Genomic DNA, 66,633 nt, shown 5'->3' with positions numbered 1-66,633 from the left:
TAGGTCCGACGTCCTAAGGAGTTGGAAGAAAAAGCAATTCTTTCTGCTTGCGAGTCCCTTGAGTACAGCAATGTTTGCTTCCTAAAATACTTCTGAACAGATGTGACATTCGCAGTGGGTCAGATAGGTTGTTTTCCATGAGGAAACATGGCATGCAGTAAGGAAAGTGGATCAGAGGGAGGTTGTTCTGTGAAAGACAGCTCCTAGGAAATATGTGGTCCCTCGCTGAAGCCCTGGGCTTGGGCTACAAAGCCAACTGTGTTCAAGTGCTGTTGGGAAAAGCACGCAGCTCTCAGTCCACATACAAGCAGAGGGGAATATTTAAAGGTTCATGATAATCTACAAATGAAACTGCCCAGACATGCCCAAAGTGTGTCCTGACATGTCCTGTCCACAAATCCCAAGGCACTCGGCGCTGGTGGCGAGTCAGGTTACAGGCGACACAGACCAAACAAAGGACCGAGCTGACAAAAGACATTCAGGCACCAAAATAGGTGGCGAGGTGCTTAGCAAAGCCCAGCACCATGGAGTCACGCGGGACGATAAGCTTCTAGGAGCTCGGCCTGCCTAGAAGATGCGACGTGCTTGTCCTGGCTGTGGTCTAGGCTGCTGGGAATCGACACGTGCTGCAAAACATGGTCTGATCTGGCAGCTAACAGGTTAAAAAGGCTTTATTTTCTGTCCATGTCCTCCCTCTCCCCCCCCAGTTGCATTTCACACGGTTCAGTCACAGTTTTATTTCACAACCATGTGTTATGAAAGAACGTATTAGCTCTAAGTGTAGGCTGGGCTTAAGACTCTTGCTTTATTGTTTACCCTGCCTGCCAGGCCTGTTTCTGGGGTCAGACCCAGGTTACCAATTACAGCTCTGATTAAACACGCTAGCCCAGCTTACTCCTGTTTTTTTTTTTTTTTTTCCCTTAAATTCCCAGTGCTTGTGCTTAACTGGTGTTAGCAACCAGGTGGCTGCTGGCACTGCAGTCACAACTGTCTGTGCCTTCTCTGCCAGACCCAGATAATGAGATTTGAACTGGGCCAAACATCTATTATTTTTACAGTTCAGAATTGTTCCCAGAGATTTTTTTCCTTTATTCCCCCCCCCCTTAATGTAGAGAAAGCCAACCCTTGGTTTCCCAAATCTACACAGATAACTTTAAAATCCTTCTCAAATACTAGGGTAATTGGGAGGGACCCACCCAGAAGAAGTGTCAGCTAATTTAGCAATCTGTGGGCCATGTCTAATGAGGAGGATTTGAATGTTAATTCTGTGTAACTATTTCCCCGCTGATAACAGGGGGGGTGAATTCACACTGTGGCTGTTTCTAATGGTATTGGAGGACAGCTTGAAATTGTTTTCTGTGTCTCATGCCTTATGAACTTCAGCCAGACTGAAAAGGTGTCGTCAGCCCCCAAAAAACACAAGTTGTCAAAGAGCAGCGTGGGAACAGTTGCCTTTTAGGTGTACATAAAACACCATGAGTTGCTGACTCTTGAAAAGCCTGAGTCCCTGCGAGCAGCTTGGTCTGTCCACGCTGAGTTTTAACCCCTGATTGAAAGCCAAATGTTCCTCTTTTATTGTAAATTTTCCAGCTCAACTGGTTTTGAACCTTATTTGGATAAACAGGGCCAGAAGTGTTTGAAAGCCTATCTGAACTTCTAATTCCTGTCAAACCAGTTACAAATCTAGTCTGGCCAATTGCTATGGAGAGGCTTATTGTTTTTGGTTGTGTGTTTTTTTTTTTTTTTTTAATTGAAATCTAAATGCTCTCAGCCATTTCCAGCTAAACACAGTGCGGAAACTAATCTAGCCAGAACAGCATTAAAAACAGCTCCAACTTCTTTTTTTTAAAATGAATTTTATTTGCTAATTGTTTGTTTACTCTGTAACTCCTCAAAGCAATTTGAAAGCATGTATTAAGTCTTATGCCCTGTCTTTAAGACTGCAGTCTTCTTGTAACAGGGCAAGAAATTATGGGCACGTAACCCGCTTAGAGGTCCTTGAGCTCCACAGGAAATCTCTTATTGGAAGGGCTTAACGAAGACAATCTGATTTCAGAGACCGGAGCCTGTGTCAGGCTATATGAACACACACAAGACAAAGGCCCTAAGCTGTGCAAAGGGAGCCCGTGGAAAGACGATGATTAAGAATAAATGGAAGATCTGAATTTGGAGAATGGTGCCACCACTTACTTCATCCACTTACGGAGCAGGGGAGACCAGGGGAACCTGCTTGCCAAGGTTAGATCATCAGCAGCACTTAACGAACACTGTTAGCCCTCATGGCAAATAAACCTGCATTTGCTATTAGTGCTATTCTTGGCAGGCTGGAGGACAGAAGACCTCTTAGAACAATTACTGTCCCGTGACTCAGGACTGGATGATACCATTCAAGTACTTTTTCAGGTGATCCTTCTGTTGGATGGGGGAAACCAGTCCTTTTCCCTGCTCCCAGCTTGTCTGGTTAGATTGCGAGCTCTGCTCAGGCCTCCTGTGCTTTACTGCAGTAGAAAAGCTGAGGGTTTATTTTTGCTTTGGCTTTTACGGATTTGTTTGTATGAAGGTATCTTCTACCAGGATGGTTTTGCCTGCTTCCTAATTTTCTGCTGTTATGACTGTACCCACGCGCAGTGAGCGTGTCTGCTGGCTGACAGTACAGGTGTGTTTAAAGTAATGGAGCTGTGCGTGGACACGCTCGCACCGTGTGTTTATGCAGCCTCTTCCAGGGGCCTCTGGCTGCTGCTACAATATAAATAACCTCCCCTGCATTGTGCTGTGCTCTGGGTTTCACATGCACCCATGTGCTCTTTCATGTGTGTTGCTGACTTAAAATGAAAAAAAAAAAAGTCCTTAGACTTTAATCCTTGGGTTTATTTCAAAGCTTACAAAGCCAAATCTGGTTTATAGCAAGAGATTTGCTTGATTCCTTGTGCTCTGCGGATGAATGGAGTAGCAGATGGAGTGAGGAGGGGAGGACTCGAGGACCCCTTGGCTCTATCTTCTTGCTAGCTTGACCCTACTTCTGTTCCTGCTGCCCAAAGTGCTTTCTTTTAAGCTGCACAGAAGATGAAATGGGGTCAGTACGGGCCTCTGCTTGGGCAGTATTTGTTATATCCATTTCTTCTATGATTTCAAAAGGCATTTTCTTACTCTTTGCTCTGGCTTGTTGGTTACACATTGCTATATAGCCATCGTGTCGTGCTTCAGAAGGTGTGAAATCCCATGCAGTGCGTGCACGTAGGAATGACAGAGTTGCAATTAAAATGAGCTGCAGACTCTGGAAGCAAAAGGCCTCAAAAAATCCGATTGCACCCTTGAGTCATGGGAAATAATTAGAGTTTTGAGACCTGCTATATAAAGTGGTACTGGAAAGCCTCCCCCTGATGTCCCGCACAAAATCCCCTCTTTTGAGGGGGACAGGCAGGGTGGTGCTCCTGGCTAACCCTTGCCAAAATCAGCATGCCCAAGTGGGACAGGACCCCGAGGGGTTCGATAAGAGCCGTGATAAAGTAGAGCCGTGCTGGCAGGCTGCGTGCCGGCAGGCGCACGCTCCTTCTTATCAGGGAACGCCGCGGCGAAAGCGCTGTGCCAGCGACGGGAGCGGCACTGTGGGAACCGGCGATGGCTCAGCCTCCGCGGGGCTGCTCCTCGGGCAGAGGCAAACCCAGATGATCTAATTCCCTGCCTTGGTTTTCTCCAGCTGCACCCACTGCTTGTGGAGATGCCAAATGAGGCTCCAGCCATAGGAGGAGAACGCGTTTTCGCTGAGGATCGCATCAGAGCTGTGGCTTCAGATCCTCCCTCAGTGCACGCCAAGGGAGGCATCTGGGGCTGCGAGACAATGGCTCGAAACAATCCCGGTTCTCTGCCAGGGAATATTCATTCAGAAATCCCATCCTGTTTTGATACTAACTCTCTCATGGTTGATCAAAGCAAAGGCAAGAAAAGAGCTTGGCCTCCTACTGTTGCTTTAGCTTCGGGCCAGTTTCAGCAGAAGCTGGGCGAGTGCCTTTATCCTGGGCAGCGTGGCTGGCAGCTGGGCCAGCTGGTGCAGCTCCCTGTTTTGTAGTGGCTTTAAGGTGCTGCTTACATCTTACAAAGCATGAGGGCTGTGCACTGCTTGCACTGGTTCTCCTCTCCCCTGCTGCCAGGCTGGACGGAGGCAACTGAGGACGCTTGGTTCTGCTCCGTGCTTGCCTTGGCTTGCTCTCCCTGCTCCATGATCGAACATGTCCTCTGAGCTCCAGCCACCTCCTCCTGGATCCTGCTCTTCCTCCAGCCAAAAGCCAGGCTGGAGGGAGGCACCAAACCCTGGGGTGTCTGCCCTTGCTCCTCACCTCAACCACTCCTCAGGCAGTGAGATGAAAGTGGTTATTGTCGTGTTCCCCCTCATCTCCCTCACCTGTCTGGGACAGTGCAGGTGATGGCAAGTTCTCCCTGCGCACTTCAGGGATCTCTGGAAAGGATTTGGCCTTGTCCAGGGAGTAAGGATCTGTGATGTGTCTCGGGGAAGGAAATTTGGTGATGGAAACCTGCTGAGGAGAGGAGACCCCTTGTGTAGAGGGCCAGACCCCATCCTGTACTGAAGCCAGGAGGGTAGGAAGGGCCAGACATCAAGAACGGGTCACTGTCACCTACTACCCTTGGTGACTGATCTATCATTCCAGGGCAGCAGAAACGCTGGTCCACGGATGCCGAGAACGCCCCGACACCGATCCAGCACCCAGTGCCCGTGCCGGGCTGATGCCCTGGCAGAAGTGCACAGAACCCTAGGGCTGCTTTGGGGGCACCCTTTGCCTCGCACCAGCTCCCGTCAGCTGCACCCTTCCTTGTGGTTTCAGTAAGCGACTTGCTGATGGCTCGGTGGGGACGAGCCTTCGCTCTCCCCTCCCGAGGCGTGTTCGTTAGTGGAAGCGGCCCACGAACTCACCCGCTGGTGGGGAGGGTTGGAAACCCGACCCTGGCAGTACCGGTGCTCCGCCGTTCCCTGCAGCGGGACCGGGCCGGCTTCTCGCACACCGCCAGCACCCGGGAGACCCGCTCCAGGGACCGGGGAGCAGCCGGGGGGCCCCGACATCGCCTTCCCCGGGGCGGCAAAGGGCACCGGGATCTGGCGGGAGTCTCCACCGCTCAGGACGGTCCGGTCCTGCCCTCCCTCCTGCACAGCCACCACCTCCCGTGGGTCACCTCGAGCAGCTGCCGGGGACCCCCGATCCCCGCGACATCCGGAGCCGCGGGGTGCCGCAGCCCCGGGGCTGAGCGACGGCCCCCGCCCCGCAGTAGGGGGCTGCTCGGAGAGCCCTCGCCCTCCTCCTCCTCCTCCTCCTCCTCGCCCGCCTCCTCCGCCTCCTCCTCCCAGGTCAGCCCCAAAAATAGCCCTCCGGTAACTCCCCCCCACCCCCGCCCGCCGCTATTGTCATCGCGGCGACGTCACTCCTTCCACTGCGCTGAGGTCAGACGCTATTAGCATGTCATTAGCATACCGCGCCCGCTCGGCCAATGGGGGCCGCCGCGCCGATGACGCCTCCCCGGGCGGCCCTATTTAACGGCGGCGCGGAGCCGCCGGCGCAGACGGAGCCGAGCGGAGCCCATCGCCCTCTTCTGGGAGCCCACCATGAGCCAGCGCCAGAACCAGCGTCGCGGCGGCCCCCGGGCCGACATGGTGCCCGAGATCGCCGCCGCCGTGGGCTTCGTCTCCAGCCTGCTGCGGACGCGGGGCTGCGTGAGCGAGCAGCAGCTGCAGGTCTTCAGCGGGGCGCTGCGGGAGGCGCTGGCAGGTGAGGTGCGGCCCCGCGGGCCGGGGAAGAGATCGGCTTTGCGGGGAGGAAGGTCCGGGGCCAGAAGAGCCCTCTCGTATCCGGCTTCTCCCTCTCGGGACCGGGCGCCCACTGGTGTCCTTCCACGGTGCCTCTTGTGTTGCTGCCAGGACCTGGTGTTCCTCCCTGGGTGCGCACTCGTGTCCTCTTGGGCTGGGCACCCAGCTGTGTCCTTCCCTGACACCCAGCTGTATCCTCGTTGATGCTGGATGGCTATTTGTGCCCTTGCCAGGGCACCCTCCTGTGTGCCCCAGGGGACTGGCAGATACCTGTGTCCCTATGGGGTCCTGGGCAGTGGCTTCTTGGACCCTGAAGATGAGCATGTCCTCTGCCCAGTCTGCTGAGGGTTTTGTGCAGCTCCCCCCTTGCCCTCTCCGGGCAGCAGCCCATCTGTTTGAAGCCATCCTTGCTGGGGCTTGATAGGAATAATCTGAAGCAGCTCTGTGTGCCTTGTCCCCTGGCAAAAAGGGCTCAGCCCTGTGTTAGTGGGGTTTTGGCACTCCCCTCCCCACGACTGTGTGTCGAGGGCTCAGCACCAACTGGGTGGTTCAAGGGTCTCCTCCCAGCCTGACACAGCCTGGTGCTATCAGCCCTAAGAAGGGGTGGTTTGTTTGGCACTGTGCTGAGATAAGGGGTAGCAATGTGCCCCCGAGCTTAGAGAATGACCTGGATGTTACTCCCTGACTGTGGTGTTTTGTTGGTGGTGATACGGTCTCTATCCTGGCCACCCCAGTGGTCGGAGTGAGAAGGTGTTGGGGTCCTGTCACTGCAGCCCCTCTGGCACCATCCTGCCTGGGGCTCCTTGGACCCGAAGAGCGGCACTCCTGTACCTTAGAGCAAGCAGTGGCTGAATAGTTGAGTGCTCAGCTCTGGAGCTTCTGTCTGACAGAGAACTCTGTTTTTCCACCTGCAGTGAGGTGTGGGACACCCTTGGGACTGCAGCAGGATGCAGACCTCCTTAAAGCCGCTGCATGCCTGCTCACCGCTCTTCCCTTCTCGCTTCCCTTGCAGAGCACTACAAACATCACTGGTTTCCTGAGAAACCCTTCAAAGGCTCGGGGTATCGCTGCATCCGGATCAACCACAAAATGGACCCCATTATCAGCAAAGCAGCTAGCCAGATCGGACTCAGCCTACCGCAGCTCTACCAGCTCCTGCCCAGTGAGCTCACGCTCTGGGTGGACCCCTACGAGGTCTCGTACCGCATCGGTGAGGATGGCTCCATCTGTGTCTTATATGAAGCAACAGCAACGAAACCTGTAAGCTCCTACGGGATGCTTACCTGTAAGAACCAGATGATGTTAGGTCGCACCAGTCCTTCCAAAAACTACATCATGACTGTCTCCAGCTAAATACTCCTCTTGTCCTTACACTGCCAAGACACAGGCTACTGTATACCTCACCTGAGGATCTATTTTTAAGATGAAGAGCTATTTATATTTTTTAAAAAAATCCAAGAAAATCCAAAATTAAAACATTGGGCACCGCTTTGAACAGAAGCGGTGTTCTAGGTGCCTTTTTTAAAGCTGTTGCAAGCTTATGAGTTTTTATGATGAAGCCGATATCTACCTAATTAGCATTGGATGGCAATTTTGAGCTGACATGCTCACTTAGGCAGCTTGAATGGAGGATGAGGGGGAAGATCCAGGCTGGGAAGTGTGGCTTGGTGGTGGGAGATGTCTGTGTCACCTTCACACCATCCTGGTACCCAACAGTATTGCTGTATCACCACATATTGCAATGCTGTTGGAGAAGGGATGAAGGAGTTGCTGTCTCTCCTCCACTAACTTCTTTGCTCCCCAGCTGGTCCGATCTCTCAGGGCCTGGATAGAGTGCTTGGGAGAACCTTACCTCAGGGCTGGGTGATGCTGGGGACCCTGTGATCCCTCTCTTGCTCTCATGCATCTCCTCTGGACCTGCTTACTCCATGAGGGTTGCTGCTCTGCTCTGCCCCACTCCCAGCACAAAACGAGGGGGAGCATGGCCTGTCTCCAGTCCCTCCATCTCTCCTGTCTGCTGCTGGACTGAGAGGGGCCACATGAGTATGGGTGTCCTGTGAAGTGGAGCAAAGCAGAGTTGCGTTTGGAGTCAGGCTGTGCAGAGAAGATCCCTGAGATGAATATTGCAGCTACTGTGGTGGCACTGGAGTACAGTTCCTGGTGCTCCCTGGTACCTGGCTATCACCCACTGCTTGCTGCCCTCTGAGAAGGGTACTCCAGACCCTGAAACCAGCACTGAAGAGCTGTGAATTACAAAGCCTTTCTGCTATGTGTGGCTTAGACATCAGCCCCTGAGCTGCTCTTGTGTGGCCACTCTCTGTGCTCCAAGAGTGGGGTCTGGCCTCTTGCTTGCAAAAGTTGCCTAATCCAATGCTGACAACTTGCCGTGTCACTTCTCCAGAAGAGCAGAAGCAACTCGCCTTGTACCGTAGAGGTTGGTGTGTGAGAACCCCCTTTGCCCTATCTCTTAAAATTAGAAGTATTGGGGATCTCTTCCCTCTGTGTGTGGGATGCTCAGATGCTTTGGTGTCCTAACATTGCTTTGAAAGTCACAGCACTTCTTCCCTCTCTTCCTCCTCTGGATGATCAGCATGTGGCTGTCCCTGGGAACTGTCTCCACTGATACCTTGGTAAGGGGCATCGTTTGGGTCTGGTCTCTTGGTACATAACTGTTTTGCACAATTAATGCCTGGTCCTGTGCTCTGTCTAGTCAAGCAAAACTCCTCTTGGAGTCTCAGTGGTACTTGTATTCAGGGAGACTTTGCCTGAGTGGTGATCAGGATTTGGCCCTTAAACTGCTCTGACTAACTACAGATAGGGTGGCAGCTCAAAGCGCTGCCCAAGAACTTTACCTGCCTGTTGGGAATGAGCCTTTACCAGGATGTTGTATCTCCATTGCCTTTCCACTACCAGCTGATGCTCCTCCAGTCATCCTGGGAGAAGTGATAGAAAAAGCAGGGCATTGACATGGTTGTTTGTAATGAAACTTTCCCAGATTTGACTCTCAGCATGATTTTTTTTACCTTCCTCTTTTCTGACCTGGCAGCTGACTGGCATAAGCAGAGTAGTTCTTGCCCAGCCTTTGATGAATCAAGTTCTCTGACATTTGTGCAATATATTTCCAAATCTTGGGTGCTCTGGGAGAGGAAGGAAGCCTCCCAACTGCCACAGTTCTTAGCTTGTTTTTTTAATATGTTAAAAAAAAAAAATCAGCACAGCTCCCCAACTCTGACTACTAATGTGGAAAAGTTTAGATTTTTGTAAGCTTCAAATCATGAATTCCAGAACTGGAAAACAAGTCTCACTACTTAGATTCTTTTAAAATGTCAAGTGGTGAATTATTTGTCCTTGAACAGTAGTAGCATGTGGCTCTGAAGTTGCATCACTTCCCTCTGCATCACTTGAATTTCTTGTGTCAGCAAAGCAGAAGCTGAAATGAAGCACTGGGGCTTTTCCCTTGGTGAACTTGTGCAATAGGTGACCTCACCAAGAGGGGAGTACTTGGGAACTTCCAAAAAGCAAATTCCCTTTTCAAGGAAAAGGTATCTCTGTGCTTTTTGGAGTCTTCACTTAACCTGCTTACGTGGAAAGCCCATGATGAGAACTGCATCCAGGATGAGCAGTGTTTGCTTTGCTGGACTCTTTGGCTGGATGTGGAGTTTCCTGAAGGCTGGTACTTCCTCGGGTTGTAATTTGTCAGGATCAAAGCAGTCTTATGATTCACCCCTCCCCTTTTACTCTGTTCCCTCCCTCTTACCAGAAAAGTTTTTCAGGAACAACAGCCCACACCAAAGGAAAATACACTATAACTGCTCTTAACATGCCCCCACTTCCAGAACCAAAATAGCCAAGTCTCATTCTTTTTGTCCCTGGTGTGGAGGAGTCTGATGTTAAAGGTGTCTGTTTTTAGCTTCGAAACCAACCAAACTTGGGTATAATCCATTTCTCTCTTGTAGCTGGTTACATGTAAAAGCTGTGAATTGGTGTGCTCTGTTGCCTTCTGCCTACAAGCCTGATACTCAACTGCAGAGCTGAGTGGTGTGTATTTTAAGACAGTGTATTTGAGGGGTTTCTTGTCTTTTTTTTTAACAAGCTGGACTGTTGAACGGGACCTGCTTTTTGTATTTGGTGAAAATGGTAGAAAGTTTGTAAGCTACACTTGGAGGAGGGAGTGGATGGTTACTAATTGTATAGTAGTGTTTTTTATATACAGAATGTACAGATCCTTTGACAGATGTATGCTTTTGTTACTTTAATAAAAATGTAGCAGTATAAATGAGCCTTTTTTCTTGATGTGAACTGTTACATGCTGGCAAAGAAGGTGAGGGTTGGGATTGCAGCCTAAATCCCCCACTGAATGCTGTGGGTTTGGTTAAAGTGTGGATCACTGCTAATATCCAGCTGTGTCAAGGAGGAGGTTTAGAAAAAAGCTGCTTAGTCAACATGCTGACTCTAAACCTGATCCTCTAAACTAGAAGAATTAAGGCTGGGAATTGGTCTGACTAATGTGGGGCTGTGGGTGGGACGTCCTCTTTCCCCATGCTGACTACTGAGTTCTGGCTCAGGCAGAGGGGAATTTATCCAGTGCAGGATTGTAGAAATGCTGTGTCCTGCCAGGGTGTGAAGGTGTTAGGTAGTCAACTGCCAGATGTCTTACCCAAACTAGGAACGGCATAAACAAAGTCTTGGAAAGAAGTGATGATCTGAGCCAGGCACAGGTACAGCTCCTGGTTAAGCCTCCCTACCCCCACTGTCCTTTCAAGGGTGACTGAGCCAGCAGAGGAGGAAGGGTGATTGATCATGGGACTGAAATGTTCAGGTCTGCAGAGGATGTTCTGGGCCTGTCATGATAAAGGCAGCCGGGGCTGATTCACTGGAGATCCTGCTTTGGCTGCTCAGAGAGGCTGGTGACTGCAGCACAGAGCTGTAACCCTTCTCCTTGGCATGGGAACATCCAGCTTGTGCTTAACCCTCATCTACACTCAACTTCAGGCTGACCTCGTTTCAAACCTTGGCTAAATTGGCTGGTGCTAGTTTCAGTCTAAAACTCCATTTTTATGGAGTTCAGGAGGGCTTGAGTCACAGACCACAGGGTCCTTGTGACCCAGCCCAACCTGCTCCCTGGGCTGGTGCCTTCCTGGAGCTGTGATGCCAGGGCAGGGGGCACAGGCCTGATCCCACCACTCTCTCTGACAGGCAAAACTGCTTCTTCCTCTCCTGCATTTACCATAACACAATACCTGTGAGAGGAAGACAATGTGAACTGATTTTGGTGCTCTGTTAAAGCCACTCCTTTTTGAACTCATCCCTTCATTAGTTTCTATAAACACACCCAAATTGCTGCTGCTTGTGAAACAGGGCTGTTGGGGAGGAATGGGCGTCCCGTTCAGTTGCTGATTAGCTCTGGAGTCATCCAGGTTCAAAGGCTTGGTGAAGTCAGATGATGGTGGCCTTCCTCCCTCTGGCTTGTCTGGACCCGTGTGGTTTGCCTCGACCTGTGTGCTGTGGTCTGTGGTCCATTTTTAGGCTGGCATAGTCCATACCACAGCCAGCCTGGTGTGGTCCTGTGTGCTGTGGCCCATGGCTGGCATTTGAGCCAGCAGGCAGAGCCAATATCACCTAAAATTTGAATTGCTCACAGCCAAGATAAAAATACAGCTCTTACACCATGGAGTGTTTAGTGAGGAGTCAACCCTACCCGCACCATAACCAGATCCCCCACCAGCCTTTTAATAGGTGACTCAGTTGCTATTTTGATTTTGCTTGTCATTTTTCTTCCGGTAGGATCGTGATACCTGGGGTACAAACCGGGTTAGCTTGGGGGTGCATCTTTAGCTGCCCCTCCCGCAAAAAAAAAAGCCCTTTTGATGCTGAGCCGTGGCTCTCAGCGTGTTTTCTCGGTACAAGGTCCCCGAGCACATCGCAGGATCGGCTCAGGGGCACAGCCTGAGTATGCACGGGGGCCCAGCTGCCCCAGGCGTGCTTCAAGCAGCTCTGAAAAAGACTGATGGTAACTAAAACTGCACATGGCCACCACTGCCCACCTCCTGCCTGTTGAAATCTGGACTCGTTTTCTGCTGAGCCTTCCGCTGGGTTTCTGTTGGGATTTTTTATTCAGGCTGGGCAGGGAAGTGTCTAATTCAAGAAGCCTGGGTCAAATGTTGTCCTCTGTAACCAGAGATCAGTGTGTTGCATAAACGAGCATTTGCCTTTGATGTGTCCTCGGTGAGAGCTTAGCCCTTTGCCCGGCAGACCTGCCTGCACACCTGCCTGCTTCCGGGCACCGCGCGGGAGAGAGAAACTGCTGGCACAGCCAGGTCCAGGACTTCAACCCAGAGAGTGTCCCTAAGGTTGTGATACCCACCCAGAAACAAGTTATCCCCCACAAAAACCCTGCTGCAGGGAGGAAGGGCAGCATGGGTGATGCTGGCTCAGGGGAAAACACTCTCCTCCCATCCCAGCAGACTGGAAGGGTGTTTAATGCCTATATAGAGTAAAAAGGTGTAAAAGGCTTTAGTGTCCTGTTCCCTGCACTGCAGCATTGCCCCCCTGCTACCCACACAAGGCTGCCCAGCTGTGTGCATGCTGTAGCAGCGCTGTCAGTCCTTGCCCGTAGGAGCTGGGGCAGTTTTGGGGGACAGTCTGTTGGCGAAACGCAGATTGTGCAAAGCCTGAATCAGCCGTGAAGAACGTCCTGACCCAGTGGCAACAACCACCCCAGAACAAGGTTCCCCCGGCTCCGTGAGGATATTTTGGTAGACTCGTGGCAAAACGTTTGTTGTGATTTTTTTTGTGTGCTCCTCTTTCCTGGGGTCCCTTTAGCAGAAACTGAGTGTTTCTCAGTTCTAAGTTATCAGAAAGCAACATCAGCATTTAGGATGTGAAACTGCTTGTTGGGGTTATTTCTGCCCTTCCCACAGAAGCCAGACCTCGTCCCCCACCGGTCCCAGTATTAGTGTCCCCGCCTTGAAGTGCTTTTACTCCTGCCCACCCAGAAGCTGGGAAGAGAGCTGGGCCCCTTTGGAACGTGGCAAATGGGGTGGGTTGCTCAGAAGGGAAAAAGGTGAGCGGGGACGGGGACGGCAGCGATGGAGCAGCCGAGGCTCTGAGCTCTTCCTTGTTTGCTCCTGCAGCTGGAGGAGGGACAGAAGCGAAACCGGGTGCTGCTGAACCTCCTCCCCGCACCAGCACATTCATGCAGGGCTCAGCCTCCGCCAGGTGCTTCCTGCCCTCTTTATTTGCTGACGGGGCGATGGGAAACAACCGGCTATTTTGGCTCGGCTGAGGCCAATCAGGCTTGTGTGGGTCACACCGTGCTTGCCTGTATCTGGGGAGATGCAGCTGGCAGCGCCCAGCCCCAGCCCTGGGAAAAGGGGGAGGCGCAGACCTCGGGGTTCTCCGTCACTCGCGGTGCTCTGGAGCCCGGATGATCTTCCCAGGATCTGCTGGAGCCGTAGAAACTTGCAATCACGTGGCCCAGCAACAGGAAGATGGTTTGCAGGGGTTGGAGGGGTTGGTGCTGCGCCAAGCCCACGGTGCTTTGGGCTGCAGCCCTCTGGCAGGCTCTGGCATCGCCGCTGCTTGCACCGGCAATCTCTGGCATCACCAGTTTGTACCAGCAAACACTGAAAATGCCAGAGTGGAGCCGTGGTGGAGCCCCCACACAAGTTCTGCCTCCAGCTCCGCACCCCGCAGGGCTGAGCCAAGCCCTTCCCCGAGCCCCCTGGGATGCGGGCAGGCATCGGGTCCAGGGTCTGGGTTGGCACATGGACTCCTCTTGGTTTCTGTCTCTTGGCTGGGATGGCAGAGTGATTCCTGGCTGGGGATCTCACTCCCTGCCTGCCCTTCCTCCTGACACACCTTCCTCTCCCTCCTCTTCCCTCCTCCAGCCCTCTGGCCTCCCTTGGCATCAGCACAGTGGCCAGACCTTGAGCTCTCCCTGGCCCAACCTTGAGCCCTCCGCAGCCACAGCCCATCTTGTCTCAGCTTGTACATCCCCGAGCACCCCAACAGCCTCGTGCACGGCCGGGGCCCCCGAACCAGCACAAAGAGGAAGACACCGCTCTGCCTTTTCAATCCTTGCTAAAAACTGAACCACCCCCTGGAAAAAAAAAAACCTTCCTGCCTCCAAAAAGGTCACGGGCAGATGCGAGCGCGTGTGCCGCAGCCGCCGCACGCCCACTCGCCTCCCCCCCGCGCGGCGCGGTAACCGTCTCGGCGCTCGCGGCTTGCTGTGCTTGGAGGGACTCCAGCAGCAGATGGGGCAGGCTGCGGCGTTGCTTAATGCTGGCTTGAAACGAAAAAAATTCCCCCCAAACAAGCACAAAACCTGCTGGCAGGCTCAGCCCCAGCCCCGTCTCCGCTCCCTGCCTGCTCGCTTCCTCCCATGCCAGCTTCCCAGCAGGAGCGCACGCAGAGTGGGGTCCAGTGCAGACCTCTGGTTTATTAAAAATTACAGCGGGGATGGGGAGGGGAAGGGGTTCCCCAAAGAGGAGTGGGGGTCTGCTGCCAGTGCCCCGAGAGCGGGCACGTCCCTCGACCCAGGGAGGGGTCATCCCCCATCGAGGTGAGCAGCTCAAACAGGATGAAAGTGGAGTCTGGAGAGGAACAGGCTACCCTGGCCCTGCAGTGGGTCCCCACGTCTCCCCATTCCTGGGGTGTCACTGAGGGGCTTGGGGGTCCTGGGGGTCAACTCACCCCAGTTGCCCCCCTGCTGCAAGCGTCTGGGTGAGGGGCTACGAGACTGGGACAGATGGGGAGGGGGAAAGGAGCCGCTTTCAGCTGCTTTTTTGTTTTCCAGTGAGCATCCCGTGGGGAGAGCCATCCCCACCCCTGTTCCCATCCCTGTCCCCATCCCTGTCCCCATTCCTGTCCCCATCCCAGCCCCCTCCACAGCGGCTGCTCCCCCGCGCGGGGGCTGGTTCCGACGCTCTCGTTTATGACCTGTTGGGGAATAAAAGGGGCTTGTTGGCGGCAGCGAGCAACTGGTGTGCGGGGACAACTGCTGCCATCTGTCTGGTGAGGCGATGGGGGGGCCGTGGTGGGGCTGGCAATGAGCTGGGGCCGGGGTTTTGTTTCTCCTTTCATGCACCACTAAACTTTGCACCTTTTGTTTCCCAGAGAAGGGCTGAGAGCTGGGGAGAAAAGAGGCCTCTGTGCCGCACGGGTCAGGGCAGAGCTCGCTCAGCTCGCAGGGGGGTTGGCATATGATTCTTATTATATATTATAATAGTGATTATTGCTATTTGAGGAGTTTGTCAGTGTTGGGCAACCTGGTTCTGGACCCCCTCCATCCTCCCCCCACCGTGCCGCCCTCACGCCGCACCCCGTGAGCTCGCTGGGCAGAGCGAGGTGCCCTGACATGTCCTGTTTGGCAGCAGGCAGAAGCCACAGCAGCCAATGCTAGCGGGGTGCGTCCCTGTGTGGTGCCCTGTCACCCCTGAAGCATGCTGTGCCCCTGTCCCCAAGGGCTGCCATGCCCCAGTCCCCGAGGGACATGATGCTCCTTCTCCCCAAGTGATGCTGCGCCCCCATCCCTGAGAGATCCCATGCCCTGGCAGTGGCAGTAGGGAGAGGGCAGAGCACAGGCAGCCGGGACGGTGGGAGCAGCCAGAGGCTGCGTTCGCTGCCCTGGGATGGTTTGTGCTTCGGTGGAGCAGTGTCTGTGCCTGGGACAAGAGTGCAGAGCCTGGGGCAGGTTCCAGCCGAGGTGTGGGAGCCTCACCAGCTGCCTGGGTTTTGTTCAGGGCTTTGAGCCACTTGCTTTGCTTGTCATCTGCTTTCCACTGAGCCACGTCTCTCAGTCCAGCCTGGAGCTGGTAGTTGGGATGAACCTCAGAGGAGGGAAGAGGGCTCGTGGGACTCCCCCTCCGCCACGTCTCCACACCAGTGGCACTCACCTAGGAGTGTCTCGTGGGCCGCAGCGTGCAAGGTGCTGCGTGTCCCTTGTGGGTCTCCTCCAGTGCCTGTGGCTGTTACTGCTACGGAGCAGCCCCTGCCAGCCTCGTGTCCCAGCTGGCCATAACAAAGCAGAGGAGAAGGATTTAACGGTGATGCTGGGGTCTGCATCCCAGGACCTGCGAGCTCGTGTCGGGATGTGTTAGGGCATCCCTCGCAGGGCTGGTACCTGCCCCATCCCCTCTGCAAAGGCCACTTTGCACAGCAGGACCCAGGCCCGTGGGGAGGGGGCAGGTCTCCGTGTCGCTGCTGTGGGGATTCACACGGCACTCGTGTGAATGCAACACGCGCTCCTTTGGGGAACCTCCGGGAAACGCGTTACTGGGAACCGGCTGCGGGCAACAATATCCCTAAAGCCCTGCGCGTCCCTGGCGTTCCCAGCTGCCAGACGAAGGGCGAGGCCCATTTTCCCTCTGACAATGCCCTTTTACCAGGGAGTTTATTTCTATTATAGCACCGGATAAAACAGAAAAGGGGAAGGACGAGGCCGGAGGGGAGCAGCTGCCCTCGCTGACTCGTTCGCTGCTTTGTTGTGAGTTAAAAGGCTGGATCGGGGCTGAGACACCGCTGTGGTGCTCCCTTAAAGTGTGAGGGCTCCATCGCCCCCGTCCCGGCCCCTGCGGGGGGACTTTGCAGAGGGTCTGGCTGGGATCTGCCCCAGCAGCTTCCCCTCTGGGTGGTCATTGCAGACCGTGGTTTTGGGGTGCAGCCCTGCTTAACCCCAGGACACGGATCCTGCTGGGGGTCTCCACTGAGCTCTGCCAGTGCGCAGGGTGCTGAGCTTTCCTTTTCCTTCCTTTTCCCCTTTGGAGTGACTTTGGTGACGGGGTCCAGCTCCAGCCCCAAGGATCCTACAGATGGTTGCGATGCCAGAGCAATGCACCCCCTCTGAGCGCTGACCCAAAAACCTGCTGGGGCAGGAGGAGGGAGAAGAGCAATGCTGAGCTTGTCCCCCCCCAAACCCTGACCCCCCAACAGCGAGCCGGCTGTCTCAGAGAGCCCCCATGGCCATGCCAGCACCCAGCAGCTTTAAGACTGGCAGCAGCCACTGCTGGGGAGGGCTGGCGGCCGCGGTGGGGCTGGGATATGGGGGCCACGCTGCCTTTTGAAGCAGAGACAAAGCCCGTCTTGATATTTATGGCACGTGCAGCAGGAGTGCGGGGCATGCGGGGCTGTGGGACAGATGGTGAGTGAAACAAAAGGGGAGGCAAGAATGGGAGCTGAACAGATTGGGAATTTCCTGCCCGTCCCTCTCCCTCGTGCCCAAATGCTGCTGGGGAGCAGGACCGCCTTTCCCCAATGGTCCCCAGAACTGGTTGGTCCCTTGGGGGGGGCCGACCCCCACCAGCTGCTCTAGCCTCCAAGCTATGCCTCCTCCCAGAGCCCCGTGGGGAGACCCCAAAGCCTGAGACCCAAAATCCCAAGCACTGAAATCCTGTCTGGGTTTTACTCCTGACGTGGAGCTGCGAGAGCAGGACCCTCCCATTCCTCTGAGCCTCAGTCTGCTGCTCTGTGAAATGGGACCCTGGCTCGTCCCAGAGCGATGCTGGGGATGGGAGGGGTCCTGATGACCTCCACCAACAACACGCGGGGCCCCTTCCCGGCATCTTTTCCCACTGCCTCTGCAGTTTTCTTATCTCTTCCCAGCAACGTCGCAGCTGCCGCGGGCCGGATCCAAGCAGCTTATTAATAATCAACTTTTATTGCTCGTCACGTCGCGAGCACGTCTGCAGATGGCCCGGCGCGGCGGTGGGAGCCGTGACCCGGCCACTGATCCTTTTGTCCTCGCAACTCCTCCACTCAATAAAGGTTTTAGGTTAAGTCCGGGAAGAATCGAGCAAAGGGAAGCGCTGAAGGACACGACGCCGGTTACACTTCCCCGGACCGTGACTCACGCCGGCTCTGCGAACGCTCACGCGCTGAACTGGAAGCACAGGGACGATGCCGTGCCTGGAGCTCACGTCCCTCGACTGGGGGGGCACCTCTGCCCACCCCAGACTCCTCCAGCCACGTCAGGGTCAAACCCACCGCTCGCTGCCTCGCTGCTTTCTTGTGTATTTCTCCAAAGGGAAATATTTGGGAGGATTGTTTTTAAACACAAATCCTGCGCTTCCTGAGGAAACCTCCTCCTAAAGGGATGTTTGCAAACAGCCTGGGAAGCGTTTGAGCTGAGGGATACTGCAAAGGGGAAAAAAAAAAAAGCGAGGAGGGGAGGAGGATCTGGGGGGAAGAGGCTAGAAATTGGAGATGAAATTTGGGAGTTTTCAGGGGAGTTCTGGAGAAATCCTGCCGTCCCCATGGAGCACTGGTGGGAGTTGCTGGTTTTTAGGGTCCTGTGCAGGGAGAGCTCCAAGGTGGGTGCCCAGGTTCAACACCCGTGGCCTGAGCCCCTCTGCAGACATGAGGTGGGGGGGGGGGGGGGGGGGGGGGAGCAGGTCTGGCAGGAGCAGTGGGGTGTCCTTGACCTCCCACCCGAGGAGGGTCCTCAGGAGGATCCCACAGTCCAAATGTGACTTTGGGGGGGCTGCAGCTGCCAGTACCTCCTGCAGCAGCCCCACAAAGCCTCTGTGCCGGGGGCACACCTCCAAGGGGGCTGGGGAGCTACTTTTTGCTTGGTTTGGGGTTTCCCCCTCCTTTAGGTTTCTCTGTGGATCTAGACAAAGCCCTGCACTCACCCCTCCTCCTCCTCCTCGGTGGGATACAGGCTGTTGGGGCCCCCTGGACCCTGCACCTCCTCCCAGCAACAGCAGAAGGAGGAGGAGGAAGAAGGGGGGCCAAGCCCCCATCCCTGCCATCCCCACCACAACAACAAGGTGGTGATTGGGCGCCCGTGGGCTCACCCAGGACCAATGGGATCTCCTCCTTTCTTTTTTGGGGAGGAGGAGAAGCAGGGCAGTGGTTTATGGGACCCTCTGCCCCCTCACCTCCACCCCCGCGGGACGCAGAGCCGGTGCCCAGCTGGTGTAAATCAGCAATGCCGATCGCCCCGCGGGGGTAAAGCAGCTGCTGGAAGCAGCATCGGGGGCTGCTTCTCCTGAGCTTTGCTGCTGGGGTCCCCCCACCCCAAGGTGATGGGCTGCGGCCTCCCTGCAAGCACCCCCCAGACCCCCCCCCAGCCCCTTTGGGCTTGATTTGGGAAGGGATAGGGATGGGGATGCTCTGAGGCAAAAACCTGGCCCGGGAAGAAGCAGCAGGGTGTGCTGGTGCTGAGTGTGGGGACGAGGGTGCTGCTCAGCCCGTTCATGGATGGATCCTGCAAACATCCTCCCCTGCTCTTCTGAAGAGCATGGAGATGTGCGGGGTTGGGGGTTTGTAGTCCTGTCCCTATCCCCCTCCCGCCTGGCCCACTGGTATGCTGCTGAGGGAAGGAGGAGGAGGACGAAGAGGAAGAAATGTCAGGTTTGCCTCTCTGAGCCCTTTTGTCCCTGGAGGGAGCTGGGTTTCATCCTGTGTCTCAGTCCAGCCTTGCCCAAGCAAGTACTGGCTGTGGTGGGCACCTCTGGGTGCTGGACATCTCCCAAAACTGGGTGCTGCTCTGTGGGGATGTGGCCTTGGGAAGGGAAAGCCGGGGCCAGTCTGGGCAGGGCCACGTGTGATGGGCAACACTGATGTCTGGTGACAGCCCTGGGGTCCTGGGCCAGCTGGGCTTGCAGCAGGGTCCCCTTGGCTCAGGTCATTGCCTCCAGGAGGATTTGCATCTCTGCAGGGAGTGGGATTTGGCTGTAGGAGGTTGCAATGAGGATGTGCATGTCCCTGTGCTGTCCTGGGACGTAGGAGAGGATGGGGAACGGGGTGGAGTGGGGTCTTCTTGCCTCTCCTCCTGCCTGGCTTCTGCAAGAGCCTTGGCTGGAGTTGGGGGGCTGCCCCTGGCAGAGGACCAGGGCTGTTTGGGGAAGGCCAGAGGGGAAACCCACCTCCTGCACCCCACAGAGCACCCGCGGGCTCTGCCTCCCCGTCTGGCATCAACCCAGAGCCGAGCGAGCCCCGGGGATGCAGAGACGAGGCCCACGGGCTGGGAAATGGCACTTTCTGGGCAACTCCAGATCTGTAAAAATCCTGCTCATGTGAATTTATTTTTTTTTTAATCATCCTCCAGCTTAGCTGTTAAAAATAAGTGGGGCTGAAGACTGGAGAACATGAAAGCATCTGGAAAATAACAACCAGAAGTACTGTGCCAGTAGCACTGCCACCCCTTCCCTCTCTCAACCAACACTTTTCCATGTGTGTTTTTCCCTTCTATGAATGTCCTTGCATGGACCCCATCTGGGATGTGCTGGAGCAGCAGCTCCTCAGCGCGGGGAAGGTGCTGTACGCCCGTGTCGTGTCCAGTACAACCACTAGACGGCAAATCCAGCCCGGATTATGTCTGCAGAAAGATCTGGTCTGCAAGAGGAGAGGTTACAGTGCTCAGAGCAGCCCAGATGCTCAGACCATGGTCTCTGCATTTTGAGATTCCTCAGACACGTTTCATGCAGTTACAGAAAGGGCTTTATTCGTCGGTACGGTATCTACAGTTCATGCGCCGGTGATAGCACAGGTTTTTTTGGGATTTTGTTTCTATAGTGTTAGCATGCAGTTTAAATGCAGAGGGTCTGGATGACCTCATCAGCTTTGCAGGTCATCTCCAAAGCTCAGCCGCCCCTTTGGTTCTCAAACGAAACTGTCCGAGGAGCCAAGTTGGGTGGTATTTTGGTGAATTCAAACGTGCTGTGGATGCACGTGTCACCGTGATTTATTTATTTATTTGTTTTTTAATGGGAGACCCCAGTTCCCTGGGCAGGGAGGGAGCTCGGAGCTGGTGGGTGGGATGGAGCTGGGCGTGTGGGAGCTCCCTGAGCAGCCGGGGGTGATGGTCCTGCCCTGAACCAGTGGTCTGGGAGGAAGATGTGAGACATTCCTTGGGCACAGCCCACAAACAGGCTGTTTCTCGGGATGTTTCTCTCCACCCTCAGCAGCTGACAGCCCCTCAGCAGAGGCAGGAAAGGTTTCTCTCCCTTTGGCTCTATCTCTGGAGCAGGAGGCTGGTGGAAGGGTGGGGAAAATAGAGGAGGAAGAGTGAGTTTGCTCTCTCCCATCCTAGAGTGAGGGATGTTGGCAACCAGGAAATCTTTAACCCTTTACTTGTGTAGCTCCCAACCTCCCACATCCTCCTCCCACTGACTGCTGGCACTGGCCCAGGGTGGATCATTTTAGATCTGCTGGTTCCACAGGACCCAAACGTGAACCCCTCCGCTGGGCTCAGACCCTCAGTGCCGTGTTTCGGAGGTGGGATGAGCTCTCCCCCTTCCCTGCTGCATCCCATCCAAACTGGGCAGAGATGGTGAATGGGAGGCAGCTGCAGGGAGGGGGATGTCAGAGGAGGAACAGTGCTGGGACCTGTCCCACCTTGTGTGGCCAGAGAGCTGAGAAGGGGGAGTGTTTGGGGGCGAACGGCTCGTGCCCACCCGCACGGGCTGGTGTTGGAGAACCCTTATTGCACTATTGCGGAAGCCAAGTCGAACTGTCAAGCTGCATTAAAACGGGAGTGAGCGGCTCCCTGGGAACAGGGGAGCCAAGTCCTGAGGATGGGGAGGGGGCTGGGGGGGAGGCAGGCTAGATTTCGATGATGGTGGCACGCCGCAGGCACAGCGGGGCGTCGGGGGGCACCGCGTTCCGCTTGATCTCGTTGCCGTCGAGCCGCAGGACCTGAAGCCTGGAGTAGTTCATGACGTCCACCACGGTGCAGAAGCTGCTGATGGAGAATTCTGTGAGGGAGAGAGAGGAGACGGAGAGCTGAGCACCAGCTTCGGCCTCGGCCCTGACCTTCACGATGATCTTTGGGGAGTGAGGTGAGAAACATTGAGGGGGGCTGCTCTGGAGATGGGTCTGAGGGCACCGACCTCCGAGAGCTGGTTTATGTTGAAGTGGGCAGGAAAAAAATGAAAGCACCCCTAAATCACCAATTCTTCCTGCAAATTTGGACTCAACACCCTCCTCTCTTAAGCTAAAAGGGTAGGCGATGCTTCCAGCTGGAGGCAGAAGCAGCCTGGGAGTTTGTGCCCACTCCAGAGTTCAGAAGCAGCGTCAGTGCCCGCCTGTGCCCAGCCTGGCTGGAGCGCTCGTAGGGAAAGCACCGGGTGGAGTCAGATGAAAAAACATTGCTTTTGATTGCAAATTACCTTTGCAGCCTCTTTCATGAGGTTTCCAACACCGTAGCCTCCAGCCCCTGACTGCCCCTGGCCACCGTGGGATCACCCGGGCAGCATGTCCAGGAGGAAGGACATCTCTGTCTCCATCCCATGGCCACAGACATCCCCTCTCCATTCCTCTGCCAGCACCAGGCAGAGAAACTCCAGCCCTGCCCGCGCTGGGTTTGGAGGAAGAAAACGGAACAAACTCCAAAAATTTTGTGCAGGATTTGGGAGAGAAGCGACCGACTAGAGGGCAGCAAAGCTCCAGGCCGGACTGCTGCTGGGGAAGGCAGCGGAGTGCTGGGGGACCCCTGCACCCACAGGCTGGGGGACCTGGGGGGGGCTGCGAGCCCTGCACTGTGCGGGGAGGCAAGCGAGGACGTGCTGGTGCGGCTGGAGGGGCACGACCCCAGCCCTGGTGCCCCATGGGGTGGGATGTGCCCCCCCAAAGAGGTTGGTACGTCACATCTGGACCCACAGCCCCCGCTCCCGGGGATGCTCTAAAGGTCAGCGGCAAAACCCGCAGCTGGAGGAAAAGCTGCTGTAAGGGCTGAACGGCTCCGCGGTGGTTTCGTGGCATTTGTGGGCAGACGTTAGCAGCTACACGTTTTCAAAGCAAACATTTGGGAATCTGTTCGTGGTTTTGTGTTTCTGTCGGTTCCTCGGCGCGGGGTTGTATGCTTCCACTGCACTGACACGTCCCCGTCCCCATCCCAGCCTTGCTCAGGGGCTCCAGCGCCACTCCAGGAGGGTCCTGCCCTCGGGGTCTGGCAGGTGAGAGGAGCAAGCCTGGATTTTTCCAGGAGATTGCTTGGTTGGGTTGTGCGGGTTTTTTTTTGAGCTTATTTTTATAAATAGCAGCCCCAGAACAATCTGTTCCTTTTATTTATTTGTGTATTAAGTGGAGTGAATTTTAGTCCTGGCAGAAGATGCTGCCTCGGTGGCTCTAATAACTAAGGGCTCCCATCTGTCCCAGCCCCAGCAAGGATGTGCCCCTCAGCTGCAGACCACAACTCTTGGGGGGATTTTGGGGCCACGGACTGTGCCAGTGCCCGGCTGGCAAACAGGGCTGTGCCGGGCCTGAGCGCTGCAGACCACCGGACACCGCAGGGCATGTCCCTGGCCCCTGCTTTAGCACTGGCCAGGGCAATGCGTGTTCCCACGGGCAGTGGCCATGGCTGTGGAGACCCCCCACCTGTGTCCCCAGGTTGTGCATCAGCTTCCACCCACAGCTGGTTACTGGTGTCTCTAAGCAGAAGATGCTGAGACTTCTGCTCGGTGCTTGGCAAAACCAGTGCAATGGCTTTGTGGATCGAATGGGAACGTTCAGAGCTGGGAGCCTCTTGGCTCCAGGTGTGTTGGGACACAACAGGCCCCATTCCTACCTTGCTCAGGGACACCTAGAAGTATCCCAAATTCCAGCTTCCTGCTCAAACCATTACCCCAGGTAGTTTCCCGTAGGTTCTGCATCCCCATCTACCCATCACTTTGTCGCGCCACCATCCCCTGCACCTCCGCGCTTCGGTTGACGTGTTTCTGCTCACCGTTGATTTGGTTCCCTTGAAGGTAGAGGTTCTCGAGGTTGGTGCTGACCCGAGGGATCTTCTGGAGCCTGTTGTAAGAGAGGTCCAGCTCAAGGATGCTGCTGCTGTTGAAAGTGTTGGTAGAGAGACCTTGATTTGTCAGGCTGTTGTGAGACATCCGTACATAGAGCAGTTTGGGAGAGACCTTGAAATAGTCATCAGGGATGGTGTTGATGTAGTTGTACTCTAGGTAGAGCTGTTCCAAAGCCATTGGGAGCCCATCAGGGACTTTCCTGAGGTGGTTGTAGCTCAGATCAGCAAGGATCAAAGACTTGAGGCCTTTGAGGGATGCTCCCATCTCAAAAATGTAGTTGTGGCTGAGATACAGGGCTGTGAGGTTCTCCAGACCCTCCAGAGCATTGGAGGGAACCTTGGAGATCTGATTGTAAGACAAGTGGAGCTCTCTCAGGGACCGGGGCAAGGGGCTGGGCATCTTGGTTAGGTTGTTGTTATTCATGTACAACCTCTCCAGGTTTTTGAGCTTGGCAAAGACCCTCTTGCCCATCTTCTCACTGGTGATCTGGTTGTTGTGCAGCGCGAGCCATTCCAGCTCCGTGGCGTTGTCAAAAGCTCCCTCTTGGATGGCAGCGATCTGGTTGTTCTGGAAGTAGACGTATTTCATCCGGGAAGGCACGAAGGGCAGGTACCTCAGGTTACGGGTGTCACAGTACATGGCTGACGAGAAGTTAGGGGGGCAATCACACTCTTGGGGACATTGCCAGGAAAGGGTTTGCTGAGCTTCAGGGCCAGGCTCTGCCTCCGTGTCTGGAGCCGGGAGGTAGGAGTACACGTAAGGGGTGTTCTCGTCCTCGTAGTAGGGCACGTAGTTGTAGGAGGACATCCGGGACTGCCGCATGTAGTACTGTAACCAAGCCAGGTCTTCTTCTTCATTGTACTGGCCCAGGGAGGCTCCGCAGAGCCCAGCGATGATCAGGATGGTGGCCCAATGCATGGTGCTGATGCTGGTGGGACCTGGCTGGGGGAGAAATGGGGAGGAAACCATCAGCAGTGGCAAGTCTGATGTAAGAGCTAGAGGCAGGCGAGCTGCACCCTGTGGCCTGGGAATCCAGAGGGGCTGGATGTGGTTGCAGCCCTGCACGGGGTTGGTGACACTTGGCAGCAGAGCTGGAGAACCAGGGGACCTGAGTGAACCCTACTCAAATAAAAGCAGCTGCAGACATGTCCCCCGCTTGCAGTTACCTGATCTTCCCCCTTTTCACCTCAGACCTGCTAGAAACCTCCGTCCCAGGGGATATTTGCTCGCAAAATCTTTATTTATGGATATTTCTCTTACGAGTGAGTAGAGGATGGAGATACGGGGCACGTGGGCACCCAGCTCTGCTCCGAGGGGCCAGGGGTTTGCCTGTGCCGGCTCTGCACGGGAGGGAGGAGAAAGGGCTCGGCCGCTCTCCGGCCAAGCGGAGGAGAGGAGAGTGGCCGCTGCGCGAACAGGTTGATGGAGCTCAAGGCACGTTTCGATGGAGCTATATTTATGCTTCGCTCGCTGGTGCCACGATTCGCTGTGGGTTTCATCCAGCTCTCCCTTCCCCCACGAAAACACAGGATGCTGGTGCTGCTCCTGGTGTAAATCCTGGTAAACAAGTTCTGCCTTATTTTTGAAATGAAACTAATTTCAAGCTCAGGTTTTCTGAGCTCAGCCCCGACACGAAACAGGGCAGCATCCGCCGGCCCCTCGAGGCCAGCATGACCAGGGAGAGATGGAGCTACCACTAGACCTGGTGCTTGGACCCTGCTTGTGAAATCCAGCCTGCCGCTGGCCGGTGTCCCGGAGGGAGCAGGGCTGAGGGCTGGCAGCGAGGCAAACCTGTCCCCGAGCCCCGCGGCTTGGCATGGGCTTCGTGGCCACCCCGTGTGGGCATCAGGACTCCGGGTCCGGCCATTGGTCCTGATTCCTCATCTCGGTGCCTAAGGAGCACGCAGAGCGATGGGGAACGAGGCAGCTTGAAATGCCTCCAGGAAACACACGGGGCCGTGCCGTTCCGAGGGGGAGACCAGTCGCTCCTGTCTGCTGGCTCCTACCTACGTGGCTGGGAGCGCAGAGCGGTGCGGTGCTGCCAGCTCCGCTGCCGGGCAGGCAGCGTGTGAGCACGGGCCAGCGTGCCCCCGGGCCGTGCCAGGCTCGGGGTCGCCCGACAGAACCTCGCCGCATCCCCACGCCGCAGCAGAGAAGGGGGACATCTCGCCCGGCAGACAGGGCACAGTGTGCCCCAGGGCAGCGGCCGCCCTGGCACCCTGGCAGGCTGCTCACGTTGGAAGAAAAGTGGGATTGAGCCAGTGGCGGGCAGGCACGGCTGCCTCGATTTCTCCTTCTTCCCCCTCCGCGTGCTCGTGCTGCCGAGGAGCGGATGAGACGTGGTCCGCGGGGAGCTTGGCAGCCACGGAGAAGTTTCTTCTCCTCCTCCCTCCCGCTCCAGGGCACTCTGCCTGCCGAAATACCAGAGCCTGGGCTCTGCACAGGGGCTTCTCCACTCATCCAGAGCCGCTTGGCAGCCCCTTCCCGGGGGGATCCTCTGTGTGGGGCAGGACCGATCCGTGGGGTCCCTTCATTTCTCTATTGTGCCCTCCCCTTCACCACACTGTAAGCCCAGAGCGTGTCCTCAGCAGACACTGCTGCCCCCCCGCTTCATTTGAAGGTTGCTTCTCCCCTGGGGGCTTCAGCCCTGGTTTTGGGGTGGGATCTGAGCCGGGTGTGCCGGCCGTGAGATCTGGGTCATCTCCTGGTGCCCATGCTCCCGTGCCAGAGGCTGTTGGGCTAATGGGGTCAGCTCACCCAGAGAGGGAGTGGGTTTTGGAGAGAGGGGCTTCACAGTCCATGACCATCCATGGACTTGGCCTGTTGGTGCTGTACCAGGCATGAAACCAGCTCCCCCTTCCCCTGCGCCCTGGCAGCCAGGATGGGCAGAGCGGTGCCAGACATGGGGGGCAGCAAGCAGGCACTGCTGGCACTTGGGTGCCGATGGCTGTAGGTGTCCAGCTCCTGGCCAAGTGGACAAGGAGCTGCTGGAGGGGCAAGAGATGTGGGCAGCAGGAGAGGGCTTCCCTGCTGCGGCGGCTCGGGAGCACTGGCATTCGAGCTGTGCCACCCGTGTCGCTGGCATGTGCTTCGCATGGCAGCCGCCCGCCCGCCGAGGCGAGGGTATGGAAATCAGGCTTCAAAAAAAATAATAAAACAAATAATCGTAATAAATATAGAGAAGGACTTACCAAGCTAAGAGCCTCCTTTCCAAAGCCTCGCTGCTCTTCTCCGGGATCTCCCGTGTGTCAAGCAGCATGTGAGTGTGTCTCCCGATTTGCAAAGGCTGGTGCCCGCCCTAGATCCCAAATCAAATATTGTGCTTGCAGGTCACGGGCTCGGCAGGTTTTTTTGGGGAGTGACCTCCCAGCAGCAGCCAGTTTGCAGGAGAGACTGAAGAGACCCTAATGCTGCCTGGCGTTATAAATAACCTGCTTTTTCTTTCCTCCCTCTCTCTCTCTCTCTCCCTCCCGTCTTTTCTCATAGGAGTGTTGGCACTTTTCAGGCGCTCTCTGTTTAACGAGTTAGTGGAATCGGGGATGTTGTTTTTAAAAGGGCTGTTGTTAGGTCTCCTGTGTTTCTCATCAGGAAGAGATGAAGAGGCCTCTGGCTGGATTAAAAAATATCTGATTTTGAGGCGCTGAGGATGTGATTCTTAGGGAGAAGTGAGAAAGTGTCTTTAACTTTTGCAGTACCAGGGGGAGAGATGTTGGTGCCTGCTCGGGCTGCAGCCTGGGCTTCTTCCCCAGGAAGGCTCAGTTTGTGCAGTCCTGCTATTAAATAGTTAGGATAAACATTTCCATGAACGATAAGGCTGCAGCATCCAAGGTAAATAAATTGCCTACCAAAGGGCCACTGTGACAGCAGGAATTTGTCTTCGGCTTGGCAGGAGACAGATGCCAAGCTGGCATTTCTGCAGGCTGTGCCCATCCACCTGGGATATGGGATGTCTGTCCCACTGCCCCCACAGAGGCTGACCTGGGGGGTGGGTGCAGGGGGGATGGGGCAGGGTGGTGGGTGCTGAGCGTGACCCATGGTTGGGCAGAGACACGGGAGCTCACAGCTCTCCCTGCCACAAGGCTCATCACCTCCCAGTGCCAGCCTTGCCCTCAGGGTGGGGTCCTTGCAAAGCAGGGGGGATGGTGGGTGCTGTCACAGCCCCCCCAGTCCCCATCCTGGGGGAGTTTTGGAGACAGCTCTTCTAGGGCTGTCGAAGCATTTCCTCCAGCAAGGAAAGGAAAGGAGGAGCCCCGACCGCCCATCGCCATCCCGTGCCCGGCTCCAGCAGCACGCCCAGGTCCTCCCAGGAGCCTGGAATTACTTAGTGAAGCTCGGCAGGTGCCAGACTCCCTCCGAGCTTGCTTTGTCCTTGCTTTCCATTGCAATCTCCCAGCCAAAACATCTTTTTCCCCTGGAGAGCCTTGCAAAGATCCTTATCGCTCCGAGGTCCTGGTTGCAAGGAGGAGGAATGCGTGGGGTGGTTGGCGGCCGGGTTGCAAGGGACACGCTGTACAGTGGGGACTTTGCCAGGAAGCCGGTCTATTTGGGAAGCGAGAGTGTGCCTGGAAAGCACAGCTCACTGCGCTGCAGCACGGGGCCGGGATCTGCAAGGAGAGGGAGAGGATTCAGAGAAAGCCTTCCCTTGGAGTAGGAAAAGAGGACACGGAGGTTGTGCTGCCTAAAAGGAGGTGAAACCCTCGTAAAGTGGGGTAGGGGCTTTTATATGGCTGGTAGCATCTCTTCTTGCCCATTGAGCATTGCCATGGCAGCTTGCGGCGGCGTGGGGCAGCTGGAGAAGGGCTCTCGCCACGGGCAGGGAGGTGGTTGGAGGCTGATGTGGAGAATGACCCTGCTTGGAGGGATTTGTTCCTGCTGCCAGGGAGCTGAGATCCAGGGAAAATGGTGGGGAGGGTAGTGGCAGCCAGTAACATCTGCTGCTCGGCGCTCGGATGGTGTCAACCAACGTCACATCTCTGGCAGCTGGAGGTGTCCTGGTGTCCAACAGCTCGGAGCCTTTTGCAGGGCTTGGATGTTTTTCTGGAAAAGCAAATTGTCCCCAGCACAGATAAATAAGGAATGTGGTCTCCCCACCTTCTGGAAGTTAAAAATATTCATGTCTCAGGCCATGCACCCTTTGAGGGAGGCTGTCCCGCAGCACCCGCTCCAGGTGCCAGGGGCTGATGGTCCCCCGGGGGGATGCTGAGGACCCCTCCCTACATGAGCTGGCTCTGAATGCTGCCATTCCCCATGGCCACATCCCCTTTTCCCAGCCTAAACCAGAAAATAATGACATGCTTAGGCTCAATTTGTGTGTTCTCTGCAGTCACCAGGACTTTCTGTTGAATCTGATCCTGACCAGTTTAGGACTATCTCAGGGAAGTGAAAATTTACCATCTAAAGAACCACATATGTCTTTTTTTTTTTTTTTTTTCTTTTCTCCATCCAACCTGGAAATCTCATGCTCCAGGTGTCCAGCATCTCCCAAGCTGCTAGCAGGGCTCTCTGGTTTGGTCTGTTCACCCGGTGTGAGGTGTGTGTTGGTAAGACCTCAATACTACCACTCGTTTTGGGCCGGTGCAAAACAGCTCCTCTCGGTTCCCAAGTGACCTCCATGAAACTTTTTCAACATCTCCTCCTATGAACACCTCTTCCCCATCGCTGACGGTTCAAAGGAAGCCCTGAACTGGTGACAGGAGCTGGGAACACACTGTCCTGCTTGCTCCAAGCCAGTGGTCCCTATCGTTGCATAATCTCATCCGGAGCAGTTGCTCCAACGGTCGTGGTCTGCATCTCATCAGGGCCAGACAGATGCCTGTATCGGTTTGCTTTGGTTTTCTAAATCAAACTGATGTGAACAGTGTCTATTTTGGTCGGATTCGTTCCAGTTGTTTTGATCAAATGCTCCTGAGCTTTGTATTTGAAACCACTGAATCTGGCCCGAGTTTGCCTTGAATTTGCAAATCCCACGCTGGAAGCCGGGAGCGCAGCCTTCTCCGTGGATGGACGGGGTTTATCAGGATGCTTTTGGCACAGGGACCAAATGCTTCACAGCATAACAAAGAAACAAAACTCTCTGATGCTTCTGCTACAGCTACAGTTCGTTTTGCCTGAATGAAGGGAGAACTATTAAACCCACCGTGGGCATCCAAACCCGGCGACTGTCAGAAGCAGCTTCCCTTTTTACTCATGGAAATGTTATTTCTGCCTCTTCCACATTTCCAAGAAGTTTCAGCTCTGTTGGAGCTGTTGGCTGCTCTGTCCTCCCACTCAATGCTATTTTCTTTAATTTCCATGGTCCTCCCCATCCTGGGAGAGGGTTACTGGTCCCACTGGGCTCAGGATGATGGGGTAGCGATTCCCCCATGCCCTGCCCTGGCAACTCCTGCAGGTCCTCTCCTAGACCTTGTCTATTAAGCCTGATATTCACCTTATATAGTCCCAGATGCTCTTTTAAGGGACTTAAAAAAGGGCATCCCAGATGCTTTTTTAAGGGACCACCTTATAGGTCCCAGATGCTCTTTTAAGGGACTCCAGTGCAAGAGTCCAAGTAGGAGCCAAGGAGACCTCATCCCTTGGCATCTCCAGCCTTGTTCAGGTATGGTGGGTTGGAACGTGTGGGGCCTCCTGACAAGTGCTACAAACACATGAGCAGAACGGCTCTGGAACCAGTGCCCAGAGATCTGTGGCTCCCAGGTTTGCATGGTCTTTCTGGATGTTTGCAACCTAAACCTTCTCTTCCTCACTAATCCTGGCTCTTTCCAGCCTTTGTAAAACATAGAGAGATTTCTCGTGCAGGCACTGGCAGTGAATGCCCTTCTCCAGGGACCTCTGCATCACTCCATCCCTCCGAGCCGTGCGGGGAACTCTCTCCTTCCATGCCTGCAGCGAGAGCACCGGTGTCTGTGGGACACCTTGGACTATCCTGTGCCTGGGGGAGCCGCCCTGTGGCTTTCAGAGCAGTTACCGTCTCGGATGGCCCTCCCAGGCCCGTGCTGCTCCTCTTTAAAGGGCTCTGCCAAAACCAAACTCACCTGGAAGCCCCCACCTCATTTCTGAGGACAATATGAGCCGGCAGTGGAAACGCAGGCAGAGAAATGGGGTCCTTAGGGGGTGCAGGCAGCGGGCGGGGGGGCGAGCAGGGATCATTGGATGCCTTTGGGATCAGCCTCGGCTGAGCCGGGTGGAGGGAACGCGCTCAACATCTGGCAAACGTCTGCACGGGACGGCTGCAGCCTCCTCTCCAAAAACACAAAGGTCAGCGCAGAAGGACAGGGCGACCCCTCCCTCGACCTCCCTTCTCATCCCGGCCTGCCTTTTCCCTTTTTTCTTTTTTAGCGATACATTCTTCAGCCCAAACAACATTCTTGAACCGAGATTTGAGGCAATCTGGAGGGATTCGGTCACTCGGAGACGGCGCGACTGCCGAGCGAGCCCCGGGGCTCTGCTGGAAACTCTGAGCTGTCGGGGCGGTGCTCTCACCGCGGCTCCCGTGTGTCGGTCCGATGCTCCCGGGGCTCCCGGGATCACCCCGTTTCCATGGGAAGTGCTTCAAAACCTCCCCTGGTGTGCAGCGAGCTGCGAGGGCTCAGCCCAGGCTTTCCCTGGTTACCAACGGGACGACGGGCAGCCTGGGCTGGGAATCCTCGCCCGCTGCCTGCTCCCCTCCTCTCCCTCCCGCGGGACACCCGGGGTTGTGAAATCGGTGGCCGGCTGCAGCCCCGCTCGCTCGCTCGCATCCCACGTCCCGGCCCCAGCTGCTCCGTGCCATGGGGCTCCGAAAAAGAGCCTGCACCCACGGGGTGCCTTGGGCATCAAAAATAAGGGAGGGATGTGTGTGTGTGTGTGTCAGCTTCCAGCCCCTACCTGTGTCCCCTTTCTGCTGCTCTGTCCCCTACCCTGGACATGCTATGTGTACCCAGTGCCACCCCCGAGTGCCACCCGCCTTTGTGCTGGGCAGAGCAGCCCCCGGCCCCCCATCCTTGCTCATGCGTCCCATTGTGGTCCGGCAGTGACCGGGGCCAGGCTGTGCAGTAGCCACAAGCAGCTCTTATTCGCCTCCAGATCTTTTGGGGAGGGCACAGGGAAAGGCAGAGCAAACCCCAAATTGCCCCTTGCCCTCCCCAGCTGCTGACTCGGCACGGCTGCCAGCGCTGGGAAGTGCTGCTTTGGCTGGGGAAGCCTTTGCCCCATCCCATCATAATTACAGGCTGTGTTTAGGGCTCTGGAGCCTCGTGGAATAACTCCCTGGTCTCTTGGGGTCTGTGGGTTATTATGGGGTGGACTCAACCCTCCCAGCACCCAGACCCAGGAATGTCCCTACAGCCTGTCCCACAGCTCCCAGCCCCACGGACGTGGCTCTGGGTCCCCCACAGTCTCAGCGTGTGTGCTCTCAGCCCCCTCCCTGCAAACCCAAGACGCCGGATTTCTTCAGTCTCCATCTACGGTCTCCGGCGCTCCTCGCCCTTGCAGCACGGCTGGTGCCCTGGGCTGTGCTGGGAGAGGATGTCTCAGCATAAAGAGGGTCAGAGCTCATTACAACCACTGTAAAATGCGTTCGAAAAGGTTAAGTGCTTAATTTGGAACAGAGCTGGAAACTATGAAGCATTTCCTCATCCCGTTGCTCCCTCGCCTGTCCCTGGATGTACGCTTTACACTGCGAACATCTCCGTGGCTAACGAAGGCTGGTTACAAGCACGCAGTGAAATACCTTCGGGAGCCTCTGGGTTTTGCAGAGGAGCCAGGAGAGCAGTGTGCACGAGATCAGCCAAGTGCAAATCCACTCAGGAGGACAGCTGCAAAGATCACAAAGTCCCATCAGGTGTCCCGGGCTCTGCTGCTGCCACGATTTATAGCCTGTGCCCCGGCTTGGCATGCAGATGTTTGCTTGTGGCTGCGTGGGTATCACTCAGTTCTGCTCGTGGGTATCACATGGTGTTGGGACCAAACCTGGCAGGTTGCTGACATCTTCCCAGCCCTGTTTGTGGGGCCACCACACCCTGATCTGCTGCAGCTTGGCACAGCACCTGCTCCTGCTCCCCAGGGTGATGGGTGTCTAAACCTGGAGACCCTGTGCTCAGCCATCGCAGGACAGAGCAGCTCCTCTGGGCTGTGGCAGCACCTCCCTGCTCCTTGACAGTCCTCAGGAGGGGACAGGGACATGGGAAGCCCCAGGACATTTGCTGGTGGTGATTGCTCTGTGCTTTGAGGCTGAGCAAGGTGTCCTGCTGGGACCCAGCTGCCTCTCCCCTTCTTTCTCCACCATAGCATCAGGGTAGCTCTGCCAGGCGCTGGCTGCAGCTGCCCAAGGAGCAGAAGGAAAAAACGCAGCATTTCCTTGCTCAGAGCCTTCAATTCATGTTTTCAAAGGCCCTTTGAACGCTTGGCTCCTCTCCGAAGCCTCCCAGCTCTCCTGAACAAACAGCAGGAGGGAACAGGTTCATTCCAGCCCATTGACTGAGGCTCCTGGATGGGGAAAATCTCATGTCATGTTTCCTACAAGCGGGGAGCCTCGGAGCCCTCTTGCAAAGCACTGAGCCCAAGAGATGCATCTCTGCCTGTCCCCAAGGCTGTCCCTGAACCTGTCCCGCAGCCCCAGGTCTCTCCTCCCCAGCTTTGAGGGCTCGGTGCAGACCTCCTCCTCCTCCTCCTCCTCCTCCTCCTCCTCACAAGTGAACTTGGTGCCCAAACCTCTCTGCAAACAGGCTTGCAGACACGCTGGGAGCCAAATATAAACCATGTAGAGATTAATAAATTATAACCGACAGTCTGAGCTGCATCAGGCAGCAAACAGGGAGAGGGTCCTGGTGCATGGAGCTGTGCTGCTGGGGGGTCCCTCCCGGCTCTGCGGGGACTGTTGGAGAGGAGCTGGGTGAACATCCCCGCCCTGGGGTGCCTTTAAAACCACACATCTCTCATTGCTGTGAAATGATGCTAAGACTCTTAAAAGGCACGGCCTCCCCAGTCCCCTCCCCTGGTAGTGAAACACAGCCAGCTCCAGGGTGGGGGTGGCAGTACTGGTGGGCAGTGGGGACGGAAGGGCCTGATCCTGTCCCCCCGTGCCCTCTGCAGCTGGGTGCATCCCCGCAGCCCTGTGATGGGTGCCCTGTGATGGATGCCTGAGCCTGGCTGTCCCGTAGCATGCTCAGCCCATCCCCAGGGCCTCAGGGTTCCCCCCAGCTTCCCAGATACCCCTGGCTCTGGGAAGGTCACAGCATTGAACTCCCCTCCCAAATGGTGCGTGGGCTGTTTTTCTCTCTAAAGCATCTGAAATATGAAAAAAAATAAAAAGGAAAACGAAACATCAGCTGCCTGGGAAACCCATTAGCGTTCCTGCCTGCTCCTGCCACCTGGCTCCCCACGCTACCAAACAAATCAAAACGTCCCACTGCCCAGAGCCTCTCACCCTGGCATCGTTTCGCCCGGAGCAGAGCTAAGCCCTGCCAGGGGCCACTGCAGCGAACCTCTGCCCTTCTCTGCCCTGGCTCCTGTCACCGTGCTCAGGCCTTCCTCCGAGCTGGAAACACTCCTCCAGATTAAAGGCAGGCATGGTTTTCTTTTTTTTTAAAGAAAAAAAATAAAAAATTTGGAGATAAACAGGAGCAAGAAGCAGGGAGTGGGCGTTCTCTACTTTCGCTGCTGTTCAGCTGAATTGAGTTGTTTGGGGGAAACTTGGCATCCTGGAAGTGACTTCACAATTTAGGGAGATAAAAAGAGCATCTAGAAGGAGATGGCATTGGAGGGAGAGGACCGTGCCCTCGGGTTCAGGGTGGTGATGCCCCTCTCTGCCATGCCCCAGGCTCTGGGGCACATCCCTTGTGCCCTGCCCACCTTTTCCCTCCCTGAAGGGCGGACGCTGGGATGTGGATAATTCCCTGGGCACGGTGTTGCAGCCCCGTGGAGCGGGGGCAGGCAGGGGCCGGGGTGGCGAGGGGCTGCCAGGGGTTCCGTGGGCAGCCGCAGCGGAGCTGGGGGTGGGCTGGGTGCTGCAGAGCTCACGCGGGTGCTGTCAACCCGTGAGCAATAATTAGCGATGATCAAAGCGGCTTCTTCCCGACAGCCCTGAATACGGATGCTCGGAAATGTCGGCGAGCGTTCCGGCTGCCGGCGGGGAGAGAACAACACCCGCTCCCTCCTGCAGCCAGGTGTCTGCTGGGGCTGAGCTGCGCCCAGGACCCCCAGCACCAGTGGGGAGGTTTTTGGGGGTCCTGGGGGCTGAGTGTCCCCATGGGCAGAGCTGTGTGTGGGTCGCTGGTGCGCAGGGCATGGGGGGCTCCGCTCCCAGCCGGGCAGCGACCGGGTGTCCATCGCTGCATGTCTGCAAGTCAAGAAGAGAAAGTTAAGGTGGGTAAGGAGGAGAGTCTGGCAGCTCCTTGGCGACCGGAGTGGGCTGAGGTGGTGCAGCTGCCGAGCCACCCCAGCCTGCGATTCGGCTCCTCCTGCACCGAGTGGGGCTGTACCCGCAGCCAGGGCACCCACATCCCTGCCGCAGGCTCTCTCCAGGTTATCCCAGCGGAGCGTGTCACTGCCCGGAGCTGGCACTACCCCCCTGCACTGGAGTCAGAGGCTGGCAGACCTCCGCTCCAGCACCCCTGCCTGTGCTTCCCTCCTCGGAGGCACCCGCAGCGGGAGGGCTGGATGAGACGTGCCCGGGCCACGCTACGTGTGGTTTGATAAATTCTTGCTTTGTTTGCGTTCGATTTCCGCTGGCCCTCTCCGAGGACAGTGTGTGCGGGCTGATGGGAGCAGGGACAGCTGCCAGCTGCCTCCACTCCATCGGCCCCAGCGGAGGCACCAGTGGCTTCTCCCGCTGCCCTCGGGGTGCCTGCTCACGCTGGGAAAAGCTGTTTACAGGCCCCAGCTCCTCTGCCCGCCTGCCGCCGGCTGCAGTGGCTCCATGGGTGTGCGAGATGCCCCACGCTCTGCTTCGCAGAAACAAGCAGGAATCCATGGCAAAGCCCTGCCCAGCGCTCCAGGCCTCCTCCCAGCCTTTGCCCGCTGAGCAGAGGCATCCAGAAAACCCCCGTTCTCCCCCAAACCAGTTCCAGCAATTCCTGCACTCCCCCCAACCCCCTCCACTTGCTTAGGGCTTGCACCTCGGATGCATCCCCACCTGCATGGACCCCAGAGCCCCTGGGTGGTTTTGTCCCCCCTTCTCCTCTCCGTCCTCCCCTTTGCAATTGTGCAATGGAGCACATTGTGTCTGGGAGCCCCAGGACCTCTCCCTGGCTCTCGGGCTCAGTTTTGTCTCTGCCTTCAAAGAGAAAGGGAAACTGCTGCCGAGCTGAGCCCGACGGCCGCCCCGGCTGCTGCAGGAGCGAGCAGCGGGAGCGGGGAAAAGGGGACAGCCGGTGCCGTGGGCATGCAGGGGAAGGGCTGAACCTGAGCCGTGGGTCTGGTTTTGGGGGTGTTCCCACCACGTGCCCCCTTTTCCACCTGCAGGCAGCTGTCCTCACGGCCGTCACGTGCGAGCACGCTGTGCGAGCGTCACTCCGTGTTTGTGAAAACACTGGAGATGTTCCTGATTTCCCTGCAAAGAGCCAGGCTCAGCTCAGCCCTGAGTGCAGCATTTGCTGCCCACCTCAAGACAGACGAGGGGAGGAAAAGGGGGTGCCCATAGTGGGGCCAAACTGAATATGGGGCTGAGAGGTAGATGGGCTACTAGTCCCCAAGAGTAACCTCAGGAAAAACAGCTCCTGCTCTAAGGATTTCTTTCCTTTATTATTTTTTTTTTGGAGATTGCTCCGGCTCCTGCTCTCCCTGCCGAGAGCCAGCTCCCTCCCGGCCGGCACCGCGCTGGAGGGAGGGGTTGGCTGCCTGCGGCTTTCTCCCTTTTCCCTGCAAGACGGAGATGCTGATGTGTAAGCTCTGGGTCTCTTTGGCTCCCCAGGTCCTCCATGGCTGAAGCAGCGGCTGCGGGGAGGAGGTGGCCAGGCAGCCGCCCCTATAGACGCCACTATACTCCTCCAGGCTCCTGCATATACATTTCCGCTGCTGTCTGCCTGTGCTGGAGCGGGAACGTGCGTCTCCGAAGCAGCGCAGGGATTAATGGGCTGTAAGGAACAGGGCAGCTCTCGCCGTCCCGTCCCTGTCCCGGCTGGCAGCGGCTGCAGCCCCGGCGTGGCCGAGCCCCGAGCCAGCTCTGCTCCAGCAGCTCCTCCGAAACATCCCGCCTCAAAGCAATTTTACAACAAACCTTCACTTCCAGGGAGTCTGACCTTTTCATTAATAAATCAGCTGTGTTATTGAATGTATGAATAATACATGATCACACCCGGCCCTGCGCTAAACTCTCTGTGTAAAATTTAATTAATCCTCTCCCGTAATGGCCCCGAGGGCCGGTGATGGATGGTTACGCACAGCTCGGGCTGCCAGCGGCACCCGGCGATGGCTCCGGAGCATCCCGGTCCCAGCAGCCTCATCCCGCTCACCCCGCAGTGGGGGAGTTTCCCTCCAGCAATTGTTTTGGACGCTTCTTTGGGTGTTTTAAAAGGGAAAATTCCCCTTTGGTATGGAGCTGCTGGAGGAAACCCCGGCAGCATCCTCTCACGGAGCGTTTCCTCTGGGAAATAACACCAGCTTTTTCTTTCCCCGACCTTTTCCTGGTGTGGCTGTTAATAATGTGAAATCCTAAGTAAATGTCTCCATTCAGGTGTGTTTAACAGGAAACCATGAGCAAACACTATCACCACTGCTGTGATCTCCTGGAGACCCCCAGGTATTTAAAAGGGAACCAGCCCCAAAGATGACCTTGATCCCAGGAGGGTCCTTCCCTCCAGCTGCCACATCGGAGGGGCGCGAAAGTGTTTGCTTGTTTTTAAACTCAACAAAAGCTTTGACCCGTGCTCCGTGCCACGGACAGCACTAATTTGACTGGGGGGGTGTGCTGTTTGCTCCCGGGCTCTGCTGCTGCCCACCGCTCCTCTCGCTCCCCTCTTTAACCTGGTAAGTAAGTGCTGGGGGTACGGAGGGGGCTTCTGCAGCGGCTGCCTTGGCTCTGCCCCCCCGAGTCAACGGGCTGGGGGTCTTGCAGGGGAAACCGCAGCAGCCCGGGGTTAATTAGCGAGCAGCACAACGAGGTCTGGTAGTGATTACGCGCACCCTGCGCCAGGAAGCAGCTGCAGACTCATGTGGCCGGTGCATGGGGGGGGCTGAGCCCCTCCTGCCCTCCGGCAGACCCCCAGCCCAACGTCCTGCCCAGCACCCTGGGACAGCACCCACTGCCCCATGTCATGGGGCTACCTGGGGCCACAGGTGCAAGTGGGAGGGTTTGGGTGGGCAGTGCCTGCGTGGCTGGAGCTGGGGTGGGGGGAAGCCTGGCTCCTGGGGGCTGCAGGGACACTCAGGGGCCCCCAGCCCTGGCTGTGCCCCATGGCTCTGCCGGGGTGCTGTGTGGTGCTGGAGTTGGAAACCACCTGCCACGCTCTCCCTCTAAAGGACACGGATCGTGGGGGAGTGGGAGGCCCCACTCAGCTCCCCACTCCCAGTGCTCCCCAGAATGTGCCGTGCCGTAGGCTTTTCGGCACGTTGGCACAGGTGCCGGGGATGCTCCCACCATCCCTGCTCCTGGCGGGCTTCGGTGTGGCTGTGAAGGGACGAACACTTCACACATGGCCATCGCTTCTGGGAGAAGGGATGTGGGTGTCACGAGGGAAAGGAAGGGATCACGCAGGGGCTCCGGGGTGGGTTTGGGAGCTGGCGGGAGCTGGCACCGGTCCCACATGGGTGAAAGCTCTTCCCGCTCCCACCGGTGGAGGAGCCGGCCCCTGGTCGCTGCCTCTCCCCGCTCGAGCACACGGCGTTTCAGTGAATGTGCTGAAAAATAAACACGTTTCCTTCTAGCTCCACATGCACAAATGTTACCCTTGGCTGCACGCAAGCGGCCGGGCGCCCTGGGATTGAAGGGGCTTTTGTTGGGGAAACGGCTGCAAGAGTAATTTGAAAACTCCTTCTAGGTTTCTCTTCCTCCTTCCTTCTCCCAACTTTTCCCCGGCCAGCAAGGATGATCCTTGGGGGGATTTGCAGCTCTGCCTCATGGCTGCAGCCTTCAGGGCTCCAGGAGCATCCCCCTTTGCTGGGGCAGCCGCTGCAGCCCAAGCCCCTGCACTGCAACCTCCTTCCCAGCTTTTCTCCCCACTCCCTGCAGGATCTGCATGCCCTGGGCTTCCTCTGCTCTCCCTCCCAGCCCTCCCAATTAAATATTTCCCAGCGAGGTTGTCCTGAAGCATCTGCAGCTTCAGAAATCCCCAGCAGGTCGCCACTGAGGAGCGGTTTCAAAGACTGTAACCGCTCTCTGATACCGGCTTCGTGCTGCTGCCGGGAGCTGCTGTAGCTCCGGGGTGGCTGCATGCAGCCAGCAGGACCTGGGCACGGGGACAGCATGGCCAGAGGAACAGCTGCCCCCGGGTTTTTAAGAAATGCCAGGTCGGGGTCACCAAACCTCCCAGCCCTTCGTGCACGGCTTGAGCCCTGGGTGCGGCTCTGCAGGCAACCGGGACAGGGCTGGAGCAGCCCGGTGTGGAAACATCCCTTGTTTGCATCCGTAGCTACGGCTATTTTCTGCAGCAGCCAACAGCTACGTAAGGAGGGGTTTGATTTCACACGTCAGGACGGTGTCTGATGGAAAGAACCCGGGCGGTAGCTGGGCGGGTGCGTGAGCAACGCCGGAGCGATGGGGAACGCTCAGCCTTGGATTTGGGAGCTCTGACGTCGTGTGTGGGGCTCCTGGGTCGCTGGGCCACCGGCTGCCCGCGCCGAGAGGAGTGAAGATAAATGCAGGCTGTAAAGCTGCTGCTGGGGATGGTCCCTCCGGGGTCCTGGGGACAATTTCCAGCCGCCGAGCCAAGGATGGTGCCAACCCCAGTCGTGGCGTGGCAGATGGTCCAAGGAGGTGCCAGGCTGGGGTGTCCTGTGCCCGTCCTGGCCATGGTGGGATGGCTCCGGCGCGGGGTCTGAGGGATGCGGGGCAGCGCGATGCTGTCGGGACGAGTCCCCAGGCTCCCGGATGGAGGGGACAGGTGCTCCCCAGCACCACTTCCAGATGTGCATTTCATTCCCATTTAATCAGATATTTACTGTGAGACCATAAAGCTGTGAACAGCTCTCGGACACATTTCCAGGGCTATTCCCCAGCCTCTCCCCCTGGGCAGCCACCATCTCCCACCACCAAGCCCTTCCACTGCTGTTTAATTGCCTCACTTAGATCGATGCAAATGAGTTATGAGCCATCAGTGGTCTCTGATCCCAGTGCAAATCCCTGTAAAACATGCAGCTGGAAAAACTCTTCCCCAGCCTTTGGCTGGTTTTCCTTGCGTGGTTGCCGAAGCACATGCTGCTCACCTCCCAGGTGCAGGCTGTACCTGCTGGGGTGGTGCCCGTTTGTCCGCAGGGTGCCGGCACTGCCACCCGTGGCCTGGGCCGGGGTGGCTGGCACAGCTCCCCTGGGAGCATCGGAGGGCACGATTCGGGGCACCGAGTGCCCCCATCAGCTAGAAAATCATGAGGGCTTTTCCTCGGTGCTGTCCTCATAGTGATGCAGCTCTGTCCTCATCTGCCTCCCCACCAACATCCTCGGCTTCCCACCTGCCCTGAGCTGTGGGTGCTGCATGGTCCATTCCCTGCACTCCTCGCTGGGCATATTTTTAATGACCCCATTTCTGTGTATCACCTCCGTCCTGCACACAGCCCCTGCTCACGTTTGGCAGGCTTGAGCACCCCCAATCTCACTGCCGAGCTGTATCACTAGTAATTTCCAGTCCCACACGAAACCTGCTGAACCCTGGTGGCACATTTACAAGAGTCAATCCTTCGGGGAGTTATTGAATGGTTCCTTGTTGCAAACATCGGGGAGGTTGGTTGTGAAGCATCAACGATTTCCTTGGAGGACAACAGCTGGATCTATTGATGTGGCCATCAACGCACCCACCTACCCAATGATCCATCCATACATCCATCCACCCGTCCATCCACCCCCCAAGCAACCCTTGCCACCCCATGCATGCAGAAGGATGCTATATGGGCAAGGAGGGAGGTGGGTCCACACGTAGATGATGAAGATCTGTGGGATGCACCTGTAGGGTGTTGGGAATGGGTGAGGGGAGCGAGAGGACGAGCGTGGTGTGGCCGTGGCTGTACTGCATGCGCCGGTGCAGCCGCCGGGGTTGCTGGCAGTGGCCGGGCTGCTGGCGAGACGCAGCTGGATGGCTCCGCTTTTTTCCAGGCCTGTGTCTCAGTTTCTCTTTATTTTATGTGTTTTTATTTCCTATTAAAAGCGCGCTGTCTCATTTCCTCCATGAAAAACAAGGCTCTTTCAGCGAGATGAATTCCTCCAGCTCCAGCAAAGCCCCAGTCTGCCCTGAAAAATAAACAGGCTATGCGGGATGCAGCCGCCTTCTCTCTGCACCCCTCACTGCCCCGTAGCCCCCGCTGCTGGTGCCGGGGTGGGCTCAGGGCAGAGATGCTGGATCCCCTCCCTGGTGGCTGAGGGACAGTGTCTGCTGCAGACATCCATCAGGCCAGCCCCGTGTGCTGCCCTGCGCCTCCCCTTCCCTCTCCTTCCTTGTTTTGGGCAGGGTTTGGTGGTGGCTAAAGGGGAGGAACCAGTGACACTTTTCCAGGCTGCTGTGTCCCTTTGCCATGTTGGGACGGTGCTGGGGGCTGCGGGAAAGGGCCTGGAGCACTCTCAGTCCCCGGCATCTGCAACCACCTACCCGCAGGAGGGACAGATCCTTGGAGGATACGGGAGCAGCTACCAGAGCATCTGCCTCAGCTGGAAGCAGCGGTGCAGATGCCTTCGAGATGAAAACACTTCCTCTGCTGCTCCACCTCCACCTGACATTTGGGAAAGCAGAGCTGCAGCTCCCTGGAGTTTCCAGCTCTCTTAACCGGAGCGGTTACGCACGCTGCTCATCACCGAAAGGCGTGAAGCTGCGGCGTGGGGCAGCGCTGGCGGCGGAGGGAGCCTGGAGAGGAGCCGGCCCCGGCCGTTGTCTGGGGAACCGGGTGTTTATCCCGGCCGGCAGCGCCGGACCAGACCTGGGCGGGTTGTCTGCAGCCCAGGACATGGCTGGCCTGCTAGGGGACCGTCTCCATGGGTGCATTGAGTTGGTGGGTGCTCAGCGCTTGGCTCTGACTGGTACCACGGGCTGTGTCACCCGTGGCAGAGGTCTCTGGGCGAGGGGTGAATGCTTCGGGCAGTTGACCTGATGCAATACGCCGGCCCTTGCAAGGGCAGAGCTGAGCTGCCTGGCGCTGGAGCACAGCCCGGTGTCCTTCCCTGTGCCTGATCGCCAGGGGTTGTGCCTCCAAGTGGGCAGCCATGCCCACCGTGCTGGGCCCCTCATGGGCTGCAGCTCAGCTCCAACAGAGACCCCCCCAGGGCTGCAGATTTTCACCATTTTGAGGTTAATCTTTTTTTGGCCATGCTGCAATGTAGCACCCACCCTTGCGAGCAGGAGGCAGTCTTTCCGGATGGTGCTGTTGCAGCGGGAAGATGCTGGGGGTGTTCAGCAGCTGCTCTGCCCTCCAGAGCTGCCCGGGCTTTGCTCTGGCTCAGCTCCAGCCCGTCCCTCCATGGCAAACACGGTGGTGGGCACGGCTGGAGGATGGCAGCTTCAGCGAAGGCTCCTGACAGCTGATTTTGCAGCGTTGGCAGCTCGGCTCAGCCTTCCATCCGCTTCTGCTTCCATCAAAATAAATGTGCGATATTAAAGTATCAGAGCCGAACTCCCCAGGCAGAGACAAACAGAAAGACGTTTATTTTCCAGCCCTGAGCTATGTATTTATTATGAAATGTTGGTGCTTGCCGGGGTGGAAGGCCTGGCAGGGTCTGCGGCCGCAGCTCGCCAGCCACGGTGCACGCCGGGACAGGGCGAGCGCCTCCGGCCAGATCCTGCCCATGCCCAGCGCCTCGGGGAGAGGCTGCAGGCTGAGGTGGCCACGGCAGGGACTGTCCCTTAAGAAGGAAAAAAAAGAAAGGGAAGAAATGGGATGATGCTGGGGCGTATTGCTTTGACAACTTCCCAAGGTTTCCTTCGGAGGCTGAGGGCTACAGGAACAAACTCTCCCCAGGGATGGGGCTTCCCGTCACAAGGCGTGATGCTGGGAGAGGGCAAGGGGGCCCGGGAGGGGAGCAGGGGGCTGGCAAAAGCGACGTGAGCTGCCAGCACGTCAGGCTGAGCTCCGACACTTGAAAGGAAAGGAACAGCAATACCCAGAGCTGGGATTGCCCGCGAACACCCGACCTCTGAGCAATATCTCAGGTCCTCCCAGGTGAGGGGTGGGAAGCAGCTGTAGCTACTGAGTGCAAGTGATGGCATTAGCCAGGGAGTTATCAAATGCCCTGAGCTGCTGGCAACAGCTCAGTTACTTCTGGATGGAGGAATGAAAGTTTGCACCTTCAGCCAGTAATTCCAGCTGATTTTCAAGCCTGGGGGAACCGCAGAGGCATCAGGGGATGAGCAGCGAAGGTCCCACGTTCCGTGCTGTGCTGGGTGCCAGTGCTCAGCTGGGAGCTGAGGATGCTGCGGGCCCGTGGTGAGCTGCATCAGGTGGGATTTGGTGTCTTGCGTGGAGGTTTTTTAGCTGTAGCGGCAGATGTTTGGGGTTCATGGAACTGAATTTGTTGTGGAAAAGTTTGTGTCTTCATCCGAGGGTTTTCAGGACTCTGCAAGTCAGAGAAGGTTGGAAGTGAGGGTCTAGTGATGGTCCGGGGGGACGGGCTGTGTTTACTGGACTTCGGGAGCACTCTGGATGAGGGAGGAAATAGCACATGCACAAAATCCTCTGAGGATGCAGAACTGGGAGGATTTGCAAATACCAGAGAGGACAGAGAGGTTAGAAAAATCTGCAGGAAACACAAAGGCCCAATTTGGAAAATGCAAAGCAAATCCATCTGGAGGGGACCGGGGAACGGCAGCAGCGCGGCGCGGATGCTGTGAGCTCCTGGGGGCAGTGGGTCTGGGAAGGGCATTCAGGAGGTGCCTGCTCCAGTGTCCCTCTCTTTTAGGAAGAGGCTGGAGGGGCTCTGGCAGCTTTAATCCCTCCTAGCCAGGTTGTCCGAACTGTTCCAGTGGTTTCTGGTGTGCCACCCTTCCCGCTGCCCTGCGAACCCCACAGAGCTTAGTGCTTCTCCCCAATCCCTCCCGTGCTGCAGAGCCCCTGGTTCACATGCAGAAACCCCCATCCCTGCTGCCAGTTTGTGGGTGCCAGGGTGATGCCAGTGGTAGGGATGATCGAATGTCGTGCCTGGACCATCTCCATCCCTTTGGGCAGCTCCCGGGGAAGCGTCCCCTGGTGTGGGGCAGCCCGGATGTCACCCGGGATGGGGGGAGCGGGGAGGCTTTACGTGGCGTGGGGGCTGCGGGAGGATTAAAGGCAGATTGATGGGGCCTTAATAGCTCTGCCATAAATTCCTTCTCCAAATGCTGTTTGAGAGCGGCGAAACCCCGGTGTTCCCAGAGCTCCCTTGCTTATTAAAAAACCTAATGAAGTGATTTGATTAAATGCAGGGAAGTCTTTCTGGCTGCCCTGGTGCTTTGTAGCAACCTGGGATTATTGAAGCGGTTGCTGGGGAGATGCCGTGCTTTAAAATGTGCCTTCTTAACTCCAGCTCCCATCCGATTTTTGCAGGGCTTAATTGCTGCGATTGTTGTGTGTCACTTGGCTCGTGGGAGCGCAGGAGAGCCCCGGGCATGTGCCCCGATGCCCAGCCAGGGCAGCAGGCTCAAAACTAGATGCAAAAGCCTTTGCCTCTCTGCCTGGCAAGCCTCGTGGCTCAGGGGTTAAGTGACTTTGTGGAAAATAAGATCCAGAGCCAACGGCAGGGTTTCTCCTACAGAAATGCTGCCGTTCGGGCCGAGCTGCAACCACAGAGCAGAGAGTGATGGATTTCCTGGGAGCAGCGAGGGAGATGAAAGGAACAGGGTGAGCGTCGGCTGCGAAGGCTCCGGCACCGACCGCTGCTCTGCCTTGATGGGAACCGGCACCGAGTGCGACGGGCAGCTGCTGCCAGGGGTTCCTCCAATACCAATAATTAACAGCAACGGTAGTAAAAAGAGCTGGAGAGTTTAAAAGGGAGAAGAGTAGAGTCCGGGCTGCGGAGGGAGAGTGGGAAGGAGCAGCATGAGTAACAGACATAAAAAGAGAGGAGGCAATGTGACCTCTGCAGATACACAAATTACTCAGCTCCTTCTGGCTGCATCAAAGATTTTCTGACTCACCAGCCTGGGGATTTAACCCCTGGATCCCGGGCTGTGCTGGCAGACCGCCGGCGGGATGCAGAGGCTGCTCCGGCTCCTTGTCCCATGCAGGAGCGTGGCAGGGGGCTGCCAGGAGTCCCCCATCCTCTTGGAGGTGAGGAAGGCTCCCAGGAGTCCCCCAGGCTTTGGGGGGGTTTGCACAGGGACCCCAGGACTGAAGAGGTGGAGGGATGAGGTTGGATGAGGCTTTGAGCAACCTGGTGTAGTGGAAGGTGTCCCTGCCCATGGCAGGAGGGTTGGAACTAGGTGATCTTCAAGGTCCCTTCCAATCCAAACCATTCCATGATTCTATGATCCCTTCCAGCTACCTGTAGTGCTGCCTTTCAAATCCTGCAAACATTTCTCGCTCTCCCCCTCTCCTCCCTCCCTAGCCTTGGGCGCTATCTGGAGCCAGCTGGGTCCAGGGGGTGATGGAGAAGCCGTGCGGGGATCTGACTTCCCAGATTCTCCACGCAAAGCTCCAGAAACCCCCTGATGTAGCCCAGCCCCAGCTTAGCCTCCCACATTCCCAGCCCCACTGGGGATGGAGGGCTCGAGTGCAGCCTCCAGACAGCCCCGTCCTCCCCTGCTCTCCCTCCTTGAAGGGGTTAAACCTTCCCAGGCTCGGGGTGGTTATTCCCTTACACACGTCTGGGGGAATAATTGGAACCAGGTCACTGCTGAGCAGAGTTACTTGGTTGGAGAGTATCTGAACTGCTTCGCCCTTCGTTGAACCTGGCCTGAAAAGATGGGGAAGAGCCTGAGATGCTGATGGGCATCGGAGCCTCTCGCCCCTGTTCCAAGAGTGGGAAGGGCAGGTCTGGAGGGACACCAGCGTTGGAAACTTTCTGCTCCCTCTCACCCCAGGTCACCTGGAAAAACAGGAAAGGAAAGAGGAGAAAGATATTCCAGCAAAGGAGGAAAAACAGCTGCAGGAGGCAACGTAAAGGCTGTGCCCATGGAGCTGTGCCAGGGAATGGCTGGAAAGGGCTGGGAGCAAGTGGGGAGAGACGGGGCGATAAGGGATGGAGCTCGGCTAGGTGGAAAATACGGGAGGAGCTTGATTTATTTGCTGTTTCCCTTCATCTCCTTTGCTTCCAATTTTCATCATGCTTTGTGAAGAGTTTATCTCGGAGCTTGTGCAACGACTGGACCAGCTCCACGCAGGAACAGACTCGGAGCAAAACCATTGTCAGCAAAACCCACCTGGAGCCCGAGCTGGGCTGTGATTGATAATCTTGACGCTCGAGGCCTCTGGAGCTTGTTTAAAGCGAGTTGGGTTTTTCACCAAGACAACTTTCATTATGAGATTTCCTGCGCTGCCAGGGGAGGCGGAAACCTCCTCGCAGCAGCCTCTCCCGGCGCGTTGCCTTTTCCATTTCTGGCCCTGGGTTGATCTCTGTTTAAAAGAAGAAGAGAGGGCGAGCGGCGACTGGAGCTGGACAGGAACAGGGGTTTCAGTTTCATGGAAGGGCCCCATATTCTGCTTTTTTTTTTTCCCCACTTCAAAATAATGCAAAAACAAAAATAAGACATTTCCCGTAAAACAGAACTGTTGGAAAAAATCTCCCTTGGAGTTGAAGGAAACATTATTAGGGTTGGTTTTTTTTTTAAATACAATCAAAATATTTCACTCCTATTTTTACCTTCAGTCCAGCCCTTAATGGGCAATCGAGACTCCACAGGATGTTTTTAGGGATGTGATTTCACCTGTGCTTGACAGTTTTTGCAGTGCTCGGCTCCCCGGAGTGATGGGGGCTGCGGGGTCTTGGGGTGCTCAGCCAACCTGTCCCCCGAAGCTGCTGCCCTGTTTCGAGGCAGAGGCTGAGGCTGAAGGCAGGGAACCGAGGGCCGTTACCCAGCGCTTCTTCCCGCTTTCCCTTTTTGCTGCCGTAGCGCTGCCAGCTTGTGCCCCTGAAACGGGAGTGGTGAGCCTGGCATCCCAGATCCGAAGGTGTCATTCCTGGTGCTGCTCCTTCTCCCTGGGAGATGCTGAACCCCATCCAGGGTGAAATGAGGTGCCCACCTCCTCTTGCAAACAGCTGAACCAGTTCCTGCTCCATCCTTTTGCACAACGAGCTCTTTGCACAACCCACCCTCAAATATTTGGGTGATGAGTGGCCAGATGAAGCCAGGGGAAGGGCTGGGTGATGAGTCCATGTTCTGGATGATTCCCAGCTCTACCAAGCTTGGGGATGATGCTGGGTTAAATACAGCTCTGCTCTTCCCCAGGGTTTGAAGGAAAGCATTTATGGGGAGAGGAGTGTGAGGATACAGCCCTTGGAGGACTGATCCTGGAATGGTTTTGGAAATCCGATGCTGCCTCTGCTGCTTCACTGCTCAACAGCTGATCCATGTGCAGTGAGGAAGAGTTAACTCTTCCCTGCAAACCCCGTGCATCCCGCTGCAGGGCAGGGGGAGAGGGCTGGATGGATCTGGCCCCTGTTCCTGGCTGGGCTCGCTGGGTGCTCGGGCACAGCCCAGTGTGAAAATGCAATGACCTGGCTCAGGGAAGGTCCTGTTTGAAGGGAAGGGGGAAAACCCCATCAGGCATCTCTTTGGGAGGGAAGAGACCAATTTCCTGTGGAATCTTTATTCCTTGAAAGAGGTTGAGAAGAGAGAATGGAGCATTTGCTTGCAAAGGGGGGGAAACAGGAGAAAGGATGCTGGGGAGAGCAGATGGTTTTTTGATTTTGTGGGGACAGCAAGGGAGGCAGAAAGGGTCAGGACAGGGACAGGCAGCTCTGCCAGCTGGGCAGGACGTGAGCAGACAGAATCTGAGGAGCAGGACCTGGGCGAGGAGCTGCGGAGGGACCGGTGCCGGTGGAGGGACGGGTGCCTGCAGGGGTCTGGCACAAAGGTTGGGGAGATCTGGATTGAGTCAAAGCCCCTGGCAGCTCTTAGCAGTTAGAAAAACGAGCTGAATTTATAGCTGTAATATTTGGAGCAGTTTCTGAGTATCTCTGGGGTTTTGACGGAGCCCTGTTTTCTGCTCGCGCGCTGCCAAGCAATGCAGGCAGATCCGCGCCGGGTGAATACGCAATAGCGTAACGGGGCCACGGCGATTACTCCCCAGATCAGGCCTGTGCATCCGTCATCCCGGGTCCCTCCGGCCCGTCTGTGCTCTCTGGTTTCACCTCCCCATCACGCACGGAGGAGGAGGACAGGAGGACACTGGTGCAGGGACCTCGGGGGCAGCTCATGCACTATGTGCTCCGTGTGGGCTCCATGTAGGACATCTCCCCAGCCAAGGTGCACAGCTCCAGCTCCGCACATCTCGAGTGCTTTTGGCAGCTGTGGCTGAGATGCTTTCGGAGGTGACGGTCCCCTGGCTGGGTTTTCCTGGGGACAGCTGAGTGGGCGAGAGACCGGCTGGAAGAGCTCCTGTTGTTGAAGGCACATCGTTGTTTCCACCAGGATAATGCAGTTACATCATCTTGCTATAGAAATTTTTCCACAGTGTTTCACCCTTGCACAGGAGGAGAGTGTTTATTAACAGAAAAGAGCAATTACAAGAGTCTCCACAGTGATGCCTTGTCCAGCAGGGGCTGGTTTTATCGTGGAGGTCTGTTAGCCCTAAATTGCAGCATCCCAATTAATTTCTCCAAGGAGAAGCAGCCCCACGGACAGGGACCCCCAGGGCTGTGCCTTGTCCCCATCTGTGGTGGCGGGTGCCCCCTGCCCGGGGGGAGTAGGGGGAGCTGTCGGGCTCTGGAGGCAGCTGATGTCATGTGAGGAAAGCGTCCGGCTGGCTCCTGGCTTTGGAGAGGAAAAATACTGGATGAGAAGGAGGAGGCAAGGACGAAGGCCAAACCAAGGGAGGACTGGGAGGACCAGACGCGACTCAGGTGTTTCCATTGCAAACAGCAGCTCGGTGGCGAAGCCCAGACAGGGCGAGGGAGGTGATGGAGGCCATCGGCTCGGGGCACCGCTGTGGCAGATGGGCAGCGGGAGGGCTTGGGGCACCCTCTGGGCACCCCCCTCCTTCCACCCCTGCAAGGGCTTCCCAGGGGCACAGCAAGTGCCAGCCAGCAGTGACAGATGTATGTCACCCTGGAAGACAGGGCAGATGTCCACGGCAGCTTGGTGGCTCCTTTTCTTCTGCGTCCCCAACGCCTTTTGGATTGTCCAGGTCTTTGTCCTGGTTGACTCCTGCCACCCCAATGTCCCCAGTCTCCCTATGTGTGGGTAGTCCATGTATTTTATTACGTATTTATTTAAAAACCTACAAAACCCTTGGCCCGAGCGGCATCTTGTGGTGACGGGTCCCACCGGCTAATTGTGCCTTCGGCTTGAAATACTTGCTTTCATGGTTTCCAGTGCGCTTCATTCGGAGTTTCATTGAATTGCCCCCTTGTTCTCCTTTTAACCAACACTGGCAGCTCTTCCCACTGCTGAGCTGACACCAAGAACCCTTCCACCATCAAAAGTGCTGTCATGGCTGGGGGAAGCCTTTCCAGCGTGGTTTGAAGTGTGGCTGTGCCTGGCTGAGCCCGTGGGAGACGTGCTGGGGGGTTGCAGCTCCCTCTTGTCCTGCCTCAATAACGAGGAGGATGGGGGAAGGCTGTCCTCTCGTTTTTGCTGAAAGCTAAACAAAGCGTGGCTGCTGGCGGGCAGCCGGCTGTGGTGCTTGGGGGGCTCGGGGTGCCCGCACGGGGCCATTGGCAAAGTGCCACGAGAAGGGAGCGAAGTGTGGCAAGAAGCGAGCACATGGACCAGAGCCATGGATCCCATGGCATGTGGTCTTCCCCCCTGCGTCAGCATCGTGGGGCAGGCAGGGCTGTGCGTGGGGCTCCCTGTGTTGGGGGGCATCGAGGAGCTGCTGGCTGAAGTTGTCAGCCCCATCCCTGGGATGGGGGGGTGACACTTGGTGCCCTGTCCTCATGCCATGAGAAGGGCAAAGCGGGTCCCCAGATTGGCACTGTTTACTCCTGGGGGTAAAATGCTCCCCTGGGGGTTTAAGGGGTTTGTAACTGGAGCAAAGAGGGATGGTGGGGGAGTGGCAAAGGCAATCCCAGCCCTGCTCTGGTTGCAGCCCCTGGCTGGGAGGTGATGGATGTGCTGGTCCCAGCTGCTTGAGGGGGCTGGCAGAGGCTCCCCCAGCTTCTGGCCGTGCTGGGGATGGGGAAGCAACACTGCTGCTGCTTCGTGCTGGGGTGGGGGAAATCCCCAGCCAGGAGGGCTCCTTCAATCCATTCCAAAATGGTTTGTTCCCAGCGTGATGTTCTGCTAAACCTGGCACTGATAGGAACTGGTTCAGTGACAGGTCAAACTGCTGCAGCTAATAAGGAGCGGGGAGGGGACGTCCTTGCTTTCCAAGGGCTGGATCAAAGCAGCTGGCACTGGGAGAGCTGGATGCGCTGGAGCTTTGCTGGGTTTCTTGCAGACCCTGGGGGATGGGGAGTGCAGGAGGCTTGCTTCTTGCTCCTAAATGTATTCCCTGGGCATGTGCCTCAGTTTCCCCTTCTGCAAAGTAGGTGTCGGGATGCTGGAGGCAGCTTTGGGCTCAGCAGATGGGATGTGACCCCCGAGATGGAGCAGTGCGCCTGGGGAGGGTGCAAGTAATCGCTTCCTAGAGAACAGCCCTGCAGTGATATACAGCCCTGAGAGCCTCCCTGGGGAGCCTGGAGTCACCTTCTCTTTGCTTATTTAAAATGTCAGCGCTGGTATTACATCAGCAGAGCACCGGGATTTTTCATGGCATCTCTGTGCTGTGCCTGGAGCTGCCCCACTGGGGAATAACGGGGGCTGGTTTCTCTGGGGGTGCAGGGGCAAGTGGTGTCCCAGGGGCAAGAAGCCAGCCTGGGTGTCCCTGGGCTCTGCTGCCCCGGAGCTTGGGGGCTGCAGCCCAGCAGAGAGGGCAGGGGCTGTGCTGGGGGGACCCTGTGGGAAGGAGGGGGTCCCCGTTCCGGCACCGCTGCCCTGGGCAGACGCGGTTCCCAGGGCCCCATGGCGATGCTCAGCCCCCGGCGCTGCGGCCGTGAGCTGATGTGCTCGGCAGCCCTTGGCCCCACTGCCGAGAGCTAATAAGCGGCTGCTCAGCCTTGCAGGGGAAAAAAAAATAAAAATTAAAAAAAAAAAAAAAAGGATTTTGGACTTCTCTGCCTCAGAGAAATGAGTCGGATGATATAATCCCCGAGAAATGTGAGGTTTGATGAATTCTGTATCCCCTCCCTGCACTTAAAGCAGCCACGAGAATAGTGCGGAAATGGGAGGTGGGGTAGGAAGGGGCTGGGAGGGATGCAGGGGTGGCCGGGGGGCTCAGGGTGGGAAGGGGCTGGGGGATGCAGGGAGGGCTGGGGCTCAGTGGCCGTGGCATGGGGCGAGTGGAGCCGGCAGCCATGCTATGGCCACTGCTGGGGACAGAGCCTGCCCTGCTGTCACCCACTCTGCGACAGGCTGGTCCCAGTTGCAGAGGGCTTTGACCCCCCCCATCCCTGCTTTGCCTTTTCCTTGGCAGGGACCAAGGCTGTTCCAGGCTGTCCTGGCAATGAGTTTGCTGGGTCTCAGCCCTTCTTGGAAGGGTTACTTCTTCCCTATGGGGAGGTCATTGCTTCCAGTTTGGGCAGACAGGGAGGATGGGGTGATGGAGAGGGTCCCGTCAGGCTGGGGAGGGAGTGGGCAACAGTTGGGGCTGGGACACGAGTGCTCTCAGCCCAGTGCTCGGAGCGATGTGCCTGCGTGCATCGGCCCCTCCGTGCCAAGGCTGAAAAGGAATGAAAATGAAAGCTTTGCATGACTTCAGAAGTACTATGGGTTGTCTAAACAGAAAAGGCAGCTGGCTCCATGGCCCTGCAAGCGCAGAGCTCCCTTCTGCCTCAGTTTCCCCTGCACATGATGGGGGATGGCAGATCCACCCTTCTCCCCTCCCTGCATCCTCGCTGCACACCATGATGGGGGGTCCGTCCTGATTCAGGCTGGCTCGTGGCCCTCGCTGGCTCCTCGTGCAGTGTCATGACTCTGGCAAAACCCGAGCGGGAAGGGGTTTGGGGCTGCGGGCAGGAACCCGCAGTGGGGTTCGTGTTCCTCTGCTGTGTCCGCACTGGGAGCCAGCGAGGGCAAGTGATGGGCGGGTGTTTTCCATCCCCGAGCCCTCCCCTGGCCTCCACAGCACCTGAGCTCGGGCGCCCGATTCATGAGACTCTTCTCCAAGGGAGATTTGCCCATAGATTTAATGACCAAAGCAGCAGCTGTGCTCAAAACAGGGATTATTTTTTGGTTTTCCTCTTTTTTTTTTTTCCCTTTTAGACACCTGGCTGGGGCAGAGGTCAGCTGGCCCTTTCGGCTGTGTTTCTCACTCGGGAGCGAGTGCAGCTTGTTCTTTCCAACCTGGCCCCGTCTCTGTCCATCTGTGCTGGTGAAGCTCCGTGTCCTGCTCCACGGTGGCTTTGCTCCCTGGTTCAAGCACTGTGAGCGGCTCAGGGACAGATGGAGAGGCCAGGCCATGCCTGGGAAGAAGAGATGGATATTTGGGATGAGCATATCTGCAAGGAAGGGGTGCAGACCACCTCCTCCTCTTCCTCTCACCTCCCTCCCTTGCGGGGTGACCAAAGTGACACGAACACGCTCCCCGGTCAAGCACCGAGCTCAACTCGCGCGTCCTCGTGCCTCTGGCGTGTTTGGGCTGGGGGGCTGCTTTGTTCAAGGTGGGTTTCAAGCACCCTCCGCGTGTCCCCTCGACAGCCACGCTCACGGAGCATGTTCCCTGGTGTTTCCAGATGTTTACCGGAGATGGGAACGTGAGCGTGCAGCAAGCACGCTCTGCCCCTGCCCCACGTGCAGCGGGGGGGAGGAAGCGCATCACGCAGCATCTCAGCGACATGGGAGCAGGATCCATGTGCTACGAAGCGACATACTTTTCCCCTTCGCTCACTTCCCCCTCCAGAGCTTTGCTTGGAGCCAAGTGTTGCTCCCGGGCTCCTGGTGACGTTCTCCCAGCTCTTGGGCTCTTGAGTGCGGAGGCTGCCGTGTGCTCCAGCCTGGGGCTGGGACGGGCAGGAGCCTGTCCCCGGCTTGCTGTGAGGTTCGGGGGAAGTTGAGTTTAATTTTCCAGGCTGGTGGCCACCCAACACCAGTGACAACACCCTGTGGTGGGGGAGGAATGCAGAGCCCCAGGAAAGCCGTGGCTACTGCGATGGGCAGCGCAGCACCCTCCCACCACGCACCCAGGGGAATGGGTCCATCCTGAATCACCAGCTGTCATTCCTGGGGGACCCCTGGGCTCCCCTTCTCCCTGCTCAGTGGCCCCTTACCATGGCACCGTTGGCCACTGATGGGGAGCACGGCCGGCTGGCGAGGCTTTGCTGCCAAACGCCTGAGATTTGACGTTCTGCACAGAGTGCACGCTGCTCCGACTAAGCGGCCACAGGGGCAGCTCAGGTTTCCTGCTGCCTTTTTTTTTTTTACCCCCCCATTCTGAAATTAAATTTTTTAGCTCCCCGAAGGGAGTTTTAAGATCTGGCCATCAGAAAGAACTGCTGCTCCATAAATCATCTGTGTTTGTACAGCATCGAGCACAGCGGAGGCTCGGCTTGGGCCGGGGCGGCTGCTGCTGGGATAACATAAAGAATAAGCATCTTCCCTCTGGCCGAATAAACATTTGAAGCTGCTATTCCTGAGGAGCCCAGGCTGTGGTGCGGGCAAGGCAAGCCTGGTTTGAGGACGGCTCTTTGCTCTGCTGTGTTTGAGAAGCCTCCAGCACTGCTTTGCTCTGCAGAATTCCCCTTCTTGAAAGCCCTGGGGCTGGGACCGCCAGCTCTTGGCACGCTGCAGTGTCCCCAGGGCTGTCCCCTCCCTGTTGCCCCCGGCCAGGGGCACGTGGAACCACTGCCGTGGCCTGAGCTGCAAACAGCTGGGGAGGCTGCACCAGTGGAAATCGATGGGATGAGGTTCAGGGTGGGATCTTCTGCCAGGAGAAGGGGATCCTTAATCTAATCACACCTGATACAGCCATGAGCACCGTGACATGGTGCATGAGGGGTCTGGGTGGGGAGGATGGGGAGGATGAGGGATGAAGATCCTCGCTGTGTCTGACATTTCCCAGCTAGAAATGACAGAGCCACAAGTTATAACTAGGGCTTTTTTGCTCACATCCTCCCTCTTAATCCCTCTGCTGCTCTTTGTCCATGTTTCTTCCCTTGGGGCACTTCATGGCTGCAGTTAATTCCTTGCTGGGATGGCCGGAGTGACCGGGACAAGGCTGATGCTAGACCTCACTGTGCTGGACAGGCTGGTGGGACGCAGCCTCTGGGCTTGCTGGGGACCACGTTCCTCCATGTTTACCCTCTCGACGGCTGTCCCTCATGTTGCCCTTGGTCGAGACAGCCCGTTCTCGCAGCCCTGGCTCTGTCTCCCAGTGCTTTCACGCTCAAACATTTCCTCTCCTACCTCCGCCAGACCAAAGCGGTATTTCTGTTACAAACCTCTGCAGAACAAACAGTCCGTGGCCGGGAAAGGGGATAAACCAAAGGGACGTGGCATCAGGGGACTGGGGATAACTGGGATGCTGCTAGCCTGCAGCAGGGGCTCTGAAACTGGGATCTCCCCAAGTCAAGAAGAGCTGTGAGAGCAGGTTTGCTCCATGGCCACTCTCCATCATCCCCTTCGCCTGCAAGAGCGGGGCCAGATTTTGCTCCAGACGTAGAATAAACCGAGCGCGCGGTGCCCGGAGCCGCGTTCAAGGCTGCAGCCTGTTGCGTCTTAAAAATTAAAAAGGACGTCTTTGAAGGTGGATTCGAAACTTGGACGCTGAAAGAAATTCCTGCAGGAAGAAAATTCAACAAACAAAGTCCCTTGGCCAAGAGCAAAATTTACACTCACCAAATTTGCTGAAGGTTTTCATGCTTCCCAGCAATGGGAGCTGTGTTAGCAGCTTCGCAGGTCAGCCAGCACGGTGGGTAAGGTCCAGGGTATGAGACCTTTCCGTGCCTGGCATCGCAGGGTGGCTTTTGTGCAAGCAATTGCCCCATTCAGTGCCTCAGTTTCCCCCTTTCAGAGCCCAGCTGAGTGTTGGGTATCAGGAAAAAAGAAACATGAAACATGTCCCCATGGATTTGAGGACTTTTGCCTAGTTTTTAAAGCAGTTGGCAAGAATCTCCCAGCAGCATACTCTTTCTATATTGATTCTGACCCTCCTCCAGCTGGCAAGCACATGTCTCCATCTCGACCCTTTGTTTAAACAACGTGAAATACCGATGTGGTTTCTCTCCATTCCTTTCCCTGGCTTGCACTCAAGCTACCTGCTGGTTTTTAGGCATCCGAGTGCCCCAGCTCGCTGCCAGGTGAGGGCTGTGCCCTCTGACCACCCCGCTCCCCGCAGTCAGCAAGCAGCACCCACCAGCAGGACTCTGGTTTTGGGGTAAGGGGAAGGGCTTTATGATGGAAACAAATATATTTAAGGGTTATAGGGAGCCCAGGGCAAAGTAGGGAGTGCAACTGGTGGCAGCTTTGTGGGGGGCTCTGATTTTGGGTGTTTGAACCTACTGTGGGTATCCACTGTCAGCCGAGTGTGGGAGCACAGGATCGGACCCTCCTGGATGGCTGCCAGCCTCCGGTAGGGTTTGGACAGGGTTTTCCATGAGCCAAAGCAGCTCAGGTTTCCTAGCCCCCGCTGCAGATCGGCTTGGCTGGAGAAAAAACAGCTTGTGGGGAGGGAGAGGACCCTTAACCCTGCATCCCAGGGATGCCCAGGATGGGGGTGTCTGTAGGAGGAAGATCTCTGTGGTTGCTGTGCCCCCCCCCGCCCAGGACTTCACACTCATGCCTGGGCTGTGTCTGTGAGCTGTGAGTGTGCAACAGGTCCCTGGCTGCCTCTGAGCTCCTTTGAGCAGAAATGTCCACCCTGAGCATCCATGGATCCTTGAATCCATCCGAGGGGATCCCTTGGCCACGTTCCTCAGCACACAGTGATTTTTCAGCCCGGGACTTGGCTGATGCTCCATGCAAAACCCAGCAGCCCCGTGCCCGTGGCTGCACGGCACCATTGCAGCTCCCCTCCCTTCTCTTTATTAAGTGCCATCAGGATTTAAATTAAAGTTTATCCCCAGCTGGGAGCGAAAGAACCCTGCATCGTGTTTTGCAGTGCCATCTGCCAGGCTTGGAGCGGAGACCCCAGCACGGGGCTGGCTCCCTTCAGCAGGGATGGGGGGCAGCTGGAAGTCACTCTGTGCGGGTGGGGGACCCGGGTGGGACAGCCCAGGGGACGGCCCGACAGGTGACACACGCTGAGCCCCCCGCGTTCTGCACCTCCGCTGAGATTTCGCCGTCTCGCTGGAAAGCGCCGTGCCGAACGCGCGCTCCTGGAACAGGGGCTGCGGCGAGGGAAGGGCTTATTTAAATTATTAATTAGCTGTGTTTTTAAACACGGGCTCGGAGCAGCCTCCGCAGCAGAAGGAATTGTTATTAAACGGCGGCTCTCCGGCAGGCCGGCCATGTGCGCGCCGCAGCGCTTGGCTGCCAGATAAAGACGTTATTGTTGTCATCGTGCCTCCGTCCCGGCCCTCCGCCTCCCGCGCTCCCACCCACCCTGGGCCAGCAGCTCCCAGGAACAAAACCCCCGCGCTCCGCCGAGGCTCACTCGTGGAGGAGCCGAGAGGAGGAGGAGGAGGAGGAGGAGGTGGAGGAGGGAGACAGCCAGAGAGAAACTTATCTTGGGGATTAATAAGAGGCAGGAGGAGGGAGAGGTGCACACAGGTAAGCTGGGGGCAGGTGCTTTCCCCCAGGCTCTTCTCGCCTTGCCTGATCCTCCAAGCCAGGACGCTGCACTGGTCCACGATGCTCCTGCCCTCTCCAGCCTCCCTTACATGCGACGCAGCATCTGCTCTTCCCTTTTTTTTTTTTTTCCCCTCTCCTCTTGTTGGTTTTTCCATTCTTCAGCAGCTGGAGTCTTTGTTTCTTCTCTTTTCTTTTCTTGCGAGAGTTCTTCTCGGCACGGGGTGGGCTGCGGTGGAGGGGGGGGGGAAATTGGGGCTGCAAAGTCAGAGGAAAGTCCCGGGTGCGATGGTGCTGTCGCTTTCTGCAGGGGTGAGCGAGGACCCCCTTGTGTCTCCCTCCCCACGCTGACCACTGCTCTCATGCACTTACAACCCCGTGCACGCTTGGCTCTGGCTGTGCAGCCAGGGAGCGGGGGCTGGGGGGCTGCACAGCCCGAGCCATGCCCAAGGCATTTCCCTGCCTTGGAAAACGGCAGGAAAAGCGTGTAAGGAGGGGGAGAGGCTGAGGGGGGCAGCGGACACCTCTGGAGCCAGCACTGCTATCTCGCCACCGTGCCCCCAGGTTGCTGGTTTCCAGCTGGACCCACAGAAGGGCTGGGGAAATGGGAAGGGGGGTGCTGTGGGGTGCTGCTGCCGTGGGAAGGGGGCTGTGCGCAGCCCCTCACCCTGTGCCGGAGTGGGGAGCAGGGAGTTTCCCTGCCCTGCAGAGGGGACCAGCATCGTGCTGCTCTGCGAGCGAGGTGGGAGAGAGCAGCCAAACAGCATCTCAGCGCTGCAGGGGCACTTTTCCACGAGCTGGTTTTCTGCCCAAAATGTAGGTGGTAAAGCCTTTCTCTGCTGCTGGGCACATAGACCCTTCCCAGGGCATGTAACATCATCTCTGCTGCCTCCATCCCCGGGATTTGAGCCAGCTCCACTCCAGGCAGCTCCCTGCACCCCGCCGTGGGAAGGGGGCTGCGGTGCGGGTCCCGTTCGGAGCCGGCTCTTTGTCTCTGCTCCGGCAGAAGCAGGAGAGGATGGGAGGAAGCAACAGGGCAGTGATGTTCGCTGAAGTCCTGGGAAAAAGGTCTTGTTGTACAGAAGAGGCTCGTCCCAAACCCTCCCTTCCCAGTCTGTTTGAGAGTTTTAGGAAAAGGATCCACAGAGCAGAAAGTGGAAATTCATCCCCTTGGCAGCCGAAAGCAAAGCATGTCGCACACGAGGGCTTGGAAACTTTCCTGGGAGGCTGCGATCGTGGGCCTGCCTTATGTGGTGCTGGGCTGACAGCATCCAGCCAGCTGCCTCCCGGGAAGCACCCTTTCCTCAGCCAGCCCGGGACGGGCAGCATGGAGCAGAAATGCAGGGTGCTGGGTGCCCCTGCCCCCCGGGGGAAGATGCGAGGGGAGAGGGGCTGAGTGATTCCACCTGGGAAGGGATAAAAGTGCAGCTGTGGGAGGTTTCCTCTGCCTTCAGGAAGAGGCTGGAGGGGAGGGATGAGGCAGCAGCAGCTGATAAGGCATCGGAGCAGTTTCCCACCCTTGGAGAAGGCAGAGCCCTGGGGGACCGAGATGACGGCTGTGTTTGGAGGGGAGCAGGGTGTGCATGGAGGGCAGGCTTGGGGCCACGCTGCAGCCGCTTTGGCAACGTTTTCTCCCATGATTTGCTTTTGTCTGTGTCCAGCTGGTTCCACTGTGGGTGGCAGAGAGGTCTGCGGGTGGGCTGAGCCGGGAGCAGCCCTGGGAAGTGTTAGGACATGCAGCGAGGGAGGAGGAGGAGGAAGAGGGAGGAATTGCTGACACGGAGAAGGCAGCAGAAAGGTGTTTTCTGCCAGGGCTGCCTTCCCACGGACCCTGCTGCAGGAGGAGGTTGCTGGAGGGAGCAATGAATGCGACAAGCCTTTTGCAATGAGTCTCGTGACTGTGGTACAGTGAGGAAATGCTCCTGGCATGCAGAGGGACGCAGGATCTGTGCATTGCTGTCCCTGTGTCCTGCAGTCCTAGGGCTGAGCCTGAAAGTGTTGCTTGAGAGCCCGGGAGGTGTCTGAGCTGCTCTCTGGCAGGGTCTCCTGGGACACCCATGCCCTGCATGGACACAGCACTGTCCCCACAAGAAGAAACACAGTGGGGTCGAGCCCCTGCAGCTGCCCTGGCTGTGTGCTGGCTCCAGCCCATCCAAGCAGGCTGCTCGTGGCTCCGCTTCTCGCTGGGAAAGTGCTGGGAAAGGGTGAGAAGAGCAGGTTGTTGCATCAGGGCTCTGCTCCCCAGGGGACCCTGGGGATGCCTGGGTGACAGCGTGTCTGCCCTCCCCTCGGAGGAGAGGCTTGTGCTGTAGTTAGCCCTTTTCCACCGTTCCCAGCTCTCCAGCGCCGCTGGATAAAGAGCTCCCTGTTTGGGTTACAGCTGATCCGACCCAGATGCTTTACGAGACACGAACAGGCTGTTGCGGTGGTTGGACACGAGGGAAGCTGACAGGAGAGCTTTGCTGGCTCCTTTTGGTTATTTTTAGCTTGCCCTCCTCGTTCTGCTCCAACATATGCATTCCCAGGTTGGGTGGGGGCATTTTCCAGCCTGGGGTCTGCAGGGATGATGGGAATTGTGGGTTGCAGTGGGAAAGCTGTGAAGGGAGCTAGCAGAGTTACAGGCAACGGGCTGGAAAGGATCCCTGGTCCAGCCATCCAGGCTTTCCCTCTCCTCCCAAAGTTAAAAGCTCCCTTTACCCCTCCCAGCTCCTCCACAGGAGCAGGGGTCCTTGACATGTCGGTGACTGCTGTCCAGAGCCAGCTGCCGCTCTCTGTGTGTCTAACTGCTGAAGAGGAGGCAGGGAGGGCAGGAGGCTCCCAAGGGAGAGCATCAGGGCTTTTGTCCGTGACAAATCCCCTGGGACCTTTACATGGCTCACTCTTGCCCCAGAGGTTGTGATTTTTGCTGTCCCTTGGCACCAGTCACTGGGCTGGCAGTGAGCATGGCTTGGGAGCTGGGGGTTAGTGGGATGCAGCGAAGATAAACCATTTGGAAAGCAAATGCCGGTGGCATTTGGGGCTGGAATTTCCAGCTGTTGTGCTGCATTTTTGTCACTTGTAATGGGATGACTGAGGGAGCAGCTGCCTCTTTCTGGGAAAAACCTTGGGCTGGCATCTGTTGGGTGCCTTGGTCTTGCACCCCAGCCAAGCTGCTGAGCCCAGCCGCAGCTCAGGAGGTGTCAGAACTGGTTTTGTCCGTGAATTGAGCCTTTTCTCCGCACCAGGCAGTCGGTTTTCTGAATGCATTCATTGCTTCATGATTTAACTTTATTCCAGTTGCCTGGATTCCTTGTGGGTACCCGGGATCCGAGCTGCCCTGTCCGTCGGGGAGTGGTGGGAAAGGTCGAGTGGAGGCATTTGCAGCGCCGGCGCTGTGCCGCGGCTCTGGCCGTGGATTCGGCAGCCGGTGCTCGTGCAGAATCAGGGTGTGGGATTTTTGAAATCTGGCTTCTTGCACTGACGCCAGCAAATTCAACTGCATGAAACTGGATGGAGAACAGGCTGCCGGCTGTGTCGGGTCCAGGGAGAGCTGGCTTTGAACCTTCCAGCGCGTTGGAGGCAATTGTAAAGCCTGTGGTGGCCTCAGGCTTGTTGCATCCCCGTTATTGTGGACGTGGAGCTGTCGCGGGGACCGCTGGCTGTGAGCTGGCTTCCTGCAGAGTGCTTGGAAGTGGGTCCTGCTTTCCTGAGCAGGCTGGGGAGCGGCGGGCAGAGTCTCCGCAGGGAGCCGCAGCTTTGCAGGGAGAGGCTGGTGGGGATCAGCGGTGGAGAAGGGTCGTGGTGGTGCTGGCCCTGCCTGGCTGCAGCGGGCAGAGGGGCTGTGGCAGTCCCCGAGGGGACGTGGCAGCGGGTCGTGGGTGGCACAGAGGATAAAAGGGGCTGCGTCTGCCTCCCGACACTTTCCTTCTCTTTTGACAAACGCCACATGATGCTGCTGCTCTCCAGCCTGAATTTCTGGCTCGCTGACTATTTCTGCTATACGCCGAGCCCCCAAACATCTGCAGCGTCAAAGGCTCGTGCGGACAGATGGCACCGGCTGTGCCGGGCCAGGTGGGTCCTGGAAGGGCTGAGAGCTCACCCAGCTCCCGAGACCAACGGGGTGACAACTCTGCCCCGTTCCCCACTCTCCCTGTGACATTGCCTGGGGTGGCTGCTGGGTGGCCCAAGCTGAGCATCGCCCTGCGAGCAGAGGGAGCCCAACGCCCACATCGCAGCGTGTAGCGGCTGGAATAGCGTGTCCCAGCTGCCTCCTCCTCTCTGACACGTGCCAAACGCAGACCTCAGCCCCTGCCTCTCCCCAGGGCGTTGTGGGTGTTAAAATCCAGGTCTGAGTTTTGGAGAGGAGGCAAAATCCCATGGTAAAGTCTGGGACAAGGTGGGGGGAGAGGCACGTGCAGGGGAGGGACGTGGCTGGGAAAGGAGCGGGATGCTGCGGGGCCAGAGAGGGGAATGCGTGTGGAGCAGCTCCCTGTCACAAGTTTTCCCCGTTCTCTGCAGCCGGCCGTTGGGTCCGTACTCGTGCAACACAGAAGCAGGCACATACGGCCCCGAGGGGGGCTGACTGCAGCACGGCCGAGCTGAGTATCTGGCAGCATTCGGGCCCCGTTTCTCTTCCCCTGTTCCTCCCTTCCCCCAGCGAGATGCCAGAGCCCTGATTGAAAACAGCAGCATGGGAGGCTGGTGGGGTTAAACAGAGCCAGATGGGAGCGGAGCGAGACAAAAAGGAAAGTAACAGGCTGGGCCTGGAGGGGGGGGCGAGAACAGGATCTTTACTTGGAGGAAGTCAATTAGTTGGAGCCCCAGGAATGTGTGGGATCGCTTCAAAGGGAGCTGGGCTGGCACGGTCTGGGGGCTAGCAGCCCTGGGAGCACTGGCCCATCGAGGGGCCCTAAGGACAGCCCTGGGTGGGATGCAGACCTGCTGGGAAGCTTTAAGCTTCCCCGCTTTAAGCAAAAGGGGGTTGGTGTGGCAGGATGGTTGTGGGAGAGTGCAATGAGCCAGGAGAGCCTGATTTCTCTCCAGCATCAGCATCACCAGCTCCAGCATCACCAAAGGCTTCTGCCCCACGCTCCCGTCCCAGCAGCACTGGCTCCCACAGCAGATGCTTCGTTTCCCCGAGAGATCTGTCTTCCTCTGAGTCTCCTCATCTTCCTCCCTCTCTTCCTCCCTGTCTCATCCCACTTGATTCTCTTTCCCACCCTGCCTCTGCTGAGCTCCTCCATCTGCCTCACTGTGCATCCAGCTTGGCTCTGCTCCTGCTGGGGTGACAAAAGCTGTTAGGAAAAGCCTGGTGAACACCCCGAGGGATCTGCCCACAACCTGGTCTGCTCCAGCTGGCCCCGAGGAGTGTCAGAGCATCTGAAGCACCTTCTGCACGGGGCTTTCTGGGGAGCTCGTCTGCAACAAGCTGGATCCCTCCATCCTCCAAGGCATCAGCTGGAGAGCTACCGGCAACAGTCTTGCAAGGACGATTGCTGGTGTAGCAGGGAGGGCAGAGATGGGGCAGACAGCCTTCATGGGCTTGATAATGACCCAGAGAAGAGGGAGAAATGGCATGTTTAAGGTGTTGGACTGGTGCCCAGGAGAAATTCTCTGGCTAACGGGCAAGCAGAGACATTGTCTGATCCCTCCGGATCATCTCACTGCCTCCTCAAATAACCAGCCCAGCCCAGCTCCCTGCAGTGACACTGGAGGTGATGGATCAGTTATTTGGGCAGCGCAGGGAGCCGTATATCCAAACACCTTCAGTATTGCCCATGCGTAATCTTGCTAATGTCCTTTTTATCACATGACCTTGGAAATGGGCTGTCCTGCGTTAAAGCCCTGTCCCTGAAGCACAGGGCCATCCGTCTTTGCTGCCACGCTGGCTGCTGCTGGCCTCCTGACACCCGTGCTCACCCAATTTGCTACTGAATCATTAATTTTTTGGCTCAAGTGCAAAATTAAGCCTGATCCATCAAGGTCTCTGAAGGGGCAATCCATCCTTAGGAGAGAGGGCACAGTGGTGTTGGGGGTCCCAGTGGGGCCAGAGTCTGCAGGGCAGTGCTGGGGGTGGCATGTGAAAAAACCCTAATCCAGGTGAAACACAACCACCCCCACTGTGGCATAAAGCTGAGCCAGAGCAGGGGGTCTCAGTGACTCATGGTCTAGAGAGGGGCTGGATTTAAAGATAACTTCCAAGGGGAAGGAGAGAAAAATAACAGATTACTGGCAGGGATGTGGGGTAAATTCCTCACCTGCCAGTGATGGGGGAGATGGGAGATGATGTGATACCTGAATCAGGTGCTTCCTAACCCACCTCTTCTTGTTGTCTCCCTCAGGGAAACATCTGGACCATGAAGGTGGCCTTCAGGTTGCTTCTCCCGCTTGTTCTTGTGCTGATCTCGGAGGTGAGCGGGCAGCGGAGGAAGCCTCCCCGGAAACCCACCCGTCCACCTCCTGAGTTTGTTGAGCCTGTCGAGCCCACAGAGCTGCCTCCACCCCTGCCACCAGGTCCACCCTCCGTCTTCCCCGACTGCCCCCGAGAATGCTACTGCCCCCCAGACTTCCCCTCTGCCCTCTACTGTGACAGCCGCAACCTGCGGAAGGTCCCCATCATCCCATCCCGCATCCACTACCTCTACCTCCAGAACAACTTCATTGATGACCTCCCAGAGGAGTCCTTCAGGAACGCCACGGGGCTGAAATGGGTCAACCTAGACAACAATCGCATCCGGAAGGTGGACAGGCGAGTGCTGGAGAAGCTGGAAAATCTCATCTTCCTCTACATGGAGAAGAACCAGCTCAAGGAGGTGCCTGCCTTCCTGCCACCCAACCTGGAGCAGCTGCGTCTGAGCAGGAACCAGATCTCCAAGATCCCTGCTGGGGTCTTCAACAAGCTGGAGAACCTGGTGCTCTTGGATCTGCACCACAACAAGCTAAGCGATGGGGTCTTCAACAAAAACACCTTCAAGGGACTCAAGAACCTCATGCAACTCAACCTTGCCCACAACATCCTGAGGAAAATGCCCCCTGGAGTGCCCAGTGCCATCCACCAGCTCTTCCTGGACAGGAACAACATTGAGGACATCCCCAGTGACTACTTCAAGGAGTTCCCCAACCTGGCATTCATCCGGCTCAACTACAACCAGATCTCTGACAAGGGGCTTCCTAAGAACTCCTTCAACCTCACCAACTTGCTGGTGTTGCACCTGGCCCACAACAAGCTCACCAACGTCCCTTTCATCAGCCCCAAGCTGGAGCACCTCTACCTGAATAACAACTCCATCGAAAGTGAGTTGTGCTGGCTGTTCGGGAGGCTGTGGTGAGGTCTGTGGGGGAGCAGATGGGCTTGAAGATGGCAAGTGTTTCACTGGAAAATGTCATTTTTCACCCAGTGGAATGTGAACCTTTCAGTGGTGGGATGAGCCTGAGGTTCTTCGTAGGTGAACAAGGCCCTAAAGGGGATGGATTTGCATGTGGGGAAGGATGGCTCCAGGATTAGGGTGGTAGCTGAGGAGTAGAGCTAAATTCCCCCTGGTGTTGCAGGGCTTTTCTTGTTCGTTGTCATGGGCAGCTCTTCTTTGGGGCCACCTGCCATCTAAATGGTTACTTCCCCAGCAGGGCTCAAAAATAGGGATATTTAAAAAGAAGAGTCTGCGCACATATTTTGAGAACAGATGCCAAATACGCAGTCAAGATGGTTAGAAATAACCCAGCTTAGCTCCCGAGCTGAGCCTCACGGAGGAAGGAACAGGGAGAACAAGGCTGCGATGGAGGTTGCCTTGGCAAACCAAGTGGGGCAGTTTCACACCGTTCCAGGCAAAGCGCTGCAGTTTCATGGGAGAGGTGCTGGCCTGGGAAGTGTGTAAGCACAGCTAGTGCACTTGAGAAGAAGGCAGAGACCCATTCCTGGTCACCTCAGGTGTTTCTGCTATGAGAAGTCCAGCAACCAGCTGTCATTGTAATCTGCGGCGGAGCAAGAACATGGTGCTCCGGCCAGAAACCCTCCGTGTGCACCAGGAAAACACGCTGGGCTCTTGGATTTCTGGCCGTGGTGGGGTGTGTGGGGGCTGCAGGACCCACCCAGGGCTTTACTCGCCCGTGAAGCAGGTGTTGGGCAGGACGGTGGTCCTCACAAGCGATGTCACACAAGCACTTCCTCTCGGCGGTGTTTATTGTGCAATGAGGTGCATGGCTCCAGATGTTGGAGCAGCATGCCAAAGAGGAGCTGTAAAATCATGGAGTGGCTTTAGTGGGCCGGATCCTGCCTGAACTGGGCACAAGCACTGAGCATTACGGGATGCAATGCCAGGGAGAGGGATGAAACCCTCACAAAGCCACATCCCTTCTCTCAGGGGGTCACCGGAGTCGGTTCCCAAGTGATGATGCAGTGGTGAATGTCTCGTTCAAATACTGGTTAATCTGCATTTTATATAAACAGCACCAAACTGGAGCCAAGGGAGACCTTGGGGTGAAGGTGGTGACCGCTGCTGGCTTCACACATGCTGGTACCCAGGTCCTGCCAGGGCTTTCCCTGGAGAGATGTCTGCATGGCCATGAACATCATGTCTCAGCTCTTTTTTTTCCTATTTTACCCAGCTTTTGTAAGGTGTCAGTCCCTGGAGTTGGGTAACGACACAAGAATCCCCAGATTTATTTTCCATAACGCAGGCCCTGGGGTGGGGAGAAACATGTGGAAATCCAGAAGTGAGCAACGAGCCGGTTATTGACGTTATCTTCAGCGTGGTGGTGCTGGAGCATGTTTCCTTGATGGTTTTTTTTTGAAGGCTTAGGGCTGGCTTGGCAGGTTTCAGATTTGAAATAATCCCTTTTCTCTCTCAAATGACACTGCATCCCTCACCGTGCTTGGGCTGAATGTGACCTACTTCATTTCTGAACAAAAGCAAGATTTTCCCCTCGCTGAGGCTGCACCGTTGTCTAGGAGAGGCTGGGGATTCTCCCCTTTGGAAGCAAAGCAACCCCATTTTGGGGTTCAGCAGGGAGCGGGGTCTCTAGCATCCCTCTCTGCCTTCCCTTCCCTCTAACCACATCCCGCTTTTCCTCTCCTCCCTGCAGAAATCAATGGGACGCAGATCTGCCCCACCTCACTGATGTCCATCCAGGACTTCTCCCCCTCCGACTTGGACAGCGTTCCTCGGCTCCGGTACCTGCGGCTGGATGGGAACCTCCTGAAACCCCCCATCCCCTTGGACCTGATGATGTGTTTCCGCCTCCTGCAGTCCGTGGTTTTCTAGCCCTGCCTGGCAGCGCACCTCTCCCAGGACTTGGCTTTGCACAAAGACTTGACCCCTGTCGGTGTTTGACACGTGGGACCCTCTTTGCCTCCCTCTCCCCCTGCTCACCACCTCCTCCCGCGTCCCTCCTGCTTTTCCTCCCCTGCAGCAGCCGTGGACACGCGTGGCATGTGCATCCTCGGGTACCACTGTGTGCAGGACAGCCCTGCGTCGCAGCGGCCATCCCAGGTGGCATTGCCAGCCCCGGGATGGGTGCCATGCTCGCCCCAGCTCCCTGCCTGTGGGCCCTGCCTTCTCACCCCGGGCCAGCCCTGGAGCTGGCTCTGTCTCTCCCCGTCCACCCAGCAGAGTTTCAGGAGGTTGGATTTGGTCCAAGCCAAAAGCATCTCCGATGGAGCTGATGAGGAAGCCCAGGGGCCACCTCGCCACGGGACTTGGGTCATATCATCGCTGCGGGTGGCTGTACCCGGAGAGTCCGTGATGTCCCTGGGGAAAAATCCCGGGTGGAGCGGGGATGCCCTGGGATGGTGTGCGTGTGCCGAGGGTGCGGATGGCCACCCTGCAGCCTCGGGGTGCAGGACAATGCCAGCCGGGCGTGCGGGTGGCCGGGGGAGCAGGACTGGTGCAGGCAGAGGGTGGCCGGGTCCGGTGCCGGCCGGCAGGACCGGCAACGACACCTCGTGGCCAGAGCCACGTCCCGGGGCCCCGGGGAAAGGACACGGTCCCCCCCAGCCTGGGCCCTCCTGGGGGCTTCGGCCTGGCTCCGCATTGCTCTGGAGGCACAGGGGCTTATTCCCTCATGGTGGTGTGGATTTGGCAGGAGGGAGCGGGGAGGGTGTCCGGATGCTGCCCTGCATGGGTTGCATCTTCCCCGCAGCAATGCACCACCGCCCTCCTCC

At 57.0% G+C, this 66,633-nt stretch overlaps 3 protein-coding genes across 4 annotated transcripts; 2 read left to right on the top strand and 1 right to left on the bottom strand.

Moving 5' to 3' along the window:
- The first annotated feature begins 4,820 nt into the window (after positions 1–4,820).
- On the top strand, positions 4,821–10,076 carry BTG2 (BTG anti-proliferation factor 2). 2 transcript variants are annotated; one of them, XM_086627197.1, is made up of 3 exons: positions 4,821–4,833; positions 5,646–5,774; positions 6,825–10,076. In XM_086627197.1, exons 2-3 carry the CDS (start codon positions 5,657–5,659, stop codon positions 7,163–7,165), a joined length of 459 nt encoding a protein of 152 aa, XP_086483323.1. In that variant the 5' UTR covers positions 4,821–4,833; positions 5,646–5,656; the 3' UTR covers positions 7,166–10,076. The 2 variants fall into 2 exon arrangements, with proteins under 2 accessions (XP_086483323.1, XP_086483322.1); XM_086627196.1 differs by lacking the exon at positions 4,821–4,833 and having other exon boundaries at positions 5,612–5,774.
- An 11,285-nt stretch (positions 10,077–21,361) lies between these two features.
- FMOD (fibromodulin) lies at positions 21,362–24,474 on the bottom strand. Its single transcript, XM_086627394.1, has 2 exons — positions 23,484–24,474; positions 21,362–21,513 (listed from the first exon to the last, which is right to left on the bottom strand). Exons 1-2 carry the CDS (start codon positions 24,472–24,474, stop codon positions 21,362–21,364), a joined length of 1,143 nt encoding a protein of 380 aa, XP_086483520.1.
- A 38,359-nt stretch (positions 24,475–62,833) lies between these two features.
- On the top strand, positions 62,834–65,734 carry PRELP (proline and arginine rich end leucine rich repeat protein). Its single transcript, XM_009978173.2, has 2 exons — positions 62,834–63,770; positions 65,556–65,734. Exons 1-2 carry the CDS (start codon positions 62,834–62,836, stop codon positions 65,732–65,734), a joined length of 1,116 nt encoding a protein of 371 aa, XP_009976475.1.
- Positions 65,735–66,633: the final 899 nt, after the last annotated feature.

The sequence above is a fragment of the Tauraco erythrolophus genome, chromosome 27 (genome assembly GCF_009769465.1).
Source record: "Tauraco erythrolophus isolate bTauEry1 chromosome 27, bTauEry1.pri, whole genome shotgun sequence".
Classification (NCBI taxonomy): Eukaryota; Metazoa; Chordata; class Aves; order Musophagiformes; family Musophagidae; genus Tauraco; species Tauraco erythrolophus.
The sequence above is the reverse complement of the archived record's forward strand: the minus strand, read 5'-3'. Positions and strand labels throughout refer to the sequence as shown.

Bases quoted from the DNA above. Each gene is read 5' to 3' on its own strand.
- BTG2 (XM_086627196.1), top strand. From the start codon at position 5,612: ATGAGCCAGCGCCAGAACCAGCGTCGCGGCGGCCCCCGGGCCGACATG. The intron at 5,775-6,824 runs GTGAGGTGCGGC...CTTCCCTTGCAG, and splicing joins GCTGCGGGAGGCGCTGGCAG to AGCACTACAAACATCACTGG.
- FMOD (XM_086627394.1), bottom strand. From the start codon at position 24,474: ATGCATTGGGCCACCATCCTGATCATCGCTGGGCTCTGCGGAGCCTCC. The intron at 21,514-23,483 runs GTGAGCAGAAAC...TCTCCCTCACAG, and splicing joins TCAAGGGAACCAAATCAACG to AATTCTCCATCAGCAGCTTC.
- PRELP (XM_009978173.2), top strand. From the start codon at position 62,834: ATGAAGGTGGCCTTCAGGTTGCTTCTCCCGCTTGTTCTTGTGCTGATC. The intron at 63,771-65,555 runs GTGAGTTGTGCT...TCCTCCCTGCAG, and splicing joins GAATAACAACTCCATCGAAA to AAATCAATGGGACGCAGATC.